General features: G+C 39.5%; 1 protein-coding gene across 4 annotated transcripts; it reads left to right on the top strand.

The window, feature by feature from the left end:
• The first annotated feature begins 24,847 nt into the window (after nucleotides 1-24,847).
• On the top strand, nucleotides 24,848-55,286 carry HMGN3 (high mobility group nucleosomal binding domain 3). 4 transcript variants are annotated; one of them, XM_011237066.3, is made up of 7 exons: nucleotides 24,971-25,105; nucleotides 40,590-40,711; nucleotides 43,079-43,129; nucleotides 49,828-49,857; nucleotides 52,723-52,773; nucleotides 54,155-54,268; nucleotides 54,804-55,286. In XM_011237066.3, exons 2-7 carry the CDS (start codon nucleotides 40,685-40,687, stop codon nucleotides 54,840-54,842), a joined length of 312 nt encoding a protein of 103 aa, XP_011235368.1. In that variant the 5' UTR covers nucleotides 24,971-25,105; nucleotides 40,590-40,684; the 3' UTR covers nucleotides 54,843-55,286. The 4 variants fall into 4 exon arrangements, 2 of the variants coding, with proteins under 2 accessions (XP_034503968.1, XP_011235368.1); XR_004622070.1 differs by lacking the exon at nucleotides 40,590-40,711 and having other exon boundaries at nucleotides 24,848-25,105; nucleotides 54,155-54,431; XR_004622069.1 differs by lacking the exon at nucleotides 40,590-40,711 and having other exon boundaries at nucleotides 24,848-25,105; nucleotides 54,155-54,488.
• Nucleotides 55,287-72,089: the final 16,803 nt, after the last annotated feature.

The raw sequence follows: 72,089 nt of genomic DNA, 5'->3' as shown, positions 1-72,089 counted from the left end.
GACCTTAGAAGGGGTAGCATAGTTTTCCTAAAAGATCAGAATGATTGTCACTTACAAGTGGATTAGATATGTTTATGTTGGAACCAGAGATTATAGTTAGGACAAATGGATTGAAGTTAAAGTCGTATTTATTTGAAGTATAAGTAATATCTTCATTAACTCTTATATGGAAGCTGTTTTATAGGCTCTTCAAACATAAGGGATTGGAATTGGATTTGATGACTTTCCACTTTGAGGTTCTTTCATTCTACTCCAGAATGATTTGAAGGAGGTGATGAATTCTGCTTGTGTTCAGTGAATTGTTTAATAGCTTGATTTTAAAGTGTAACATAAATAGGCTTTCTGATCGAAGAGTCTAAGCCTCAAGGAAATAAGAATGTATTTAAATGAATTCTTAAACCAAATAACAAGTAGGTATTTAGTCTATGTGATTTCATCTTAATATTTTTTGTCAACATAAACACACAGCTTGATACTTAAAGTAAATATGGTTTTGTTCACATGTTGTTTGAGAAATTGAAAATGGGGTAAGGTTTACCTTCAGATCTGAATTTGTCTAAGGTACATTACTCAGCAACACAAAGACCTGATTTAAGTGCCTAGAGCTGTTCACAGGTGGGCTGGAAAGACCAGTTCTTGATAGTTTCTTATTTCAAAAACTGTGCTATAAAAACTCAGCTTCTTGGATATACATTCTCTAAACAATAGAGAGCTTTAAACAGAATTCCTCAGTTAATCTATTCCATTTTGAGGTCCTGTTCTATGAAAGTGAGTGTACCTCCTAGACACTAAAATAATAGACTGAACTTACTAATTATGTAAACAACACAAATCTTAAAATAGAAGCTAAATACACAAAAATTGCATAAAAATTAAGATACCAAGAGTCAATATTCCCATCACTTCCTCCACGAAGCTCAGGTGATCACCAAAAGCCTACAGGGAATTTCTGGCATTTAATTTTTCTGACCTCCCAAAACAGCAGTTTCACACAGCTTAACCTGATATGAAATCGGAATATAAGTAGCAGGTGAATAATTTAAACTAGATGCTCAGAGTACATTTTTCCAGGAGAAGAAAATCATCACAGGATTGGACACAGCTTCTAGACAGACACAACATGATCTTTTCAGATCATGACCAAAAGGGGGAAAAATAGAAGTTGAAAGAAACAGTAGTTTGAGGATCACCTGGGAAGAAGATGAATCAGCCAAGTGAGCAGAACTGAGCCCCAACAGCAAGTCGCTCTGATGTAGGCAATGAACCCATGATGCAGCTTGCAAGAGACAAACCCTAAATGCAATAGTCTGACAACTGATGGCCAAAGGCTTTTCAAAATCTGAAAGAACCATAAGCAAAAGAAATAAAAGGTCTTTCTGAGGCTATTAAATCAAAGCAAAGCGATGATCATTGAGGTTAGTAGGAACGCTATTTAATTTACATGTCACTTTTATTGTTACTTTGACTCATAAGCTAACATAACTTTATTGTAAGGTTTTTGTAAGAATTAAATGAAATCATGTACTTATGGGACCTTGCACTCAATCACTGTTGTAAAGTGTCAGTTCACTTTGCACTCTCTCCTGGCTTCTCAGGGTTTGATCACAGATCTTAAGTGAGGGAGGAGTCTTAAAATACAGCCTAGAGTGATAACTTCAATAGCCACTAGCAGGTCTGTGTCAAAGGGTGCCATTCAAATGTAAACACTGTAACACTCTTCCTGACAATACCATGGAAATATTTACGTTTGCTCCCCTCCTTCCTCAACCAGCATAAATTCTCAACAACAGTAACTTGGCTTCCACCCAGCACTGATCTAAACTGGTCTGATGAACGTCACCAATGACCTCCTCGGTTTCAAATTCAATGTAAACTTTGGAGTTTTGTGCAACATTGACTCCTTCATGGTGCCCTCTCTTCCCTCCGTCTCCTGCTGCTTCTCTTTCTGGTTGATTTCTATTTACCTCCTTCCATCTTCCTTTCTTCTGGCTTCCCTTTTAAATGCCAATGCTCCCCAGAGCTCTCAGTTCATTTTCATGAGTTTCTCCATGGTTTTCTCCAAACTCACAGCTTCCACTACTACCTATACATATTGCTATCACCAGCATCACCACTCAGGTTGGCTGCTCCAGCCTCTGACCTGTAAATCCAACTGCCAAATGAGTAGATCCACTTGGGCGTCCTAAAGACACCTCAAATTAAACATGGCTCTTAACTCCCCAACCCTGTGTTCCCATGGCACTCTGCTGATGACCTACCTTTGCATTTACCACACTGTATTGTTGGGGTTTAAAGAATACATTATTATTATTTTATTGAAGACAGGGACTGTTTCTTGTTCAAATCAGAATTCCTGCATCAAAGCACTGGCATGTAGTAGGCATACAGTAAATATGAGTGAGCAAGTACAAGTCTTGTTACTCTGCTGCCTTTAACCTGACACAGAGCATCTCCACGCTGCATGGAGTGTTTTTTCTTTCCTTGACTTCTTGGCAGGTCTGGGTTATGTTTTGGTTACTGGATTGCTTTGTTTTCAACTTCCTGATTGTTGCTGGGTGATTTCCTTGGAACTCTCTCCTGGTTGCTATGTTTCACACACTCTGAGACTTCCATTTGTAGCTATATGGTCACATTTTTCATCAGCCTCTTGAATGGAACAGGGTCTCAGAGAAGTTCAATTTCAAACACACACATTTTTGTGGGCTCTAACAGGTAGAGAAGGAGTTCAGAAGGAGGCTCCTTATCTCTGCCCAGAGTCACGCTTCATGTCATATTTCACCATCTGCTTCCTCAAAAACGATTTTGCTTTCTCACTGTTCGAAACCATGGTGAATGTATATTCCAATGGTAAAGAATCTATAAACTTAAAAAATAAAGAGGTTTGTTAACTTCAAAATAAAAGTTTTTCTAGCTTTTGTGGGATAAAGTCTTTTGTTTTTTTCTTTTGAACTTTAAAACAGATATTCTGTAACTGACCTTTTGTTTGCCTGTTTTTAATGGAAGCCTTCTACTGAAATCAGAATTGGGGACAGACATCTAGATTATTTGCCTTTTACAGACATGTTATAGTAAACCTCCTTTATTTGGAAAGGTTGGGAACTATGATATTCTGATTAATTGAATACTCCAGTTAATCAACCCAAAAATATTTCTAAATGCTTTCTCAACCCTGTTCTAGGCATCAAGAGAAAATCGGAAGAATCTTAAAATACAATTGGGGGTGAAAAGTCTAAGACCCATGAAATAATTTGTGAACAACTTAAGACAACAGTAGCAAACTACTACAGATAAATCCTTAAATAGGCTCTTGAAAAGGGCAAAAATACTACTACATCCCACTGGTCAATTTATTCTCCCATCCTCCAACATGACTACTCAAGATTTCTTCACTCTCCTCAAAAACTTTGGATTCAGTGCTGTGGCTGCCATTCCTGTTACCCTTCACCTCACTACACTCCTTCACCCTCACCCCTTCCACCGTCGCTGCTCTCATGGCCCCTTCTCACTTCTCAAGGCCGGCGGCACTGCATCTCCTCCTTCGATGCTCTTCTGCCTCCCTCCTCACGTCTGTTTAAATGTAGATGTAATCCACATACCTTAAAATTCACTATTTTAAAGCATAAAATTCAATGGTTGTTAGTATATTTACAAAGTCATATAGGCATCACTGCTAATTCCAGAACTTTTCCATCACCCCAAAAAGACATCTTATTCCCCTTAGCAATCATTCTTCATTCCTCTTTCCCTCAGCTCCTGGCAACCACTAATTTACTCTATGTCTCTAGGATTTGCCTATGATGGAAATATAAATGGAAACATGCAATATATAGCCTTCTGTGTCTGGTTTCTTTCACCTAGTTCATCCCTGGGGTAGCATGTATCAGTACTTCAGTGTTCTTCCCTGTGGTGCCATGTATCAGTACTTCATCCTCTTTATGGCTGTAAAATATTCCGTTGTATGGATATACCACACATTGTTTATCCATTGATAACAGTTGATGGATATTTGGGATGTTTTCAACTTTTGGCTACTATGAATAATACTGTTACGAACATTCATGTACAAGTTTTTGTATGAACGTGTGTTTTTAGAGCCAGGGGTAAAATCATATTGTAATACTATATTTAACCTTTTCGGGAACTGCAAACAGTTTTCCAAAGTGGCTGGGCCATTTTACTTTCCCACCAGCAGAGTAAGAGGATTCCAATTTCTCCAAATCCTCACTAATGCTTGTTCTTTTCTTTTTTTATTTCTATAGCCATCCTAATGGCTGTGAAGTAATATCTCACTGTGGTTTTGAGTTGCATTTTCCCAGGGACTGATGATGTTGAGTATCTTCTCATATGCCTTTTGGCCACTCATATATCTACTTTGGAGAAATGTCCACTCAAATCTTTTGCCCCTTTCTAATTATTGTTGAGTTAAAAAAATTTTTTATATATTCCGGATACTAGATCCTCGTCAGATTTATGATAAAATATTTTCTCCCATAATGTGGGTTGGGTTTTCACTTTTCTGGATGTGTATGTGCTTTGATGCAAAGAGAGTTTCTAATTTTTTTTAAAGATCTTATTTTTTTAAAGATTTTATTTATTTATTTGACAGAGAGATAGCCAGCAAGAGAGGGAACACAAGCAGGGGGAATGGGAGAGGAAGAAGCAGGCTCATAGCGGAGGAGCCCAATGTGGGACTCGATCCCAGAACACCAGGATCACGCCCTGAGCCGAAGGCAGATGCTTAACGACTGCACTACCCAGGCGCCCCTAAAGATCTTATTTTTAAGTAATCTCTCCACCCAGGGTGGCGCTTGAACTTAACAACCCTGAGTTCAAGAGCTGCATGCTCTACCGACTGAGCCATCCAGGCACCCCAAAGTTTTTAATTTTGATGAAGTCCAATGTAGCTATTTTATCTTTGGTTGTTTGTGTTTTTGGTGTTGTCTAAGAAGCCATTGCCTAGTCAAAGGTGATAAAGATTTACACATATGTTTTCCTCTAAGAGTTTTATAGTTTCAGATATTACATTTAGGTCTTTGATTCCTTTTGAATTAATTTTTGCATATTGTATGAGAAAGGGGTTCAGATTCATTCTTTTGCATGTGGATATCAAATTGTCCCAGCATTATTTGTTGAAAAGACTATTTCTTCCCCCATTTGAATGGTTTTGGCACCCTTGTCCAAAATCAATTGACAACAGAAGTATGAGTTAATTTCTGGACTCTGATTCTATGCCATGACCTACAGATTTATGCTTATGCCAGTACCACATTGCTTTGATTTTTCTGAAGTAAGGTTTGAAATCAGGAAGTGTGAGTCCTCTAACTTTGTTCTTCTTTTTTAAGATTATTTTGACTACTTGAGGTTCCTTGCAATTCCATATGAATTTTAGGATTAGCTTCTCCATTCCTGTTAAAAAAAAAAAGACAGTTGAAATGTTGATTGGGATTGCATTGTATCTGTGGGTTAATTTGAGTGGTATTGCCATCTTAACAATATTAAGTCTTCCAATCCAAGAGCACTGGATGTCTTTCCATTTATTTAGGCATTCTTTAATTTCTTTCAGCAATGTCAATTTTTAGTGTACAAATCTTGTGCCTCTTTGGCTAAATTTATTCCAAAGTATTTTATTCTTGTTCATACTTTTATAAGTGAAATAATTTTCTTAATTTCATTTTTGGATTACTTAATCTAACGTATAGAGCACAACTCACTTTTGTATATTGATCTTGTATCCTGCAAACTTGCTGAACTTAACTATAATATAGAGGCATTTTTATTTCTTTCACTCCACTTGGATTCTCCCCTTCCCCTCCCATTGAACAGAAGTCATAAAAGAGACATTCTTTGCTTGTTCCTGGTTTTAGGAGGAAAGCTTTCAGCCTTTTTCAATTAAGTATGGTATCAGCTATGGGTTTTTCATAGATATTTATTACTTTGAGGATATTCCCTTCTGCCCCTATTTTATTGAATATTTTTATCAGAAATGCTTTTTCTGCTTCTATTGAAATGATCATGTTGAGGGGTGTTTTTTCCCCTTTATTCTATAATATGGTATATTTCATTGATTCATTTTTTTATGTTGAAACAACTTTGGATTCCTAGAACAAATCCCACTTGATCATTTTATGTAATTCTTTTGATATGTTGCTGGATTTGGTTTACTAGTATTTTGTTGAAGATTCACAAGGGATATTGGTCTGTAGTTTTCTTTTCATGTGATGTCCTTATCTGGCTTTTGCATCAGGGTAGTAGTGGCTTCACAGAATGAGTTAGGAAGTGTTCTCCTATTTTTTGGAAGAGTTTTTGAAGGATTTGTGCTAATTTTTCTATAAATACTTTGTAGAATTCACCAATGGAGCCAAATGGTCCCAGGCTTTTCTTTGATACAAGGTTTTTGATTACTTATTTAACCTTCTTGCTTATTATAGATCAACGTATATTTTTTATTTCTTCTTGGGTCAGTGTAGGCAATTTGTATCTTCATAAGAATTTGTCCATTTTATCTAGGTAATCAAATTTGTTTACATATAATTATTTATAGTATTTCAAGCTTTTTTATTTCTGTAAGGTTAAATGTCCTCTATTTCATTCCTAATTTTAGTAATTAAATCTTCTCTCTTTATCTTGGTCAGTCTAGTTAAATATGTCAGTTTTATTGATCTCTTCAAAGAACTAACTTTTAGTTTCCCTGATTTCCTGTATCATGTTTCTCTTCTCTATTTTGTTTATTTCAATTCTAGTCTTTATGACTTCCACCCTTCTTCTTTGAGTTTGATTTGCTCTTCTTTTTCTTACATCTTAAGATAGAAGTTTAGATTGTTGATCTAAAATATTCCTTCTTATTCTCAGAGCTTACAGCTATAAATTTTCCTCTGATTACTTTTTTTTTCTGTTTCCCATAAGTTTTGGTATGTTATGCTTTTACTTTCATTTATCTCCAAATATGTTCTAAATTCCCTTGTGACTTCTTCTTGGAATCATTGGTTCTTCAGATGTGTGTTGTTTAATTCCCACATTTGGGTAAATTTTCAAAATTTCCTTTTGTTTTTTTATTTCCAATTTCCCTCAATTGTAGTTGAAAGAACGTATTTTGTATGATTTCAATTCTTTTAAATTTTTTGAAATGTGTTTAACATAATGGCGTAACATAATGGTCTATCCTGGTAAACATCCCATGTGCACTTGAGAAGAATATATATTCTGCTGTTGTTGGGTTGTTTTCTATAGATGTCAGGTCTAGTTGGTTTATAATGCTATTCAAATTTATTTCTTTGTTGATCTTCTATTTCCCTATTCATATGCCAGGTGAGATATCAAAGTCTTCAAGTATTATTGTTGCATTGACTATTTCTCTGTTCAATTTTGTCAGTTTTTGCTTCATACATATTGAGCCTCTGTTAGGTACATAGATGTTTATATTTGTTGTATCTTCCTAGCATATTGACCTTATATCACTATAAAATGTCCACCTTTCTAGTAATATAAGTCATAAAACTAATTTTTATTTTTAAGTCTATTTTGTCTAGTATTAGTATAGCCACTACAACTCTCTTTTGGTTACAAGTATCTCATTTCTATCCTTTAACTTTTTACATGTTTTTGTCTTTAGATCCTAAGTGAGTCTCTTATGCACATACTGCTGGGTCATTGGGGTCTTTTTAATTTGTTTTTTTGTTCTTAAATCTATCTGCCAATCCGTCTTTTAACTCAAGAATTTAATCCATTTACGTTTAATGTAATTATTGATAAGCTAGGATTTTCTATCTATAGACATCCATTAGGTCTACAGACAAATTTTATTCTATTCTTCTATTTTGCTGTTTGTTTTATATGTGTTTTGTGTCTTTTGCATTCTTCAATTTCTCAATTACTGCCTTACTTTGTGTTAAATACTTTCTAGCGTTCTATTTTAATTCCCTTATAGAATTTATCTTTTACCATATATCTCAGTTATTTTCTTATTGGTTTCCTTGGGGATTACCATTAATATCTTAAGGCCAGCTAATCAACAACCTTAATTCCATCTATAACCTTAACTCCTCTTTACCATGTAACAATTTATTCACAGTTTCCAGAGATTAGGATGTGGAAATTTTGAGGAAACCATTATTCTGCCTACTATAGGCACCTAAAAGTCAGTATTTGCAAACCTTTTCATAAATGTTGCCCACAAATACACACACACATACTAATAGATTCCACAAAATAAACAAGGAAATGAAAAACTCCTGGTACTCTCCCAGTGCTTCCATATCTCAGTGCCTGGCTGAATCATTTGTTATTGTGTAGACTAGACTTAGGCATTATCTTTCACAACTTCCTTTCTCTCACTCTTCATATCCCATTCATTATCAAATCTTAGTTGACTTACCTCCCCCCAGATTTTCTGTGTTTCTGCATTTCTACTTCCATCATCCTAATCTAAATAATTTTTACTAATCTTTTCCTCATTATTATGTCCTAAGAAGCCTTTTTAGACATTTTTTCCTAATTGCCCTATCCACAAAATATAAACACCACAAATACACTGTATAGTTGTGATTTATATATAAAAAGAGTAAGTATATTGAATAAAGAAGTTTTTTTATTCACTATAGGATTAAGAATAGCTAAATGAAATTTTGAAGTTAAAAGGTAAATTAGAAAGCTAACAACATTTAACTTAACTTTAAAACTGTATTTGCTGTGTAACTCTTTTTTAATGGATAAAAAAAATTATTAGCTATTTATTACAAACCAGGTAGTATGACTGATGATTTTGAAACACAGTATGTCATTTAACCTTTTTTCTACAAGTTTTAATTTTTATCAAAGTTGTCATGTACATTGTTTTAAATGTTAAATGAAGCTTACTGTGGAAAATAGCAATCCTCTACTTTTATCCCTTCCCTTCCCAATTTACACTAGGTAAATTTTAATATAATTTATTTTTTATTTTTTTTAAAGATTTTATTTATTTATTTGACAGAGACAGCCAGTGAGAGAGGGAACACAAGCAGTGGGAGTGGGAGAGGAAGAAGCAGGCTCATAGCGTAGGAGCCTGATGTGGGGCTCGATCCCATAATGCCGGGATCGTGCCCTGAGCCGAAGGCAGACGCTTAACCGCTATGCCACCCAGGAGCCCCAAATTTTAATATAATTTATGTGCTTATGTAAGTTGCAATGTATCAAATATATGCATAAATGCAAATGAGCAATTTATATAAATACATACTAATAATAGACATGTAATCAAGTTTTTCTTAAAACAATCATTGAATTGTATTTTTCAGGGGCACCTGGGTGTCTCAATTGGTTAAGTGTCTGCTTTTGGCTCAGGTCATGATCCTACAGTCCTGGGATCCAGCCTGTTGTCCCACTTCCTGCTCAGTGGAGAGCCTGCTTCTCCCTCTCCCTCTGCCCCTACCCCTGCTCGTTCTCTCTCTCTCTCAAATAAAGAAATAAATAAAATTGTATTTTCCAGCAATAGTAATTAAAAACTGAATTAATTTCTTTTTTAAAATTAATTTCTTAAAGTTATTTTAGTTTTGACTTTGACTTTTGCCTGATATTAGAATATAAAATTCAATTAGCTGCTAGATACCAATTCAGATATTGTTGACATGTTTCTTTTCAACATTTGATGAGATGAATGATGAGTTGATTAACTTCTGTCAAATTAAATAACAAAATTTAAACTGCTTTCATTTAATTTTCAAAGCCCAACTCATACACAAAAGCATTAAGATCAAACATAAACAACATCTAAGGTAGCCAAAAGTAGCCCATCCCCATACTCAGACCATCTCTTGTAATATGAATTCAAGATCAAATAATCCTGCAAGAGAAAGTCCTAATTATAGCCATCTATTCCCTGTTGTTATGTAGCACTGATTTTGCATACATTTTGTGTATCATCCAAAAATCCAATGCCAATGTTGCTCATGTGATACCTCAAAACAACACTAAAACCCAATGAGAGATATTAAATACAGAGGAATAAGATTTTATCAACCAGAGTTGAGCTTGAGGGTCACAAACTATAATAATAATGATAGCTAAGATTTTTTCCCCCAATGAACCAATTTTTGCCCTGTTGGGGGTGATATCACCCCTATTAAGAGCTCATGGTTAGGGAACTTGGGTGGCTTGATTGGTTGAGCATCCAGCTCTTGGTTTTGGCTCAGGTCACGATCTTAGGGTTGTGGTATCGAGCCCTGTGTCAGGCGCCCATGCTCAGTGGGGAGTCTGCTTGGGATTCTCTCTCTTCCTCTGTCCCTACTCCCACTCACAGGCATACACCTTTCTCTCTCTAAAATAAATAAATAAGTCTTTAAAAAAAAAAAAGAGTCCATGGTCTAAACAATCAGGATTTATCACTTGTATTCTTAAAATAATCTCCTAATAGCCCTCAATACCTCCTTCTTACCTCTCTGATCTATTCTTTACAAAGCTGTCAGAATGATTTTCCAAAACAAACTTTAATCGCCCACCTCCTTCCATGCTTTCATCAGCTCTCCAAATAAAGCAAAAAGACCTAACAATGTGTACAAATTATGCATGATCTGGTCCTAGTTCACATCATCTCATATAATAACCTCCAACCCTCTCTCCACACCAGCAACACTGTCCTTTATTTCACTGAACCACCCTCTTGCCACAGAGACTTTGTACATGCTGTTCTGCCTGAAGACTCTTCTCTGCCTTCTTTGCTTATTTAAAGGCTATTTCTTGAGACTTTTGCTTAATCATTCCTTCCTCAAGGGATCATTTTCTGTTATTCCCAATTTTATCAAATCTGCCTTTAATAAACTGTAACACTACCACTCCTTCCCTTCAGTGACACTCATCACAATTATAATTTCATTTGTTCTATAAGTATCATTGTCCCTAAGTTTTATATCTATTTTCACCAGTATCTCCCCAGTACCTAGCATAAATCTGGCACATACTAAGCGCTCAATAGTTTATTGAACAAATGCATAATTGATGAATTAATTGTGTTTTAAAGGACTCAAATGTTAAGTAGTTTGAACAAGTAAAAAAAAAAATCATTGAGACCCATACCATAATTGTCAGCAAAGACTTGATGAGGCAAAAGTAAAACTACAATAGCAAGTATAAACTATAAAAACAACCAATATGACTCTAGACCTTGAGTTTTCTATTAAATTGTATTCCAGAAATCTTATTTTAAAGTCCAATTAAACAAATTGTGTTTGACTAAGAATTGCCATATTGTGACCCTAGAATGCTATCAAATATGGTAAATGCTAAAACTGTTCCAAATATAATAACTCTTTGATACTTCATATCACATTCTGGGAACCTGCAGTGCCTTAGGGACATTGTTGCAAACCACCATTATCACAGAGCAACTCAGCAGTCACAGACAACACGAGCTTGCTTTGAGCGATCTGTCAAAAATGCTGCACCAGTATTCTGCCTCCCAGCCTTCTGCTGTGTTTGGGCTGACGACAATACCCTGGCATACAAGCAGGCAGGGAGAAGTAGATCTTATAAGCCTTAGGGTGTGAAGGCAGCTACTAACCTCTATCCACAGAAAATGGCCTTCATGCCACTTACGGCACAAGTGTTTAATACTGTTGATGCTGATGACAGCATTAATATAGTCAATAGTATAACAGGTTTTAGTCAGAAATTTGGGACTTGGTCCTATCCCCAACATTAACCAGTTGCATGACCTTGGAAAATGCATTTGACCTCATTAGACCTTTATAGAACACTAAACCAGATGAGAGGTTGAAACATTTTCACTACTAAACTCTCCTGCTAATAATTTTTAACCATAGACCTTGTGTTTCAAAATATTATGTCTAACAAAAGTCACTTGGTGAGCAACAATTGTTTCATTTTTTTGTTTTGTTAAAAATTCTGACAAATCTCTAAGGGGGATTAGGAATGGTGGCCACACAGATGGAGGAAGCTGTGGGAGGCAGAGGGCAGTGTAGGTGATTGGGCCAGAAGGAGATGTCAATTTCATCAGGTAATTAAGCACCAATTTGATGTCCTGTTTTTATAGAACAAAGACCTATAAACCTGAGCACATTATGGCGGGGGCGGGGGGAAGCCCAGCAAAAGTAGGATTTTGTCAAGGCATTTTGCAATATTGAAAATAGCTCATGACATCTCATTATTACCTTTGTAATTATTCAAAGATCACAGACTGGACGCACCGTACAAGATGATCGCTGAAGTCCCTAGAAAAAGTGTACTCCAAAATGAATTTCTATTTAAAACCAACTTTGGGATCACTGACTTCTGTATTCAAGTTAGGGAATTTTTTTGGAGGGGGGCAGTAACCCTTGTACATATAAAATTACATGTAAGAAGACAATAAATTAAATTATATAATTCAAGGGAAAATATATTTTTTCTTGCAAGTACGCACTTCATAAATATTTTCTATCAATGTTTTAAATTCATGTATATTATGCATTCTCAGTGGGGCACTGTTGCACCAAACAGGACTAAAATTGTTCCTTGGGGAGTGTTAGGAAAAAACTTAATATTACAACGGAATGCAGCTCTCCAAAGTGCAACTCTACCTAATAAAATATTATTCCTTAGTATTTCATTCCTTTTGTTGAGTTTTGGGTTTTTAGGGGTATCACATGAGCAGCATTGACTTTGGATTCATGGAAGGTACCAAATGTATGCCAGGTCAGTTCTACAAAACTATGGCTAATAGAAGGCTGTGAATCGAGGACTTTCTCTTGCTCAATTGTTTGATCTCAAAGTCACATTTCCAGAGGTGGCCTGCATACAGGTATGGGCTGCTGTTGGCCTGGTGATGTTTCTCCTCACTCTTTCAGGTGTGAGGTGGAGTTTGAAAATTAAATAAAAATAGTTCATATTTTTTTGCTTAACTTGATAAAAATTATTTGATATGTTATCAGTCATGTCAAGTGCTAAAAAGAAAACTCAACAATAACTGCATGATAATTTAACAACCAAATTAAAAGTTACATTTTCACATCAAACAAAAGCTTAAAGTTTAGTTTACTAAAAACAATGAATTATTTTAAATTTTTCAATAGTTTTACTTTTTCTGGAAAATAACACTTCTGAGTGATTTCTGAAAAAAATTCAGCTATGTTGCTATCATTATTATATATTTATATGTATTGCTAGGAATTGACCCTTCTCTGGAATTTAGTTTCTTTGGCTTTTTTTTTTTTTTTTGCATTTAATAGCTCTCTCTTTTAAAATATGAGTCTCTAAGTTTATGTAATTTTTTTTTCCATTTAAGGATGGAAGTGATTGTCACACTTCCCATATCCTAACTGGAACAGAATGCCATTTGTTTTAATTTTGCCATTTTGATAAAGGGAAAAATCAATAGTATACAGGGATTTTATACGTTTGATTTAAACCTTTAAGGAAGGAGGGGCATGTCAGCATCTGAAATGAAGATTACTTCTCCAGTCTAAAGACACTGACACACTAGGTTATATATTCTGAAAGGGGTCTCAGTACAGGGAAGTAGCCAAAATGAAATTCTTAGAAATGGGCTACGATGCTGGGGGCAATGCTAATTCTTATATTGTGGGACAAAAGCTCTTCAAATCCTTCCTAAGTCAAGTCAGTTGATCCTCACCTGGTAACAAAATTTTCTCATGGTTTCCTTATAGGGTCAAAAGCAAACATGAAGCCTCATTAGAGTCTTTTCTCTTTGGTCTAGCAAGAGATGTTAGTCAAAATAGTGTAAAACACTAGACTAGATTAAAGATCTAGAGAGGGGTTCTAGTAAATGGACGAGATGGACAGGATTTAAGGGGTTTTTCCCTTGGACAGAAAGTGATTCTATTCTGTGTGTGAAGAAAAAAGTGTGCACGTATATTTGGGTGGCTAAAGAGAGGCACCATGGCTGAGATGCTAGTGTACTAGCTTTCTATGCCTGCTATAACAAATTATCATAAACAGTGCCTTAAGACAACAAACATTTATTGTCTTACAGTTCCATAGGCCAGAAGTCCAACATGTCTCCCTAGGTTAAGATTAAGGTGTTGGCTGGGCTGTATTCTTTTCTGGAGGCTCAAGGGGAGAATCTGTTCTCCTGCCTTTTCCAGCATCTAAAGGCCATCTGCATTCCTTGGCTTATGGTCCCGTTTCTTCGCCAAACTCAGAAGTGGTGGGTTGAGTCCTCTTCACATGGAACTTCTCTGACACTGCTTCTGTGGTCACACTTGCCTTCTGACCATAGCCAGGAAAAGTTCTCTGCTTTTAAGAATCCATGTGATTATACTGGGCCCACCTGGATAGTCGAGGATAGTCTCCCCATCTCAAGGTCCTCACTGCAAAGTCATTTTTCCATCTTTACGTATTCACAGGAATATCCTGGGAATTAGGATGTGGATATCTTTGCGGGACAGTTTATTCTGCCTGCCATAGCTAGTTAAACCTCCATATCTATTTTCCTCTTCTTCAAAAGTAGAAGCTCCACGTTATTTACTGAAAGCAGGGAACATCACTGCTCAGAAGGAAGACCATCTTTCCCAGCTTCCTTTAATATGTTTGATGTGACTAAATTCTACCATGGGATATAAGTGGAAGTGCTATATGCAGCTTCTGGAAGTTGCCTTAAAGAAAGAGAACATTTCTTTCTCCTCTTTTATCCTTCCTGCTGGCCAAATCATACACATGAGGAATAAAGCTGGATCAGTCATCTTGGAAGATGACACAGAAGCTGCATAATGAGGATGACAGAATAATGAGATTGGAGACTGCATCCCAGTTGGTCATGGAGCTGCCATATAAACCCTGTGATTTTATTATTTTTTCTTTTTTTAAAGATTTATTTATTTGAGAGAGAGAGAGAGCATGGGTAGGGGGAGAGGGAGAGGGAGAGAGAGAATCCCAAGCAGACTCCAGGCCAGAGCTGGAGCCTGATGTGGGACTTGATCCCACAACCCTGAGATCATGAAAACCAAGAGTCCGGCACTCAACTGACTGAGCCACCCAGGCGCCCCTCAACCCTGTGATTTTAATGTGAAGGAGAAAATTAACGTCTATCTTCCTAACGTCTGTTACTAGGGAATTTTGATGCTCAAATGCATTCCTATCAAATATATAGGGTGCAATGATGTTGACCATCCAAATTATAGAAAACAGGACAAATAGATAAGGAATGAGAAATGGGGACTTGGGATTTCTCCAGGCTTTGGCCAGCTAAGGAAAGAGAAGTCATGGATATGGCCATCGAAAACAAGACAAGAACAACAAAAAAAAAAAAACCCTCAAGAAGAAGGTATAACCAATGTGATGCAATGGAGCTGTAAGGTTCAAACACAGCAGCCTTTCCCACTGGGAGAGCCTCTGTTCATTGTTTTCCCCTGTAAACTTTGAAAGAGTCAAATTTTAATTTTAAAAGTTAAAACTTTATCAGTTTTCCCTGGGGGGAGAAAAAGGACCCCTAAATCTCAGTGGCTTAAAATAACAAAGGCTTATTTCTCATTTACTCTACATGCTCAATGCAGGCCAGCAGAGAGCACTGCTCATTTCAATAATTCAGGGATCCAGGCTGAGAGAAGCTCATCTTAATGTATGCTCCTTTGTTCACGACAGCAGGAAAAAGAGAGAGTATGGTGAATCATACACTGACTTTAAAAAATGGTGCTCACGATAGCACACTATTCACAGTTGCCAGGAGGTAAAAGCAACCCAAAGGTCCAAAGGCGGATGAATGAACAGACAAAATGTAGGATACTCACACAATGGACACAATGGAATATTATTCAGCCTTAACAAGGAAGAAAATCCTGTCACATGCCATAACACGGATGAACCTGAGGACATTATGCTAAGTAAAACAGGCAGTCCAGAACGACAAATACTGTGATTGATTCCATTTATACGAGGTTCCTACAGTAGTGAAATTTATACAGAAAGTACAATGGTGGTCACGGGGTGGGGGGAGGGGAGGTAAAAAGACAAGTTGTTTAATGGGTACAGAGTTTCAGTTTTGCAAACTGAAAATGTTCTGGGTTTCGTAAGTACATTCATATGAATATGCTGAACGCTATAGAATAGTACACTTAAAAGTGGTTACGATGGTAAATTTTATGTGGTTTTTACCACAGTAAAAAAAATGGTGCTCGGGAAAGACAAACATCACTTATGTTCACATTTAATCAGCCAAAGTAAGTTACGGAGCTAGACTTAACATAAAAAGGTGGGAGGAGGAGGAAAATCCCATTAGACGTAAAGCCGACACATTCGATGAACAGTACTGATTATTACCCTAGTCTTCTCTTCTGGGCATGAAATATTTCTTTCACCCTCCTTCCTGCAAACAAAATGCATTTACTCAATCCCTTTTGAGCGAAGAGAACTTGAAAGTCCCAGTGATGACATCAAGATCAAAGCCCAGGACCCTTGGGTGATGCATGGCAGTCTTCATACCAGAGAATACAAGAGATCCACGTGACCTCCTCTTGCTCCAGAACCTGCCCCTCCCTGTGCTGGAACAGGATGAGCATGACTTTAATAAATGCTTTAATAAAATAATCCTTTAATAAAAATAGGAAGAATGGGAAACACGTGGCAGTCACTGGCCAATTACATTCTGATATTAGACTGAGCAGAAGTTTTACGCCTCCTACCCCAAAGGTGAGGAATTTCCCTGAATAGGCTTCATGTAGGTTTCCTAGGAAGGGCGCCCCTCTGTATTTATCTCCATGGTCCTTGATTTTCCCTTTGGGAGGCTCCTCCTTTTCCATTATTCTTCTTGACCTTGTCTGAAGTAGGCAGTGAAGAATATATTTGCCTTAGAGACTGAACAGTTTTCTCAGCATACTTCTTATTCAAGGGCCCAAGGGTCATTTTAAGTCTCAAACAGCCACAGTGGCATTTAATCCAGGTTGATGCCTTTTAGCAGTGAAACCATCTTCCAAACTTAAACTTGACATCTTACCTACTCCCATGTTTCCTTCCTAGACATATGACTTTGTCATATTTCTGTGCTCTCTTGTCCCAACACCTGTCTCCCTCCTCCTCTCCCTCTCTCTCTGTCTCCATCTCTGTCTCTACCCCTTTCTTTCTCTCTTTCCCTCCTTCCCTCCCTCCTTCCTTCCCTTCCTAATTGTAGGTTCCTTGAGCCTAGCAGTGAGAACACCTTTCCCCCAAACAATTTTATGTTATTTTGAGCCATTTGGTCCAATTGAAAAGAATTTCAGGCCATGCTCAGTGATTCTTGTTATAAAGCTGAGTTTTAATAGTCCTTTGTGGCTCAAAGTATCAATTTTATCCTTTACTGTTTGGGTTGAGAAGCAGTTGCATTTGAATACCTGAATTTGTAGCCTCTCTTGTCTCTTCTATTTATCATTGCAAACTGACTGATTCTTCTCCAAACGTATCTCTTTCTTGTAATATTGTGATAGCAGCCAATTAAATGATAATATTAATGTTTTCAATCTCTTCCCTAAAGTTAGGTATGCCTTTTACCTTCCAATTTACTGCAGGCAACACGTCTTCCAAATGTTTCAGAAAATCCACCAGAAAATCCATTCCTCCAGTCTTTTGCAATAGTGTATTATGATTCTCTCTGACCAGCTGTTAAGCCAATGCCACATATTTTAGGGTTTATTTTATTATTAAAACAGCATCCCAAGCTCTTAGGTTCTAAATTCTATGTCATTTTGGAATAAGACAGATAATCCTGTGATAACAAATTTCCCCCGAATATCAACAGATTAAATAAAAGGTTTATTTTCACTCGTGTGCCATATCCATTGGAGGGGACTTCAAAGGGTTCCGTTCCCAGTGGTCACTCAGGGACACACACAGTCTGCATCTCAACATCTGCTTCCATAATCACAGATTCAGAAGGAAGAGAGGGTGCCCCTTAAAGCTGGAAATATTTTGTAAACAACACTAGTAGAAGCTCTATAGCTCTGAGTTCAGACGCAGGGAACAGAACTTACCGTATCTAATTTAAGGAGGAAGAGATACATTCAAGGAGTCAATGGCTTAAGGACAGCTGGGAAGACTAAAGAAACACACTCCACCCTTAACTTTCAGAAAACTCACAAAGTCACACCCCAGAACCAGGTCATCAAAGGAGCTCTGTTTCTTCTCAAGTCAGGACTCCACTGGTGTCAAGACTGCATGAGAATAAAAGTACTTTCTCAATCAGGAAGCCACCATTGCTTCCAATTCCAGACCATACCACACCTTCTATAGTCTACGTCTACAGAGTGGATGCAGGGAGTCCTGCCTTGCAAAACCCACAGAGCCGGTGCTTGGGATCTCTGCTGATATTGTTGCAGGAAAACAGAAAGCAGCAGACATAGCAGACATAGCCTAGTGTGGCCTCCTCCTAATCTCCACTTTCCAAATCCCATGCTAGTGCATCTAATTGGCCAAATCCAAATCACACCCAGAACCCGAGCTGCAGCAGGCTCTGAGATTTGGTTTTCAGATTCTAGCATCTACAGCACGGGGAGGCATACTACAACAAAGATGGAGCTGAGCAACAAGCCAACATAGCCATCCCTGAACACATGGCAGCAGGCCACAGGTGAAGGCGACACATTCTACAGCAACAATGAAACTTGTTTATAGTGTTTATCCCTGCCTATTTTAAAGTAATTTTGAGAGGTTTACACTAAACATTCATAAGCAGGCCCTTAAGCATTCAGGAAAAGTTAAAATTTTTCTGTGTTCTATTTTATAATCTATGGGGGAATATAATATACTTTATTTTCTGTATTAATAAACATTTATTTATTTTTATTTAGTTTATTTTTTTAATTTAAATTCAATTAATTAACATATAATGTATTATTTGTTTCAGGGATACAGGTCTGTGATTCATCAGTTTCATATAATACCCAGTGCTCATTACAACACTAATATACTTTCTTCAAACAAAATATGTTAAGTATTATGCTGCAGGCACATGTGCATTCCTATAGTTTATTGTCTCCAGTTTTCACACCAGTTCTATGAGGTAGTGTATTAGTTAAGGATTATATTCAGCTGCACGTCACAGGCACCCACCTACCATGGTTTCAGCAAGCAGGTGCTTATTTTCCATGCATAGAAAGTAGTGGAGTGGTACAATCCAGGGCCAGCACAGAGACCCACATCCCTGTCTTTCTCTTTCATCCTTGATTTGTGCCTCTCATCCTCTTGGACGTAAGAGAAATGTTCTACTTCTAGCCATTATTATCAACTTCTGGGATGGAAGAAGGGGAAGAACAAAGGGGTAGAAGGCAGCTGTGGGGCTGGGTCCGCCCCGCCTTGTTATAGGTGGTATTGATACAATGACCTTGTGACATGTGCACACATCTCATTCACCAAAACAGTGTCAGGTAGCAACCTCTCTCTGCCGGGGAAGTGGAGAACTAAAGTTTTTGTTTTGCTTTGGCCAGGTCTATCGCCAAAAATCAATTCTGTCAGTAAGACCGAAGACTAGTGTGAATATTGGGTTGGTAACTAGCAGCGTCTGCCTTGGATCAACATCATTATTGTCATTTTAGAGCAACAAAAAAAGCAGATTTCAAAGAGGTTAAGTAATGGGATTGTAGTTCAATGACTTGGGATTTGAGTTCAAGCCTCATGGCTCCAAAGTCAGGGCTTTTTGATGGGCATTTACTTAAAAAATAGTTAAAACTTCAGAAAAGTTTTGACATATCCTATATATAAAGAAGTAAATTGGATTATTTGGGAGGAAAATTTTTTAAAAAATTTTTAAAGGTTCCAACAACCAGAAGTGGGAGTAGGAATAAGAAAGGGGGAAAGGATGAGGTTTTCTGTGGGAATGACACAATTCCATGCTTCAAAAAAGCAACAATAACAACTCGGTGTATAAACAGCCTTAAAGATCATGGCACTTTTCAGGCTACTTTTCCACTGCTGGGTAAAAATGTATTGCCTTGAGAGTGACGGCCGTTATTAACCAAGTTAACCTGAAAAATCTTCACCAATTGCCATACAGTGTTTTCCAGAATGATTCATTTGACTTTCATCTTCCTAAGCCTGGATTTTGGTTGTTTTCACTGAGGAAAGTGAATGGTTCGATCTGCCCTGAAAGGCAGCACCCCCGTGCATAGTGACAGGAATGGGGCTATTGGATGTTTCTTGCAAGATCCCAAGGATCCTGAGGTTTGAAGAAATGCAGAAGACATGAGAAATAGGTAGCCAAGCTCCCACCTTAGAAGGCAGGGTGCAGTCCTGTCGGAGAATGTACTGCCAATGGCAGGATCTAGAAGAATGTATAACTCGGTCTGAGAGATCTGCAACAGCCCCTAACTAGCTTCTGGCACTTTGCAGCTTGTGGCTTTTCCGCTAAGGGGATGAGTGGTGTCCCTGCTTTGCTGCATCCTCACCACGAAGCTTCAGGAGTCCCTTCCCTTAACTTTCACCTCCTTGAACACGGCTGGCTCTTGGCACCAGACAGGCTACCAAACCAGCAGAAAGGGATGGCTGAACAAATGTAGCCCGATCCCTGGTTCTAGCTACTGAGCATGGCTAATTCATCCCCAAATAGTCCTTTGGGAGCTACAAAGAGCAAATTAATTACACTCCGATGAGTGTAAGCAGCAGCAGCAAGAAGAAGGAGAGGTAAATAACACAGAGATTGAACCTGGAAAAGCCTGGGGGTGGGAAAACTGTGGAGAACATACATAGGGTAAAGAATCGGCACACAGATTAAATCTGATTCAAAGCTGGGAAAAATGACAAGTTGGTTCCTGTTAGAAGATCACAGAATGTCCTGGCCCCCCTGCTGTTAATGCAATTACAAGGTATGCTTGTACAATCACTGCAATAATAAAACACTGAAAGTGTGTGGTTTGTGGAGCTTTGGGCAGGTTAGGTTCCCTTTGAGGATGTGGGGCCGGGGAATTTAATCTTGTCAGGGGCTCAAGGAGCTGCCTAGAGCACTGCCAGGGAAGATGGGAGGCGGTACTATTCTAGGGATCTCCAAGTGCACAGTTTTTAATGACCCTTCAGGCTCCTTGCAAGTAGAGAAGAGTAGGAAGAAGAATGCAAAGGAAGCATGTAATGCCAAGCAAAGCTGGAACTGAGGGGAGATGGAGCACAAGCACAAGGTGAGGTCCATGGAAGGAAAGCTTCACCCACAGAATTATGCTCCTTCTCTGGAAGTGTGTTGAGTAGGCAGGCAGCAGGATTTTACATCATTCCAATCTAAGTACTGGCATCGGCAAACGGTTGTGGAGAACTAAGGCCTAGCCTAAAATTCTCAAATTCTAGTATAAGAATTGTAGGAGAGAGGCGCCTGGATGGCACAGTCAGTTACCTGTCCGGCTCTTGTTTCGGCTCAGGTCATGACCTCAGGGTCGGGAGATCAGCCTCATGTCAGGCTCCGCACTCTGTGCAGAGTCGGCTTGAGATTCTCTCTCCCTCTCCCCCTGCCCCTCCGAGTTGTGCGCACACACTGTCTCTCACTCTCTCGTAAATACATACATACATAAAAGAATCATAGGAGATACTTGTTTGAAGTGCAGACTCTCAGGTCCGGTCATTAAAAATTTGACTTCAGTAAGGTGGGCCTAGGGCCTGGGAACCTGCATCAGGCAGCTGCTGTGATTTGGGGCTGGTGGCTCTCAGACCCAGTTACTTTGTAAAAACTAAACACGGTCTCTTCAAAAGTTAGCATCCAGCAAACTAGAGATTTGACTAATAAAAATACGAACAAAATACAGGATGCCTTTGCCACCTCTTGTCAGTTGTTTTTGATGTTCTGTTACACTCCCGATTTCACTCACCCCTGGAATTCTTTGGCCAGTTTGCTGAAGAACAATTTATTCCAGAATTAGAGTTATCAGAAGCAACAGTATACAGATTCTAGATACTAATTCTCCAGCAATTTGCCATTAAATAAAGCAAAACCCTGCCTGTGCCTGCCTGAAAGAGGGAAGAAGGAACAGATCGAGAGGGAGATGATCATTTCCCCTCAAAACTTCCTTTCAAGATTTGAAGATTAAGCACCCTTCTTCAGAGGAAGAAATTGCTGGAACCCCAAAGATTCATTAGGACTGTGAAGTAGCTTTAAAGTCTTTTCACCAATACCTACAGTAAGAATACATTTCAAGTCACCACCTAGAACACTCACACACGCCTGCACACACGCGCGCAAACGCAGGCAACCATGGAAGTACGTGTGTGGTGTGTGTCTGTGTGGGAATGTATGAAAATGGAAACATTTTAGAAAACACTACTTACTTTGCCATGTGAAATGCACCTTGACATTTTCCATGCTCTGCCCTTTCTTTTCTTCTCCTTTCTCTCTCTTTCTCTTCCTTAATGATAGTCATGATACCACCAATGGATTTGCCCTGCTGTTTTGAAAAATGCTGAGGTAGGTAATAGGAGTCCAAGAGTCCAGCTGTTTTGAGTAGGAAAGAAGGGAAGAGGAATTGGAATTGGAAAAGAGGTCTGTTTGCTAATCTTTCTTTCTTTCTTTCGCAGGCAGTAACTCCCTTCATTTGTCCATTGTCTATCTTGGCTAAGACAGTCTCCACATCTTGTAGACAAGACTTTACTGGCTCACAGGTTGATGTTTCGAAGCAAGTGAAACACTCAGCAGAACATATTGATATACAAATGAGTCTTTTCTTCTTACCAGGTTGACCTTGCCTCCTCACTATCTTGTATGAGGCATGCTCATTTCTGCTCGGTCAGGTGTCTTTATCTCCTAACCTGGAATTCTAGCTACCCACTAAACCATTCTCTTTGCCTACTCCTCTTTCCTCCACAGGTCTGTGCTTATTTTCTCAGGCCTTAAAGCTACTGAAGTTACAGGGAGAACCCTCATTCCGGAGTGTTCTGCTCAGGCAGGTGCAATCCACTTCAAAGGAAAGAGAACTGATGTTGTTACTCATTTCAAAACTAATCTCTTATTTTTGTCACTTGAAAATGAACTAAGAGGCTCAAATGACCCAAGGTTCCCACAATAAACTTTCTTTATCCAACTAGCAAGTTTCATTTTCATTGCAACTATTTTATTATGTGCAGTAAAAACATTCACAATTTTGTTTGCTGTTGATTGTTTAGCCTTGAAAAATATAAACTAAAGAAGCCAAATTGTGAGCCACTTACCATCACAAGGGGAAGAAAAAAATTTTCAACCCAGATTACAAGTGCTACCCAGCATCCTTCCCACACATATCTTATTAAAAATGTCTTCACTGGCGTTTTTTTTTTTTTTAACCACCAAACATTTTGCAAATGAATTCTTTTCCGGGACAACTCCATTATAAATATTATTTTTATGGTAAAATTATTAACCTCAAAGTTTTTATCCAATTCTCAAGCAAAGAACTGGTTTTATCCGAATTATTTTGAGTATATTGTGATCCACTGAATACCTGAAAGCAAGAAATCTATCAAAGACAAATCTGCAAAAACAACAACTTGAAAAATATCTCATACTAGGGCAATATGAGCATAAAAAATAGTAATAATGGCAATAGGGTTGAAGCACACCAAATATATAAAAATCCATGAGTTCCTAAAGATATTACAAAAAGAAAGTCATTGACCACTTCAGGAGTTTGCTAGGATGTCAATTCATTACTTTGAAAATTAATAACGAAAAAAGCCAAGCATTAAAATTAACTACTTGATGACATTATTTAATGCATATTTGCAGCCTCTGCATGACCAAAATGGACTTAACCATGTTTGTGGTGTAAGACTTCAATATATTTTCCTATGATGTGAACTTTTGCCTTCTAATATGATTATGAAACTAAGCTTGCCTGATTTTGCTTTTCCTATAATTTCTTAAGAATGAAATTATTCAATATGGTCTTTTGTACTTGACTTCTTTCATGTGGAATCTTGTTTTTGGCATTCGTTCATGTAGGGGTATTTTGTTCCTTTTTATTGCTCAGTATTATTCTATTGTATATGGTTACCACAGTTGGCTTACGCATTCACTAGTGCTTTTCCTGTTATCGGCTGATATGATCATATTGGTTTTTTACTTTATTCTATTAGTATAATGAATTACATTGGTTGGTTTTCAGATATAAAAACAACTTTGAATTCCTAGGATAAACCTCACTGGTCATGATGTCTTACCCTTTTAAATGTTGTTGGGTTTGATTTACTAAAATTTTGCTCAAGATTTTTGTGTCTATGTTTATAAAGGCTATTGGTCCATACCTCTCTTTTCCTTTGAGATCTTACACTGGTTTTGTTATCAGGGTAAAACTGATCTCATAAAATAAATTCAGAAGTGTCTCTGCAATGTCAGTTTAATGCCTTGCAGAACTCTGAGAAACATTAAATTATGTATATGTTATATTTATTTAAATATATGTTTCAAATATAAAATAATCTGTTCTGACCTTGTTCATTCTTTTTCTAATTTCCATAACAAACATATCCTATTCATCTTCAAGCCTAGTTTGAAGTTGGCTGAATTAGTGAGTGATTTGTAATCACAGATTTTAGGAAACTAAAGCTAAGTAACTTTAGAGATTATTGTCACTAGATAACTAGAAGGGGAAACTGAGACCCTTAGAAATTGCCACACTCTCCCAGAACAGGATATCTTCTCACTCTTACAGGTCTCCATGACCTAATATTCATTACAAGCCTTTACAGGGTAGGAAACGTATCAGGTGCCTGCTGTGCATATACTTACACTATAAAGTTGGTATGTCCAATCTTACTCTTTTTGCTGACTATAAAGGCCCACACTGTTCGTACTGACAGGATCCAAATAGGGAGCAGCAAAACAATGAAACTCCATGACCGTGTGGCTTGGCGGTTACTAGTTGAACTGGGCATGCTCAGTCACCAGGCAGATTTTTTTTGGTGAAGTGGAAACTACAACAGCGCTTACCGTGTGCGCTGAGGTGGGCGTGCCCTCGTGAAATTTAGAATGTTGCTGCAGCCAATGGGGCCTCGCGGCCGGCTGCCGGAGCTCCTTATTGGAGGAGCGGGGAGGCGAGCGAGTAGAGGGCCCCTGGAGGGAGCCGCGGAGGCGCAGGTCGGAGAGGCCGGGCTACGCCGTGCCCTGCGCGTGAGCAGCTGCAGCGGCGGCATCCAGCGGCGGCGTCTGCAGTTCCACTCCGTTGCTTTACTTTTTAGCTGCACGAACGTAGTCACTATGCCGAAGAGAAAGGTAAGTCTTACCAAAAAAGATTTCAAAGGCCTCCAAATTGTGCTTATAGCAGATCTTGTCATTGCGGTGGATTGCGCGGAATGCGCTTGGTAGTACCTCAGGGTTTGCGAATCTCTTTGCTTCTCCACGCTTGTTTTCAGATGCCTGTTGCGGACATTCCTCCTTCCCTCTCTCCCTCCCTCCGTCCTCATCGATTTCTGACTGTTACTTTCTGTCCAGCGGCGCGGCTTCCCTTCTTTTTGAACTCATGCTATCTGGAATGGTTTCCACCTCGAACAACAAGAAGCAAAAGAGCTTTCCATTCCCCCTTCCAGGAGGGGAGTTTCCTCTTTGAAACTGCCGGGTTGTGATTAGTGTGGAGGGAAAGCAGTGACTGGGGGAAAAACAAGTCCATGCCTAGGGAGATCAAAAAATAAATAAGTCGGGCAGATGTTGGGGGTATTCCCAGGTGGGCCTAGCCCACGGCTAGGCGCGCCGCGTTGGCTCTGAGGCCAAGGGAAGGGAAAGCCATGTTTAAAATAGCACTCACCCCCCTGCTCGCCTCCGCTGCAGACCCGTATGTACCAACTCCCGTGTCAATCAGGGCTGGGGACGGCGCAGGCGGGGCCCGGCGGCCGGGACCTGCCGGCAGTTCGCGGCGGGAGCGGCGGAGTTAGCCAGGAGCAGGACGGGACAGCGCCGGTGGCGCCCACTGTGGCTGCCAAGGGCAGGGGCCACCGGGTCCGCACCGGCAACCCAAGCCCACACTCAGTCGGGAAAGGCGGGGTGCGCGTGCTCCCGCGCCCGTCGGTACTCACAGGGAACTGGGCACATTTTCGTCTCAGCTCCAGCTCCTTGAGGACTATTACGTCCCCTTCCGCGCGGGCCCGGGACGCGAAGTATCTCGCACCGCGGTGCACGTTTCCCCCCGGAGTCCGACCGCGACTGGTAGTTGTCCCGGGGAGGGAGGAAGGGGAAGGCTTTCCTCCACCCGGAGAAAACCGGTGTGTGGCGGCTGTAACTAAGAAAATGCTTTGCACCCTCCCACTGCCTGCCAGGAGTGTAAACCAGCGAGTGTCTTAAATTTGAAGCAAAATTACAAATAATATTCTGCTTTATCAGTTAAAGACTGTTGCCTGATTTGTGTCCCTGAATGCATTATTTTAAAATAGTGAAGTTTTGAAAATACGGAAGCTTTTGCCTTATCTGCCATTACTAAGAATTTGATGGGAACTTGTCTCCTCCCCTTTTTAAAAAATACAACAAAAGTTTTCTTTGTTTTTTTAATCTTAGGGTTTATTGTGCACATACTGTGTGCTTCATACTGTGGGAAGAGTTTGACTTGTATTATTTCATTTACTCCTCAGTACACCTTCAGAGGCGTTAACGCCATTGAACTAGGGTTTAAAGACCTGAGTTACCCAGCGTTTTAAGAACCAATAGCTAGTACCAAAGATGGAGTGGTGGGTGGGTCAAGACGAATTTAGGAAGCGCAAAGAGATTAGGAACCTGAGAAGATGGATGGCATATTAAGAGTACTAATACTTGAGATTCATTATTTAAATTTGTTTATGATACTGCTTTCCAGGCCTGTTTTTCTAGAACGAAGGTATTTAAAATGATGCCACCATTTTCACCATTTATCTGAGGTTTAATGACTAGGTTGGGAATTCTGGTAGAGTCAAAAGAACCAATCATCAAGAGATGACTTATAGAGTGAATTCGTGCCATCCCTTTTCCTGAGAATTATTAACAAATTTAAATGAACAGTAAGTTAGGTGTGCACAAACCCATTATTACAATAGACCCTGATCTGCAGGAGTCCTTGTTGTTGTTGAAGGGCCAGAGTTGGTGAAACCATTACTCTTACTTGCTCTCATTGTCCACCTCTCTTAAGGAAACAGAAAGGAAGAAAAGAACAGTACTGGCTTTTGGTTATTGTTTTCTCTGGAAGGCAGGGAGTTCTTGTGAAGAAGCTGGCCAGGCATCCTGGGACTAGGGGCAGGCCTGCGTACAAGCACCTGAGTGTCATCCCTCAGGACATCAGCGTGTTCCTCAGAGATGGAAAACCTGTCCTTGATTAATAGGAAAGCTCTTCATTTATACCTGGAGCCCAAAGTTGATACCTGGACAGAAGCAGCCACAAATTTAACATAGTTACCACGGCCATCCCATCTATCAATCACACCTTAGAGCTGCCTCATGGAATCCTGGAGGTCACTGCAGCTTACACTGGAAACCACTGTCATTAGGTAAAGCCTGCCTAGATGCAAAGAAAAGAACTGAAGACGATCTGTGCCTCGCACTCGAGAGCTATAAAGCTAGGGTACCTGCTAAGGCATTTACATACTCCACGTTATTGTTCTCGACTAAAGGACTGCCTGTTCTACGTTAAAATAATTTTTTTTAAAGTGCCATCTTGGCCCCTTTTTTTCAACTTTTTCCAGAAATCAAGAGAAGTTATTTAATGAACACCTGTTTGCCTAAACAGGTTCTGCAGAGTAAGAGCTGGAATCCTAGCACTGCTTTAGTATCATGGGGATGCCTAGTTCGCTCTCATGCAGCTTATGTTTAATTCACTGAAGGTGTTAAGAGTAGCAGGCTCAAAGCACTTGAATTAGCATTAAGACGGTATGTGTATGTTCCAGAATATACAGTTTAGGTATAGATTCTAAGTGCAATAGGATTGATAGGGAAAGAAAGTTGAATTTGGGCTGATCTTGCAAGTGTAGCTAGGACTCAGATATATACAGAGAAAAACAGACATTTTCTTTTGTCAGGCATTTGCCTCTTCTGATCCTATCTTAATATAAGCAGGCCTCAGTTATACAACTTAAAGTCCATAATATCCACATTAATATAAAATGTTCTTTTATTTCTTAATCATATCTTTGTTTTACCTATATCTATGCATATGATAGTTACAGTTATATTAAACCAATTTTTTTTTTATAACTGTGGTAGAATTTTTTGAAGCAATATGCACTCAACAGTAAGGGGTTCCTGAGTTAGCATTATATCTCTGAGTTTGCTAAGTGGTGGGTCACCCACCACTTTTTAGTAGTGAGTGGAATAGCAGGGAAAATGATAATATGCATGAATGGAGGTGGTGGTGAGATCATGAGTGACTGAGTTCTAGGCTGTTCTGGTCAGACATCCATGAATGCCTGCCGTGGTCACGTTATGATGTGATGATATGATACTCTACAAAGAGGAATCAGCCTGCGAGGCCTGGAGTCATGGTCCTGGCATGATTAGTAACAGCAAACACATTTTCACATCTTTTTTTTTTTTTTTCCCCAGTACCTCATCACTGGAACTATTGGAAATGTCTAGTATATCACATCAGAAATTCTGCAGTGAGGCAATTTTCCATGAATTTGGGGTATAAACATTAGTATCTCTTTACACTCAAAGGCTTAAGGAAGAAAAGGCTGTCTGCCTCTAGCTTTGAAATTTGATATTAGGTTTTATCTCTTTTCTTAAAGTGAAGAGGCCCAATAGTGTTGGGTTTGGCACAAGGGATGCTTAACAATATTCAAGGTTTCTGATTAATGTTTCAAAAGAATATCACATGTCACAACACCAGAGACAGACTCTGTAAATGAAAATACAGATGGATGTGACTGCATAAAAATGAATATTTCAGTATGACAAAAACCCATTGTTAACACAATCTAAAAACCTACAAAAACTGGGAAAAGGTATTTGTATCACGTATCACTGAAAAAAGTTTGCTATTTTAAAAAGACAAAAGTTTCCCATGTCCTTATGGAAAAGATGTGTATCCTTATAAGGAAATAGCAGACTCAAATAGAGGAAATGTTCAGTTTTGCTAGAGATCAAAGAAATGTATATTATTAAGAATAGGGAGATGTGATTTTTTTAAAGCCAATCTGGTAAAAAGGACTGTAAGTATCCTGCCAAGTGCTGGATGATACTGACACTGTAGCAACTATCAAGCAGTGCGGATGGGAGTCTAATTTCCCTTAAAAAAAAAAAAAAAGGCCGTATTTGAGGTATGATCTACTTACTATAATGTCCATTCATCTATTCAAAGTATGCAAATCAGTAATTTTAAATAAATTTATAGAGTTGTATAACATTACTATAATCCAATTTGAACCATTTCCATCTCTCTGAAAAGGTTTCTCAGGTTGTTTGCATCCAGTCTCTGCTCCCACCCCAGTTCCAGGCAACCACTAATCTACTGACTACAGATTTGCCTTTTCTGGAAATTTTATGTAAAAGAAATCAAACAATATGCAGCCTTTTGTGTTTGGTTTCTTTCAGCATAATGTGTTTGAGGTTCATACACGTTGTATCGTGAATCAGTACTTCCTTCTTTGCTGTTCCCAAAGATACTCCATTGATCATCCTTTCACAAATGGATGGACATTTGGATTGTTCTGGTTTTCAGTTATTATGAATAATGATACCGTGAATATCGATATGTAAGTCTCTGATGGGCATATTTTCATTTCTCTTGGGAAGTTCCCTAACCACAGAACTGGTGGGTGGTATGAAAGTCTGTTTTTAACGTTTTAAGAAACCTTCAAATTGTTTTCCAAAGTGATTGTACATACCATCAATGGATGAGGGTTCCAGGGCTCTACGTCCTGGTATTGTCACTTTTTATGCTTATAGCTATTCTAATAAATTTAATTTATATTTCCATAATAACTAATGATGATGAGCATCTTTTCATGCACTTACCAGCATAATGTATCTCTTAGGTGAAATGTGTATTCAGATATTTTCCCCATTCTTTAATTGGGTTGTTTGTCTTATTGAGTTGTTAGTGTTCTTTAAATATTCTAAATACAAGTCCTTTATTAGCTGTATGGTTTGTAGATCCTTTCTCCCAGTCTGTGACTTTTTAAAATAATTTGTCTTAATGATGCCTTTTGAAAAACAGAAGTTTTTTTACTTTTCATAAAAATCCACTTGGCGTCATGTCTAATAAATCTTTGCCTAATCCAGAATCACAAATATTTTCTCCTAGAAGTTTTATAGTTTTCACTCTTATATTTAGGTCTGTGATCCACTTTGAGTTAATATTGTATCTAGTGTGAGATAAGGGTTTAAAGTCACTCTCTCGTTGGTTTTGTTTTTTGTTTTTGCATGTTGATAGCCAGTTTTCCCAACACCAATTGTTGAAAAGACCATCCTTTTCTCACTCAATTGCTTAGGTACCTTTGTGAAAAACCAGTTCATCATAAATGTAAAGGTTTCTTTGTGGGTTCTGAGTTATATTCCATTGTCTATAAGTCTGCCCTTATGTCAGTACCACATTATCATGATTATTATGGTTTTATAGTAAGATCTGAATTCTGGTTGTATCAGTCCTCTACTTTGTTCTTCTTTTTCAAAATTGCTTTGTCTACTACATTCTTTGCAGTTCCATATAAATTTTGGTATCAGCTTATAAACTTCTGCAAAAATATCTCCCATGATTTTAATAGGGATTGAATTGAAGTTATCAATCAATTTAGGATGAACAGCCTTCTTATCCATATTGAGTTTTCCAGTATGACTATGAAAGGGCCTAACTACATGTAGTATGCCATCCATAAATGCTTGCTGAGTTTAATTGAGTTAATATTGATATGGTACCTATGTTTGAGTAAAGGCTGCAAAATGACGGGCTTGTGCATTTTATTCATTGATTCATTTATTTCATGTTAAATAAACATTTATTGAGCATCACCTTTATGCAGAGTACCATCATGTTGGGAAAATAAGTGAATTGTGTTTTTTCCCAACCCTTTTTGAAGTGAATAAGTAAATGCCCTCATTTTTAAGGATCTTTTAATCTTATAGGGCAGGTAATATACATATGTAAGTACTATAATTCATGGCAAGAAATGATGATTAGCCACAAGAAAGGCTATGAGAATTCGAAGGTTTGGCCAGACCACATGTCCAAAGAAAAAAACACCGACAAGAAGTTGTTTGGTTAAAAGGGTTGGAGGTTATAGCTTTTTTCTTTTTTTTTTTTTTTAAATCTCAGGAGATCAGTGCTAGTTTGTTATTAAAGGTGATCTGTCACTGGATTTTCTGTGAAGTCTTGCTTTCTTTGAAGTATAAGGAAGTTAAAGTCAAGGCCTGTTAGCAGTTGAGATTACATTGTGTGCGATAACAGCCCTCCCTCATTAGTAAAGATTAAGTGACTTCGTGGCCTTTATGCCTTTCTTTTAACCGCCCTCTTGTATTTTTTTTTTTAAGATTTTATTTATTTGACAGAGACAGCCAGCGAGAGAGGGAACACAAGCAGGGGGAGTGGGAGAGGAAGAAGCAGGCTCCTAGCAGAGGAGCCTGATGCGGGGCTCCATCCCATAATGTTGGGATCATGTCCTGAGCCGAAGGCAGACGCTTAACAGCTGCGCCACCCAGGCGCCCCAACCACCCTCTTGTATTTTAAAGGTGGTTGTCTGACAAGCACCATGTTTCTAAATTAGCACACCTTATTTGATTACCTAATTTAGAATTAACTTCGTAATCTTCCTAATTTGACTTGACCATGAGATATTTGATGGTTGTGATGTTTCTAACATCCCATGCCCCTAGCACAGGTGGTACAACTATTTGTTGAACCGCGCACGAGTGAATCATTTTCGAGGGAAGCAAGTAGTAGCTTTAATTACTTCATATACTTGGTGAGGAGGTAGCCTGGTATGGTTCTGAGGTGTACTGTTTACTAACTTTATGATTTAGGGGACATTGCTTAACTTGTGCCTAAACTTCCAAGTTCCTAATTCTCTAAGACTCCCATTTTCTTGTCTGTAAAACAGGGATACAGGTATGTTCTACCCCATTGGGTTGTCAGTAGAATTAAATGAGATGGTGAACGCAAAGTACTTAGCATAGCACCGGGCGTGTGTAGAACAGTCAGTGGTGTTCATTATTGCAGCGATGATATGTTCAGTTATTCAGAGAACTGCAGTGAAATAGGCTTATTTGATAAACACCATGCTTCCATTTTGTAGGACAAACGGCACACGCAATGGATAGGGAGCAGGTCGTTCTCACCCTGCATGTTTAATTAACTGCAGTTCTAGAAGTAGGTGTTCAACAACTGAATAACAAATGTAGTGTTTTTGAAGGAACATAAGCTTTAACATGGTGCATTTTTACAAGATTGGTTTTTCTCAAAGAAAAAATATGTTTAAAAATATCTCCATATAACATTAAAATTCCCTTGGCAAATCAGTTATCAAACGATCCTCCTTTCCTGTATTTTCTACCTAAAACACCGCTTTTGTTTACACCAAAGTTAAATATATTCCACTTTCCTGCAGGGTACAATTTGGAAATGGTGACTAAAATAAACACCATTTTAGCTGTCTGCTTTCACAGTACCTAGTATGTTGAAATATGATGTTAGTCTCCTGAGTAATTTAAAAATCAGTGTTGAAGATAACAAACCAAATCAAAATGTTGAATTCCTTTTTCACTGGCTGCTTATTTTTTGCCTATTTCACTGTCTTAGAAGAGTTCAGTCACATCAAGCATTGGTTCCTGCTCAAGGTATTTATTGTGTCCATTATTATTTTATCTTGTGGACACATCCAGAAATAGGGCCATTTAGACATGCCAAAGGCGAATGCATAGTTGATCACACATAAAGTAAATGATACACCTATTCAGAAGCAGGGAAAAAGGAAAAACCGTTTTGAATTTCAAAATTGGTTGCAAAATTTAATACTTTAAGGGAAACATATCGGTAACAACATATAAATATATTTATTACTATTAAAATTTAAATAGCTACCGTTTATCGAATGCCTGGATGTAGGAAACCTTAGCTATTATATGCTTTATATTCATTAGGCATCTTATTTTAAACCAAAGTATGTGAAGCTATTAGAAACAAACACATGGGAAGTATTATGGTGTAATTTTGTATTATTTCATGTTGTTCTCACAACAGTTATATGAAGCTATTCTCACCTCGCACATATGATAATGACGGCCATGATAAGCAACATTTAGATGGCTTCCTGTAATTCAGGCCCTGTTCTGAGCACTTCGCATTAATGAACGGAATGCTCCTGGCCACCCAGTAAGGTATATGTGCTCTTCCAGCTGCGTCTTACAGAAGGCCCCAGTGATAAGAAATGGCGCAGCTGGGACCGCAATCCTGGCAGTCTGGCCCCAGAGCCTGTGCTGTTAACTGCCGAGCCTCACGGCCTTTCTCATACACAGGAGAGAGTATTAGGATTTAGTAAGATGAAGGAATTCCCCCCAGGTCACACAGCAAGGAGGTAATAGAACCAGGAATTCTAAGCCAGCCTCTTCAACCCAAGAATTTTGCTCTTAACTATTATACCACAGTACTTCCCATAAATGTTTATTTCTGAGACCCTCATGTATTTTTACTTAAACTAAGATGCCCAGTGAATGAAACAAGGGAGAATCAAGAGTTATATAAATACGCGAGCAACCATTTGGTTAAATGTTGTCTTTATTAAGAAATAGGCTGATGCCATTTTTTCCAAGTTACCCAACAAGTCATCATTATCTGTGATCATGCCCTAAGGTTGGTCTCAGGGTCCAGGCCTCTGGTTCTGGGAGAGGCACATTGCCATGAAGCCTTCTGGGTATTTCAGTAAACTAATGGACCATAGGGTCATATACAAGATATGCGTATGCACAATGTCCTCACCCAAGTATTGATATCTTTGAGTATCAAGAGTCTAAGAATCAATATTTTCTCCAGTTACCATAAACTGCTGGATTTACTATTTCCAAGATATGTCTTCATTAATTTGTTCTATATAGAATAATAGGGATACTCCCTTGTGATCAGAAACACATGAGTATGTGGCATAGTATACAATATATTGAGAGATTGTAATGTAAATATTATGTTACCATTACTAAGGCATTGGATTTCAAAAATGAGCAGGTGCTTTTGTTTTTGGAACTCTGAACAAGAATAAAAGCTTTATAATTTGGAAAACCTTTTGGACCTAGGACTGAATGGATTTTTATTTCAGGTTCTGGATTACCAAGGTTAATGTTTAATTACAAAAGTTATTTTTAAGAGGTATACTGTAAGGTGATATTATTTTAAAATTATATTTTGATTATTGTGACCCCATGCAAAGGTAAATACGAAGTCTAGCCTGAGAGGTGTTGGGTTTCTTATTTCTTTTTCTTTTCTCTCTTCCTCTTTCTTTTTTTTCTTTTTGGGTATAAGCTGTGTTTTTTTTACAATACTGCACAGAATTAGTTAAATTCTACCTTGTGGGAAGTCATGAGTATTAAGCATAGTGTATGTAGGAGATAACACCAAAGATTTGAGGTGATCAAAATGTGAAGCTTTGAAGACTCCTTCTGAAGTTCTATATGTGTTCCGTAAAAAACAGTTTTTAAAACTATATTCTTTCTACTTCTCGTTGCTTTCCTTTACCTCTTCTCTTAATTAAAATTTTTAATTTTATTATCCCCCTTTTTGTGGTCACATGTCAATCACATCAGACCTAGCTGATTATCAGTTTTGCAAAAATACAAGGAACATCATAACTGTGTTTACCATTTGCTAGTAATTAATTCATATCTGGGCAAATAGGAAAACAAAGTAACCATCAGGAAAGATCCCTGGAATAAAAGTTGGAAAACGTGGATCTAGTGGACTCCACCACTCTTTACCAGGGGAAAATCACCTGACCTCTTTGAACTTTTATTCTTTGTCTGTAAAATGGGAATGTTAAGGTTGCCCACGTATACTCCCGTGCTATTGAGAGGATCGAATACAACAACAATGTAAAAGTCATTGGAAACTGTCAAGGGCTGTAAAAACTGATAGAAATGATTTGGTGTTTTGTCTTTAGTTTTAATAGTGAGATGAAAATACTTTTATCTGTGTATGTGACCATTCAGAAACCCAGACTGGTACATTTTGTGCATCTCAACATACAGCATTTTTAATGGGAAATTGTTTATTTTTATTCCAAGAGGCTCACCAATGAAGGGGGATAGATAGGAAACTTTCCACTACATTTTATGTGCTCTTCGGCTAGACCTACAGATTAAAATATTTCCCGATCTGGAAACCTTTCGCTCTTCTACAATCCTAGATCTGCACCCAATTTTGAAATTCAGAAAACTAACACATACCACTCTGAGAGGTGTAATGCTCAAGGGAGTGAAATCTGAGCCAGCCTACCTGAGTCTGAATCCCAGGTCTCCACTTACCGGCAAGATTACCAGCTGCGTAATCTTGAGCAAGTTACCTAACCAACCTCTCTGGTCTCAATTTCTCATTTATAAAATGGACATGATGCTACCTTACCAACTTCACAGGATTGTTGTGAGGATTAAAACATTTAGTTCATTGCCTTGCATGGAAGTGCGATAGATATTGTTTATTATTATTTATTATTATTATTATTATTATTCAGGGTCCCTTGTTTGTCCTTTTCCAAAACCCCAGTACCTATAGGCATCCCTATAATATACAGAGTGACACTTCTGTAGTGTGGTTAATACGTACAGGAGCAGCTAAGTAAGTCAGGAAAATGCGATCTTCAGGCCCATCATCTGTCAGTTATACTCATGAAGAAACAGAGGGAAGTGAGGGAAGTGAGATGTGAGCCAGACTGGAATTCAGGCTTCTGACTTCACTCAGGTGCTTTTCCATCTGTACAAAACCACTCACATGAAAAACGTAACTCAGGTGGAAGAGGCGATTCAGACCAAAGAGATGTGTGAAATGTTCAAGGTTGTTTATTTCATATTAAAGATATGCTTCCATTATTGCATTATATATATTTATGCTAATAAAATTTCACCGAACATCTTAGAACATGGCTTTTTCTTTACTTTCTGTTATCTTTTATATCTGAATGCCCTGAAAGTATCTCTCAGAAAAAAGGTAGTTGCTATTTATTTCCGTTCATCCAGTCTTCTACAACCAGGTTTTTAACTCAGTTACTTTTATCTCTAACAACAAAATAACATTTTGGGAAGACATGCTAGCCTGACATGACCTCAGTAAATGAATTTGGGTTTATAGAAGTTGATGAAATTAATAGACATAGGAAGAAGGTGGCAGAGAAATTTAACATTAGTTTATTAACCCTCTTAATGTGATTCATTTCTAAGTATTGGGTTTTTAAAGATTATTTTAAAAAGGAATGCAGTGTTGGCAGATCCCAAACATAGAGCTACAGAATGAATGAAAAACAACCATGCTAATGTTAAGTAATGATCCTTGTGGCTTAAATAAAAATTTTAGTGTCCATTTCATGTGTCATAGGAATATTTGTATTTAAGAGAACTACCTCTTCTTTGAAAAACCTCAAGAACTTCATGGGCAGTGCCCCCATTTGGGGGGAAATTAACATTGTGTTAAATAGCTGAGTTATATATTCATTTTAGCAGAAGAACGAGAGAGTTAGTTATATGCACATTTCTCTGGGTGGGTTATTTGGATCATTTCTCCCAGAATTTTCTCTGCTAACCAGCTCACTCTTAGACTGCTTCTTTTCTCCAGCCTTGGTTTGTAACAGAAAATGTAAATTAATTTTTAAAGAAATTTTAAATAATAATTAAGAAGTTTAAAAAAATATTGGCCAGCAAGTTAGAGGAGAATCACCTCAAAGTAATACATTCCCAGGTTAAAAGAAGTAATTATTGGTTTATTTGCATTGTTATATCCGTTCCCAGCTTTCCCACATTAGCACGTACAACCCAGGAGTTGAGACTGGATTTGTTCTGGAAAACGGTTGCTTGAATTTCATACATACTTTAGGCTTTCAAGTAATTCACTTAACTTATAAAGCAATATCCCTTGTCACTTACAATCTTAAAAGAAAATCACTAAGGGCTGACACTTACCAATAAAGACTTTTTGGAAGTTTAATATAAGGCCCCGCCCTTGTTGCTGAGAATCCTGAGCCCTCCCCTTTCTCGTCTTGTGTGGCTTAGAACGATGGCACAAGCCAGGTACTAGCCTTGCACGTCCCAGCTGTCGGCAGCACCGTCAGTATCTCTCTGCTCTGATAAATCCACAGGCTCATGCCATTTGAACTGTTCCCAAGCGACTGTTGAAGGGTGTAAGGATTTTCCCATCTTCTCTGATATCTTCCTGAATTTGGGGGGACAGAATCTGGCTTATCACCACCGCCACCCCAGTGCCCCTCAATCCAGTGATAACTGCTATTTATTGGAAGAGAAAGAAGCTCAGCAATTGGGTAATTTTTCCTGATGGTTCCTTATGGATCATCTGTGGAATAAAAATTCCAAGTTTCTTTTCTTGGTTTCCTGATAAGGACGGCTGGTTCTGTTTAGTCTTCAGGAATATGCAGTTGTGTCCCCTTAGTGCATTTTTGCATCCTCATTGCAGGGCTCAGGCATGTCTGTGTAGGCAAAGAATGGGGATGGTACAGTTGGTCAGCTGCTGAAGGAACCGGTCCTCTGCGTTCTGCATCCATGGGGCTGTGCTCTTGGCTTCCCACCTTGCCCACTCCAGGACCTTCCTATGAACCCAGCTGAAGCAATTATGAATGTATGTCTTGAGGAGAAAAGAAAGAGGCAGTATATAAACCAGATTTTATAAGTCATTTAAGAAGTGCAGAAAATGCTATGGATAAATCTAGTCTGGAATTTGTGTTAGGGCACTGTTCCATTAACTAGACTTAATGGAACAAGTTTGCTTCTAGTCTTTTTTTCCCTCAATATTGCTAACATTTTTATTTGAAAAAAATTGAAATACAGAAAAATCCATAAAATAGTATAATAATATAATATTCATTTACCCAGCTCTCAAAATTCACAAATTTTATTATAAGCAAAATAAAATGTTACATTAAAGTTGAAATTTCCTTAGAAACATCCTCTTCGTTCCCTTGCCTTATCAGCCTCCCTAGAGGTAACCATTATCAAGAATTTGTCGTGTATCCTTCCAGTCCATGATTTTATACTTTTATGATGTATGTGTCATATATAAATCCTTAATACGGATTTGTGCATGTTTTAAAATTTGTAAAAGTGGAATCATACACATGTATTATTCTATTTTTCTCCGCCACTTGGCATTATAAAGGATGAGTATAATTTGTTTAGGTATATTGTGATTACTAATGTATTTGGACTTTTTCTAAGGACTTATCTTGTAGTTTTTATTTATTATTTGTTCTTTTCTTTCCTTACTTTTTTTGTTAGAATTTGCTTTATTCTACTCCTCCTGATTTGAAAGTTTATAGATCCTGTTCCTTATGGTAAAAATTTTAAGGGCTATATTTTAAATTTTATTTTAACAAAGTGTAAAATGATTCAGTGTCTGTATCATCCTCCAGACTCTAGCATGCTTTAACTTCTCATCTATTCATTTGCTTCCATTTTTTGTGGTTATTATGGTCTAGAATTATGCTGTCCAGTATGGTAGCCCCTAGCTACACGAGGCAATTAAGCACTCTTTAAAAAAAGAATGAGCTGAATTTTTTAAATTTCTATTTCAATCAATTTAAATTCAAAAACTTGTATTAGATTAAGTTATTGAAAAAATTTAAATATGTTTGGAACAACCTGGATATGTGAAACTACTATAAATTTTACGAACTCTAAATATAGATCAGGTACTCTGGTGAAGACCTAGCATTTGAGTGGAAATGGGCTTAGATTAAGTATAAAGTACGTGCTGCATTTTGAAGATTTAGTATTAGAAAGCTTTGTAAAATATCTCATTAATAATTTGTAAATTGATAACACATTGAAATGATACAATTTTAGATAGATTCAGTTAAATAAAATATTAAAATTAATTACATCTATTTTTTCTTACTTTTTTAATGTGGCTATTAGAAAATCTGGATTACATGTTATATTTCTATAGGACAGCACTGGTCTAGGATTTCTATTGATACTTTTTTTAACACAAAAAAATAGGTATTATTATCTACAAGTGATAATAGTTAATTAGATTTACCAGACATTACTTCATATATACTTTGCTTCCATCTGAATTCATTTTTCTAATTGCTAAATTTGATCCATTAGTAACAGGTCCTTATTGAAAGGAAGGCTCTGTTGATGGTAAACTCTCTTAAGTATTTGTATTCTGAGATATCTTTATTTTTCCTTCATTCTTAAGTGATAGCTGGGTATGAGGTTCTAGGTTGACAGTTATCCTCAACTACTTGAACATTACTCCACATCTCTTACATTTTTAGTTGCTGCTGAGAATTCTTCGTAGATAATCTATCTTTTAACTCTAATAATTTCTAAGATTTTTCTCACTTTACTATAGTTTTACTACAGCATGTTTCATTGTATTTATTTGTTTTGTTTCCAGTTTGTTCCTTGGTGTAAGTTTTCAATCTGGAGACTCATGACTTTAATGTGGGAAGATTCTCAGCCGCCCTGTCTTTGCCTTCCTCCCAGTCCCCAAAATGTCTGTTAGGTATATGCCGAGCTTCTCAGTTAACCACCGCGTCTGCGAACCTCTCTTGCATACTGTTCATTCCTTCATTGCTCTTTGTTGCACTCTGTGCTAATTCCTCAACAGTCTATGACAATTTATTATTTTTTCTGTCCCTGGTCTAGAGCTTTATGTTTCGAGGGTCTTTTCTTTTTTATTTCAATGAGCCTACTTTCATTTTCAGAATTTGTAATTCAAAAAAGTTCAACTACCTGTTGATTTTTGCCAAAGTTCAGGCCTTCTTGGCCGATTCTCTGTCTCCATCGGTCACCAGGTGTTCAGTGGTCCACCTTCCTGCTGACTTGCCCTCAGATCAGCTCTCAGTGGTACCCCAAACTTCTAGAATCCCTGCTGTGCCTTCCATCTGGCTAGCATGTATGTCTCCCACCCCCTTCCTGGCTCTCAGTTCACTACCCTTGCCCCTCGGGTGCTAAAGTAGCCTCCGATATGTGAATGAGACCTTTTTGTTTGACTGTGGTTCTCTACCCTCTTGACCACTCTGGATTCAAACTTGATTAGCACAAGCCTCCCCTGTCCTGGGAAGAGAGACGAGAACCTTTCTGCCTTGGAATTCCTCAAATCCCATCTAACTCACCTCTTCCTTCCCATCAGCCCACTAGAAGGTTGAAGTACGTCTGAGATCATCAATGTACACCCCCAATTCCCATTTCCCCCTTTGTCTTTTTTCCTCGCAATCCCTTGGGACAAAAACTTTGGGCTTCTGTTTCAGTCCCTTCATACCGTACCCTCCTTCCTGTCTCCAACCTCATGGCTAAGAGTTAAAGGTGTACAGGGTGTGTGATAAGACAGTCTGAAACGGTAATTCCTTCTGAAATTACTCCATGTTATGCTGTTCAACAAAAACAGATGACAAGGTTACCGGGAATCTGGATGTGCTCACCTTTAAGGTTCTGTTGAATGTAATTTGACATTTGATAATTTAAAGACTCATTAAGATACATATTTCGTTGCATAACATCTGTATAACAACTGACCATCTATGAAATGCTCTAACATCTCACTTGGCCTTAAGCGTGATGCTTGAGAGTCCAATGTCATTATCATCTGTCATTCAAGGATGAAGAGACTGACCACTGATAATTCACTGGCGCAGACCACAGCAGCTCCTAGGTCAAGAGCCAGCATTCAAGCCCGTGTCCTGACTTGCACTCATGCTACAGTACCACACAGATCCCAGGGTAAAGATTATTTGGCTTGTTTCTGACTAAATTTGTTACATGCTTGTTAATAGGAAGCAGTTGAGGAAAGATTGCCAAAGAAACCATCTTTGCCTTGAGTTGGAGCTCTTCACATTTCCAGGCTTCTATTCATTCAGCTGAAGTCATTAACATCTTCAGTTATACCTGTTTTGTGTGTGTGTGGCATCTTTCCAGGTTTCTTTCTTTTTTTTTTTTTTTTCAGTAATTTGAGTCTGACAGGTCAGTGTTTAGAAAGTGATCTCCCAGTTGTATTGCTATCATTAATGCACTGCAGCCTGGAAAGAGCCCAGCACTTCTTGACAACAGAGGGTCTCGTTTGTGGCCAGAAGGGTCAAGTTTGTAGCATGGAATTGAGCAAAGCCAAATGGTTCACGTATGGACTGCCTTCATATGCTCACACTTTGTAAGATTTTGCTGTTTCCAACTTGACCGGCTGATACAGCAAGATCTGTGAATTAGAAATTCCTGTGCAAGAGAGTGGGGAACAGAAAAGAGCAGCTCTGTTTCCCTTCATGATAGAGAGGGTTTCAGGAAAGAGGGGGAAATGGTTGGTTCATTTGGGAAACAAGAATTCCATGAGAAGCTCCTGGATGGCTCAGTTGGTTAAGCATCTGACTCGTGGTTTCTGCTCAGGTCATAATCTTGGGGTCGTAAGCTTAAGTCCTGTGCCGGGCTCCCGCTGGGCTCCCTCAGAGGGGAGTCTGCTTGTCTCTGTCTCCCTCTGCCCTTCCGCCCACTCATGCTCTCCCTCTCTCTCAAATAAATAAATCTTTAAAAAGAAAGAAAGAAGGAGGGAGTGAGGGAGGAAGCAAAATAGATGCATGTGCAAGGTTCTGGAGAGAGGTGAACTGACAGACTGTGGGTAACAGGCAGCCCTCAGGGAGAACTGAAGGTTTACTAGGTCGTCTGCCTTGAAGAACAGCTTTTGACTTTCTAAAAGACTTTACCTACTTCTGATCTGTGTTTTACATGTTGTTTTATAATCTCAGTTTTTTTAACTTAGCATTATTTTATGTGGACTTTCTATGTATTCACATAGCCTAACTATTTTTAATCCCATTACATTAAGAATTACATAGTTTACTTAAATATTTCTCTATTATTTACTGATCACATGAGTTGTTTCCACTTACTCCATATTAAAAACATTACCACTAAAACAGTATTTTTACAGTCTTTCTTTGAGTCCTGGTTCCAAAACTGGAGTTACTGGATCATTATATGATTAGTCCTGTTATGTCTTTGTCAGATTGCCAGTTTGTTCTTTGAAAATATCGTATTAATTTACAGTGTCACCAGGCCCATCAAACAGTGGGTTTTATGATCTTTTAAAATTTTTTCCCCCATTTTATCAGATGAGGCATTAACGCATAGCTGTTTCATTTTGCTCAAGCCAAACATTACACCAAATGTCAGTTTGCTATTTGTATTTTTTCTCTTGGAAACTCTATTCATATCTTCTGCCCACCTGTCATAGAGATTGGGTAATCACCTTCCACCTTTATATGGTTTTAAAATGTGTGAAATAGTTTAATTTTCTAATTAGTTTCATAATTTCCATCTTATTTACTGCCTGTAGCCAATAAAAATATATTGGGATCTGCACCGTGTCACCTGAATCTAAGGATATTTTTCCCACAGTTGTATGCTCTGTTGTGCTCCCATAAAGGAGTCAGGTTTGGGCTGTCACCAGAGTGGGCAGGTGCGGCCCTGGGGGTGGATCAAAATCAGGAAACAAGTCAGCTGGGGTGGCAGGTCGTTGGGCTGTCCGGCCCAGGCTGGGAGTTCGCTAGAGATGCCACGGTTGATAATGGAAGGATAATAATCCATGACACATTTGTCAGGTCTTATCAAGACGTGGGCTAGAAATCAAAGCAAGGCGAGTGTGGGACAAAACGATGCTTCTGTGCTCAGGCTGAGCTTTCTTAGCATCGTGCCCTCATCTCAGAGAAACAAAGTGACTGGAACATGGGCTGCAGTCCTGGCCCGGCTGCCTCTGGCTCCCGGGTCCCTGTTCTTTAACTAGTGGTGGGATCATCAAAAATGAATGCAAATGGCTCAGGGTGAGTGCACAGTAAAAACAGGGGCTCCTATCAGTTCTTGCACCACTCCCGTTTTAAAATTAGAGCAGGTATGCAGATAAATGCTGTGTGTGTGTGTGTGTGTGTGTGTGTGTGTGTGTGTGTGTGTGTGTAAAGCGTATCCTCTTACAAATGTACTTTTTCTCCACAAAATACCTGTTGACATATGTGGTCCTGTAAATTGAAATAGCTTTTTTTTTTCAAATCTGCCTCGAATGTGTGCTTTCTCTCTTAAATACAATTCACTGAAATATTTTCTTTCTAGTCTCCGGAGAATACAGATGGCAAGGATGGATCCAAAGGAACTAAACAGGAGGTAAGTGTATTTTTCACATCCTCTATTTAGTTATTTTAACTGGAATTTTTTAATAGTGTTAGGATTGTCTACATCTGAGTGAATGCAGTGTTGAATAAGATTGTTGAGACTACATAACCCAGAGATCCAGGTGGCACTGTGGAGTGTCTCTGGGCCTCGGTAAATTTCAGTCAGGTACACTGATGCGGCATTTCCACTTACTGTGTTGTTTGTGTTTCTACCTGTCGGTCCTGCTGTCTGTTAAAGTGGATACTGAGAATTCCTTCTGGGCAAAGAGTGAGATAATAGGTAAATTCATCAAGGAGAACAAAGTCTGCCTTTCACAGCAAGGAAATGAAAGACTGTTGATTTAATAAATTCTCTGCTCCAGTGAGTGAATTATAAATTTCTTTTTTTAGTTCTGAATATTTGCCTAAAAGGAGTCATCTCTAAAGTATAAAAAACTGTGAAAAGACACAAAATGTCAAAATATTAAAGTTTTTTTTTAATCAGGAGAATTCTTAGGGCTGAGAATAATTAATTAGGTAGCAAATCAAAGAAGCTCTATATTAAAGTACAGAAACCTCCAAAAAGCTAAGAAATGGAGAAGGATGGTTGCCTTTACCCACCGTGGTCATATCATGAACTTCAAAAAGGAGTTGGATGAAAAGTAGCAGATTAGATGCTAACTCTGATGACAGCCATTCACTTTGGCACAGAGCTTTACAGTGTGTAGAAAAACTGCAGCTCTTCCCCTTGAACTTATGAACTAAAAGGGGTCATGTGAGAGACAGCAACAGTATCTGGTTACAGATTCTCTGATTGGGTGATTCCATAGTGTGGTTTAAAAATTCAGAGGAGTTTGTCATGATAGCAGAACCCCTCCACAAAATTTGTACAAGGAAATTTGTTCTGCCAAATGGAAAATCTTTAACGGAATCTATAACTAAATTAATTTAAAAGCAAAACACACAAAACTGCCTGTAACCAAGGCCCCACCATCCATTTACCTGGCATTCAGTGTCTAACAGAGTTTGGGAGTTGAAGTTTACGGTCCCATGTCAAGTTACTAAACAAACACTAGAATCAACCAAAAAATGATAAATGCATGAATTTTCTTGAAAATGGCAAAATGTAATTTGTAGGACAGTTGGCTAAGTGTAACAAATCTTAATGTAATTTTTAGATTTGGACACAAAATGCGTTTGGATTTTTCTTTAGAAACTGCTATTTAAATTGATCTGTCAGTCAGAAAACCTAGAAACCATTACACACAATAGATCTTGGATAGTGTAAACAGTCTTTCCAATCCTTCTGCACAGAGCAGTCAAGCTAGTTAGAATCTATGTAAGAAATTCTTGCTTTTCCAGCTGCCTTATACATATTATTTTAGCCTCAGAATTGTAATTATTTGTGTTATTTATATATTTTATGCTATTATTTTTAGTATTTTACTTTATGTTATTATATATATTCTATTATTGCTAAACAAAAATCAATCCTAGAAAAAAACTCTTTCCCTGTCATTTAAGCCAAGACCAGATTAAAACTTATGATTTGTCTTCAGGACATCAACACAATTGTGTGAAAAGTGAAAAGGTCAGTCAGTTAGCTGGTGGGTTAAGGTAAGAACTGTCAGACAGTATATTGATTGATTTTTTTTTCCCCACTGAATTGACTGAATTTTCTAGTTATGTCATTGAATATGCGCAGGCTTGACCGTAGGGAATAGATATCAGTTACAAAGAGGGATCCTCTTTTGAAAATCCTCTTCCACGGCCATGATATTTGAAGGGCATGGTGCAGAGTATAGTTTTTGGACAATAAGAGACCACAACAATATGTTAAAGGCAACTTACAAAGCCTTTCACATTCATTATTTTATCTGATCATTGCAACAGCCCTGAAGTGAGGGCAGAGCACATTCATTCCTCAGCAGAAATGTCTGTGCACCTGTAATGTGCCAGGCACTGTCCTAGGCTCTGCAGATTCCACAGTGAGCAAAAGAAGCCAAAATCCCTTCCTTCATGGAACTTCCATTTTAGTGGAAAGAGAAGGAGAGTAAAATAAAAGTCACTGGATATTTGCTATGAAGAAAAATAAATCAGGAAAGGTAATAATGAACATCAGAGAAATGCTATTCATTTTATTATTTTTTAAGATTTTATTTATTTATTTGAGAGAGAGAGAGCACAAGTGGGGGGAGAGGCAGAGGGAGAAACAGACTCCCCGCTGAGCTGGGAGCCCAACATGAGGCTTGATCCCAGGACCTGGAGATCATGACCTGAGCTGAAGGTAGACAAAGGCAGACACATAACCATCTGAGCTACGCAGGTGCCCCAGAAATGCTATTTTTGATAACAGGCAGATATTATTATTTCCAGCTTACTTAGTAGAGGAAACAAGGTCCTGAGAAAAATACATTATTTTTCACAGATGTCACAACTTGTGTATTGCAGAACCAGGAAAGATATCTGAGTCTCCTGATTCAAAATCCTCTGTCCTCATGCCACTTTTGTGGTAATCATAAATCTGGTTATCCTGTGCCTTTTCTCTGTCCTCTCCATTCCCCAGCCAAGGCACTGATATCCATCTTTCCCCACTTCCCAGTTTTGCAAAGAGGTAATTTCTATTTGGCTCCTCATTTGTCTTTGGAAATTAAAAGCAACTTGACTTGTGGCTTTTGTTTGCGAGTACACGTGGTCCCTGACTTGTGATGGTTTGACTTATAATTTTTTGGCTTCACTGTGGTGCAAAAGCAATACTCATTCAGTAGAAGCCATGCTTTCGGTTTTGCCATTTTCCCAGGCTAGCTCTGTCTGTGGAATGATACTCCACTGTGGCGCTGGGCAGTGGCTGTGAGCCGCAGCTCCCGGCCAGCCCAGTGATCACAAGGGTAAACAACCGATACGTGTACAACCCTTCTGTACCTAGACAACCATTTCTGTTTTTCACTTTCAGTATAGTATTCAATAAATTACATGAATATTCAACACTTTATTATAAAACAGGCTTTGTGTTAGATGGCTTTGGCCAACTGTAGGCTAATATATGTGTTCTGGGCACATTGACGGGAGGCTGGGCTCAGCCGTGATGTTTGGGAGGTTGGGTATATTAAATGCATTCTCAACTTCGCATTCTCAGCTTAGGATATTTTCAACTTACGACGGGATTATGAGGATGGAGCTCCATTGGACGTTGAGGAAGATCTGTACACGGTCAGGCTTAGGAGCATTAAGAAATCTTATAAAACTAAACATACTTCCAAATCCCATTGGAATGGCCCATATATTTCAAGTAGTGTTCAGCAAAGTCCAATGATTCTACTTGAACCCAGCTATCCCGGTGAACTTTGTCATAGTGAGATTAGACTTCCATGTTCTTTTGCACCAGGATCTACAGTAAAAGACTCTTTCAGAGTAGCCTTCCCCAGAATTTGCTCCAGCCTAGGGAATGATCAGTCAAATGCTCCTTGAAAAATTTCATTGTGCCCAGCCCCCACACAACACAGTGACAAACCCTCCCATTTCTTATCTCTGTTAATTCTTGGTGACGTGTCATTCTGAAAGTCTCCCTTCCTTCTCTGAGAACCACTCTTTTGGCCACTTGTCCCAAGGATTCACAATCAACAAATTGAGAAAAATTCTTACTGTCTTTTTTTTTTTTTTTCATACTGGTCCTGCCCAACGGACCGAGTCTCAAATGAATACTTAAAATTCTAGTGCTTTAAGGAGGAAAAAATGGCAGTCTCGTCCATTTTATATCCAATAAAACAGCCCGATCATTTATAGATTTTAAGGCTGTGCAAGCTGATGGAGCTTTCCAGGAAGGTGAACACACTCGCATGTATAACTGTGCTTCTGCCTGTGAGTGAAAGGTTCGTCTCAGCCTCCACTGTTAGCAGGGGAAAAGAAAATCTCTTATGATGGTTACTGGAAAGGAAAATTTAAGAGAAGTCCTTTTTCTATAGTAAAAGAAAGAAGAGCTGGTAAATTTTAGACAGAAAGTCATAAAATGATTTTACAGTAAAAGATGTGCTTTTTAGAGACGGTTGGTTTAGACAGCCTGGAGAGGCAGACCTTGTTTTTGCATTAATTTCCTAGGCTTTTTATTTTGAAACTCTTGTCCTGGGCCTTTGAATTATAAAAAGATGGGGAGACCTTTGGATCAGAACAGCTTTTGGGCCCTGCAGAATAGTGCTTGCTTGGGGTTGGAGCACATCTGGAAATCCCAGAGGGCTCTCTGACGTCTGCCTCTTCGCTGTGCTTAGGGGTTCACATGGAGAGGAAAGGAGCGACAGCACCAGAGCTGGGAAATTCTTTGTGTGATTTGGCCTTGCTTCAATGAGATTTTACTCCCGACCACTACTTGGGGGATAGGAAGGCAGTTATAAGCAGTAGTTAATATATTTGGCCTCTTTTCAGATCCCAACCTGGACAGTAACTGAGCAGTGGCCTCAGCACGGCTCCCCTCAAGTTCACACTACGACATATGTCTGGTGCTTACCTGTTCCCTTCACCTCGGCATTTATTGGGGACCCCTGCTAGGCGCTGGAGCTACAGAACTGCAGGAGAAGAGGGTCTCGTGCAGTAGGGGTACAGACATGAGACGGAGGAGGTGAACAGTGAGGGAAGGCCGATGTGGTACACATATGTTGACACCAACTGAAGAGGATTTCAGATAAGATCCATGCACCCCTCTTGAGCATAGAGGCTGCTATTTTATCTCCCAGAGTGTCCCTTTCTGAACACTCTCCTGCCAGCTCTGCTTCACCTGGGAGATGGTGGGCTGGTTCTTGAGGCCAGACAGAAGTCACAGCTCAGCTCTTTGGTAATTACTGGATGCTCCGAGAGCATTTTGAAGAAGCATGAGTTACTTCTGCCTGGTTTAATTGCTGATGTTGTCTTTTCTTTGGTGATACTCAGTTCATTGCAACTAACCATCCTAAGAAAGGCATCGCGGGATTTGGGTTCTGGTTCCCTGTGACTCCTGGGTGCACTGTCATGAATGTGCCCGTGCTGATCCTAGCAGTCACCGTGGTGTTTCCTGTGGAGAACCTGATATAGGCGTTCCTCCCATACTGAGCATCGAGCCGGCCGTCCTCTTACCCTGTGCAGTGAATACATCACGGCCACGGCTTCACCGGCACCATCTCCTAGTCTCTGCACATTCTGTTAGCTGGCCTTAAGTCCAGCTCTGACTTCTTTCCTTGAGACCCCAGGGTTAAAATTATTCATGGCGGCTCTGGCCCTTCATTTCCTTCTGTCGTTTAAAGAAAGATGAGTTTAGCTTCCTCCAGCTATTTTCAGGAAGAAAGTTCTTAGATGTGAAGATGGCAAGAAATATTTCTTCCAGTTTGGCCTGACCAGCTGACCTCTGCTGACCTAAGCACAGCTTCAAGAATTCCATAATTCCTTGCAGTTGTGGCACGGGTTCCTACTGACCATTTTTGCTGACCCCCTTGAGACAATTATTTGAAACATTAAAGCTATCGTAATGAGGCAGAGTCTGCATAAGGCAGCAAGAATTAGGGGGAAAATCGGGTTCATTTTTTCAGCACATTCCTTTTGAGAACCTACTATATGTTAGGTGTTCTGCCAGAGACAGAGCAGTGAGTACAACAGACAAAAAGGATGGAGTATTTATTTCTGGAACAGTTTTAGGGAAAAGCGGTTGTACTTTCAGAATGGGAGATCCCTTGGGGAGCCATCTTTTGCTGATGGTAAGTAGAATATCAGTTCTGTATGCTTCTTTCTGAAATGCCTACAACAGTTTGGCTATTTTAAATTTTCTTTGCAGTCTCATTTGCTTAATTTGCACCGTCCTTGAAGAGAAAAAGATTTCCTGAAAAATACCAATCTCAACCCGGTTTTTCTAAATTTTCTAAACTTCCAAATTAAAAGAAGAGATTAGTGAATTTTTGGGGCACCTGGGTGACTCATTTGGTTAAGCATCTGCCTTCCGCTCAGGTCATGATCCCAGGGTCTTGGGATGGAGCCCCACCTCTGCTCAGCCAGGAGTCTGCTGCTCCCTCTGCCCCTGCCCCTCCCCCCTGCTCATGCTCTCGCTCACTCTCTGTCTCTCTCAAATGAATAAATTTTAAAAAATCTTTGTTAAAAAAAGACTAATGGGCTTTTTACTCTGTCTAAATCTTTAATTTAGCATACACATTTAGCAGATAAATAAATATAAATACCTGTTACAAGTAAAAGGAAGCCTTTTGTGTTAACTGCCTAAGATTTGTCATCATTCTCCTTTCTAACATAGTGACACATCAGGGAACTCCTTCTTATTTTTGTTTCTACACAATTACATACATCTTTTTTTGTATTAATGTATAAGTTTTTGTTCTATTTGTAAGGAACAAGAGTCAGCCTGAAACTAGTTCTTAAATAGCTCCTCAATGCTCCTGTTGTTCGTTTTATCACAAAACTACATTATGGGTCAGAACCTAAATTCATCTTCCTTTCTTTTTCTTACACCCTTAATTAGAAGAGGCCATTCCTTTGAACAGTGCGTATACATGTCTTTAGAAAGCTTCCTCTTGAGTGTTATGGTACCCAGGGCACTTGAAGTATGCCTTCCTGTGCTCACCTAGAGATGGTGATGGGGGCCATACCATTATACTCTTTCAGCAAAGTCAGATACCAGGAGTGAATTTTTAAAAACCAACTTGGTCGGTATAATAAGAATACATAATTTTTTCATTTCCTTTGTAGCCCACCAGACGGTCTGCCAGATTGTCAGCGGTAAGTACTTTAGAACCCCCTTGTCGCTAGTTCTTGTGAGTCCATGTCCCCCCCATTCAGGACAAAGCAGCAGAAGGAAGATTAAGGTGTTGTTTCCCTTGAGTTTTTTTATTTCCTTTTTGGAAATTACCTGGGTCAGAATTTTTAGCAAATGTGATCAGTGTTGCCAAGCAATTCACTTGATCAGATAGGTCAGTGAAAAGTCACACGGCCAACCCCATTACGAAGAATGTAAAGCCCAGGAAGTCGTCGGATATGGGTAGATCCCTGCAGCAAAAGAAGCACAGTAAGCCAAGTCCTACCTTCAGTGTCCACATACGATGTGCTAAAGTGGACAAGAATCCGGAGTCTCTGCGGTGCATGCTTGCATCGGAATGTGCTGAAAGCTATCGGAATCCGCGTGCTGTAGCCTCATTTCAGAACCAGAGAATCTTTGGGAAAGGAGTGATTCCACTTTGCCACTCAGAGTCTCCCTCTGTGGGTGAGGCCTGGGGAAGAAGCAAGGGTTAAGATCATTAGGTCCAAGCCTTGCCATGAATGCGTTCCAGCCCTTGTCACCGTGCTGTGCTCCTTGCGGCCCTGCCGATGTACCAGCCCTCATTCTGCCAAGACAGGTGGTCAGCCTGGCGCTCTGGTGGAGGAATTTGGTTAAAATAGCTGCAGCCCATGCTGGGCACTGAGATGCAGGGAGAAAGGCATTGGAGTCTTGGCCGCCAAGAGCTGCTCGCTACTTTGGCCCTCAAGGAAGCGCGGGTTTCATCCTCGGCCAACACCTGTGGCTGGCACAGAGCAGGGACTCAATGCAGAAATGGCTCTTAGGGCACTGACGAGTTCAGAAGTATAGGCGCGTGTGGGCCGGGTGAGGCAGTGTTTCACGAGAACCCCAACCTAAGGAAGCGCCACTCGAGCCACCAGAAGGATTAAGAGCTGGGACATGTGTGTGTACACAGTTAAACTAAGCCCCCTCAAGGTGGTGTGCTCTGTCCAATATTAACTTCCACCATGGTTCAGTAGTTATATTTTAACTTCTGTTAGGCTTAACTCTAGATAATACTACAAGCCGCTGTAGTCCGTGGGTCTCTAGCCCATTACGGGTATAGACCTCATAAATCACATAAAAGCCAAAATTTAAAACCGGCTTTTCCTGAGAACCATGAACCAGCAGTATAAGCACCTTCCACTGAGCTCATTGCCCGTGCTGCTGACACAGAGTGTCCTCAGTGGCCAGTGGGACCACGGGCTGCAGAACCTTATCCTTTCCTGCCCATTCAGCACACTTGAATGCTGAATCGGGGAGGGGTCTGTCTTACAGAAAATATAAAAGAAAATGATTTGCTGTAAATTGTGAAAACAAATATATGTTAATACAACATATCAAAGCCTGAAAAAAAATTTTTTTAAATCCTGAAAATTTAGGAGCTCTGCAGGCTGCTGTATTTGGGAAACAGACACAGATTTAGGGTGCTAAGATTAATAAAAACATCCCTTACTTCTCAAGCCCAGTTTGTTTGTTTTTTAATTCGGAAAGTCATGTCTAACAGCCAGTCTTCTGTAATTGCACTGTCTACGATTTTCCTTTATGCCGTGACGAACAGGGCTATATTCAATGTGAACCTGAACCACCCAGAGGCATTGGGGAGGAACGTGTATTTTTCTCCAGAGGGGGAGACCCTGGGCAGTGTTTTCTGCTTAAAAATCATACTCCCCAGGGCGCCTGGGTGGCGCAGTCGTTAAGCGTCTGCCTTCGGCTCACAGCGTGATCCCGGTGTTCTGGGATCAAGCCCCATATCAGGCTCCTCCGATGGGAGCCTGCTTCCTCTCCCACTCCCTCTGCCTGTGTTCCCTCTCTCACTGGCTGTCTTTCTTTCTGCCAAATAGATAAATAAAATCTTAAAAAAAAAAAAAAACAAAACATACTCCCTAGTGCTCCGAGAGAAGTACACTTACTTTTTTCTAGCCTGATGAGAGAAATATTTGCCCTGAAATAGCTATAGAAAACCAGAGGCTTAACCCCGTTATCTTCCCCAGTGTCCCCATGCCCCCCCCCAGTCTAGAATCCCTGGAAAGCAGGAGAGGGCTGAAGCTTGGTGTGGAGGGGACCTTGGCCACAGGGCAGGCACCACTCATGGCAATGGGGAAGAGAGCCACAGGAATCAAGAGAATAGTCTCTTCATGGACTCTTTGGCTAAGTTTAAGAAAAATCTTAAACTTTGGAAACTAACTGGACATTTTATTATTATAATCATGATTTTAATAAAGAGCTCTAGGGGCAAGTGAGCCCAGTCAGTGTCTGGGTGGGTGAGAGGTTCTTCTCTCACCTTGAGCTGGCATTGGAGAGGATGAAAGTAGGAAGACGCCTGGCTACAGATAGACATCAGAGATGGAAGGATGTGGAAATGATTTTGAAATACTTCACAGGCCGCAGTCTTCATTACCGGATGGGCTTTGCCTGCGATTGTGCTGTGATTTCTAGACTGTTGGGAAGGCCAGTATGACCAAATTCATTGAGTCATTTGGCCGAGGACCTGAGTCATTCCTGTTGCTGCTGTGCTGTGATCAAAGGAAGTACAGAGACATCAGAGATGGATGCTTAAGCCTGTTCCTGGAGAGCTACTCTGGACTGGGGAATAATGAGTCGGCTTTTAAATCTCACCTGCTGTTCGCTTGAGAACTCAGGATGAAAATAGTTATGAAATGCACAGATCTTTATGCTGTTACCTGATGCTGAAAATAGAACGAAATATTTTTAAATGAACAGAATCATAGTCAAAAAATGGACTGTTGTCTTTTGCAGTCTTGCTGCGTGCCTTTTGGTCCTGAGGGTTGTCTTTTTCAGTATTTGTATAATTTAATTTATCTTTGCAGAAACCTGCCCCACCCAAACCTGAACCTAAACCAAGAAAAACATCTGCTAAGGTAAGAGGTGCTCCCTCCCCCACGTTGGCTTTTTGAACAATGAATAAATTAGGATTCCATATCTAAAACTCATCCAAGGAAAGATCACATTTATGGATTCAGGCTAAACGTATGACTAGAAAATTGTCACCATTGTTAACAGTCTTTCTCAAAAGACATAAAGCACGGTTTTATGCTTTACCCGGAGTGTGTTTCCCATTCGGTCAATAAAGGCAAAGGAAGTCAGAGCGTGTTGCTCCGAGAAGCCTCACGTCCAAGAGGGCTTTGGTAGCAGCATGCAGTTCACACGGTGGCTGGGAAGGCATGAGGCTGGGCCCTGGCAACACAGCGGCCAGCAGCTCCAGGGGTTGGGGGAGGGGATCTGACTTCCTATAACTGGTCTTAGGCTAGGCTGATGACTCATCATACAATAATTAATACTAGCAAACAATTAACATCAGCAAACATTTATGTGGCTCTTCTACTATGCCAGACCCTGTTCTAATTGCTTTTCTTATGAAGCCCTCACATCAGTCCTATTGAGGTAGGTACACACATCCGGTTTTGCAAAAGAGGAGACAAGCACAGAATTATTAAGAAACTTATCCCGAATAGCTTTTCTGTACTCTGCCCTTCAGACCGCTGTTGTGAATTGAAAATGGGGGGGGTCACCTGGGTGGCTCGGTCGGTTAAGCGTCTGCCTCTGTCTCAGGTTATGATCCCAGGGTCGTGGGATCGAGCCCCACATGGGCTTCCCTGCTCAGCGAGGAGCCCGCTTCTCCTTCTGCCTCTCCCCGTGCCCGTGCGCGCTTTCTCTCTCTGGCTGTTTCTCTCGTGCGCGCGCGCACTCTCAAATAAATAAAATCTTCATTAAAAAAAGAAACTACGTGTATTTGTGGCATGAGTACATGATTCTGACGCAGAACTCACTTCTGTGGCTCCGTCTTAAAAACAAGAACTTTTCTTCACATGGGGCTTCATTTTCAAGCATGTTCTCAGCCTTGCGGCCCCTCGAGCCCCACGGCCCGACGTGAGGTGTTTGTCTTGCTGTGTCTGCCCAGGCTTCCGCCTCGTCCTTCAGTCCCCGCTGCTGCTGCTTCCGCGGCAGAACCACTTCTCTAGGAGAGGGGAGGCCCGCGGAGCAAATACACGGGAACCCGCCTCGTTTCCCCAGAGGAGAACGTCCCTGGGCCGTCTAAGCAGCCCGTTAGCATTTTCATAGAGCCTCCGTGTAACTCGCTTGAAGCCCCGCGGAATCGGCTTCCCCTGCCCCCCAGCACCCCCCCCCCCCCCCGTCGCATGGTTGCGCTTCACCTTGGGTTTGGACGAGGCCGGCGGGTTTTCACTGACCTCACACCCTGGCTAACATGCTTTGTTTCCCTGTGCTTTGACCCTCTGTTAGAAAGAACCGGGAACAAAGGTTAACAAAGGTGTTAAAGGGAAGAAAGAGGAAAAGCAAGAAGCTGGAAAGGAAGGTACTGCACCATCTGAAAATGGTGAAACTAAAGCTGAAGAGGTACTTTCCATGAAAACCTCCCACTGATTGACTCAGTGTCTTAAAGGAAACTGCTCAACGCTTCAGCCGGTGATAGCACGTTCATAATGTCTCTCTCTATTGCCCGTAATGTGATTGCAGATCCTCATCTCTCGCTCAACTGTTAATGTCTCAGCCTCCAGAGGTACCCCACCCAGCACACTGTCAGTAAAGGGGCAGATTGAAACAGTGAGAGTTCAGGGTACAGTAGAAAATTCTGCATGTGTGCAGTGACTAGAAGCAGATAGTAGTGTGGTTTTTTTGTATTACGAGCAGTGGGAGCTTGCAGGTAAAGCTTCTGCGGCCGTTTGAAAAGCAGAAAGCAATCAATGCAGCAGAGCGTTTGCTACTGTATTCCCGCCTTGTCTGTTCTACACCCAGAGCTGAAATAGGTTTTGCACTAGAGCTGCTAAAAAACAGATGTTCAAAGCGTGTGTGTGTTGGTTGGGTAGACTTTTCTTTGGCTTCTAGTAGCTTTAATAGTAACTATGTCTTTTTTTCCCTTTCTTTTTCACAGGCACAGAAAACTGAATCTGTAGATAACAAGGGAGAATGAATTGTCGTGAAAAATTGGGGTTGATTTTATGTACCTCTCGGGGCAACTTTTAAAAGCTATTTTTACCAAGTATTTTGTAAATGCTAATTTTTTAGGATTCTACTAGTTGGCATACAAAAATATATAAGGATGGACGTTTTATCTTCTCATAGTCATGCTTTTTGGAAATTTCCATCATCCTCAAGTGAAATAAATACCAGTTTGATATTGGAAGCTGTGTGTAAGATTGATTCAGCATTCCATGAGCTTGCTTTAAAAATCGAGTCCTGTGCATACTGTGGTGTTTTTTCTGTGCGTATTTAAATTTTTCACGCAGTTTTTCTAGAGCAATAATCAGTGGTGCTTTTGTACCTAGGTTTTATGTGATTTTAATGAAACATGGATAGTTGTGGCCACCTGCTGACTATTTGTGGTTTAAAATAAAAGGTTTTCTTGCCTGCAAAATACCTGCCTCTTTAGTGTCTTTACTAAACTTGGGCAGTGTTTCACTTTGTTATTGCAGAAGATGTGAAGAATAGTTACAGTTTGTGCCATAACGGTATCTCTAATAAGTCAAACAGGATTATTTCTTAATTGTTGAGCCTTTTAAAATGTTATTATTTTAATAAAACCATCTATGAGTGCTAGCGTGGAAGAATTACATCTAAAACACTTGCCAGAAGCGGTCAGCAATGGTCACCATATAGTAAACTTAACAAAACACTACTTTTTAAAAGGTCTTTACAAACAGAATAGAGTTCTGTTAAACCAGAGCTGGTGAAAAACCATAAATGAGGGCTGAACCTTGAAAATCTGTCACTTTTGGGACGCCTGGGTGGCTTAGTCATTAAGCATCTGCATTCAGCGCAGGTCATGACCTCAGGATCCTGGGATCAAGCCCCACAGCGGGCTCCCTGCTCGGCGGGGAGCCTGCTTCTCCCTCTTCCTCTGCTGCTCCCCCTGCTTGTGCACGTGCATGTGCTCTCTCTCTCTGTCAAATAAAATTTAAAAAAAAAGAAAAGAAAATCTGTCACCTTCAAAATGCACTAAATCACATTTTACTAAAATACTTTAGCATTTGTTGAGGACTTCATCACTTTGAAACTCTTTACCCAGCATGACCACATTTTAGCCTTGCATCAACCGAAGAAGGGAGGTGGCACAGGTAATGGTAGAGCTCCTTTCTAGGCTAAGAAATAGGGACTTGGGTATATATGCCTTCAGGAATGAGCGCAAAACCAGGATTCGAACCTGATCTTTTGAATTTTAAACGTAGCCTGTCTTGGTCTGTTTGGCTGCTGAAACAAAATACTACAGTTTGGTTGTCTTATAAACAAGAGAAACTTATTTCTCACTGTTGTGGACACTGGAAGTCTAAGCTTAAGGTGTCAGCATGGTTAGGTGAGGGCCGGCTTCTAGGTTGCCGACTTCTCATTATGTCCTCCCTTAGCAGAAGGGGCCAGGGAGCTCTCTGGAATCTCTTTCCTAAGAGTAGTAATCCCATTCATGAGGGCTCCACCCTCGTGGAAGCACCTCCCAAAGGCCCCACTTCTAATACCATCATCTCTGGGGGTAGGATTTCAACATAGGAACTTGGGATCACAGGCGTTCAGACCGTACCGGGATCCTCTTTCTGGAAGGACATAGGAGTGCCAGGGACAGAGGAATTACTTTGTCAATGTAATTTTTTTATTTCTTTGCATTCCTGAGAAGTTTGGAGACTGCATGAGCTCCCCAGGAAAGCTGAATTCTAGGGAGTCCTCTTAGATGAAGACTTGAATCTTTTAAGATGGAAAGTAGCACCTGCACTGTTTAGGACTCTCTTGCAGCAAGGCCTTTGTTCCTCAGGGCCTTAGCATACATCGGAGTCTCAGAGCTTGTGTAATTGTCCCAAGTCTGTTGTGAATCAACTGCCTTTACCAGCCATATTACATACAGACTGGTCTTGTTCATAGTTGTTTCTGGCTTCTCATTACAAAATGCACCTTAATTCATGTTGGACATGCTGAACACCACTTTTACCCAAAGGAAAATAGCTGGTACCCTGTGAATACTGTATGAAAATATTTTCAGTGTGCAGTCAGTACACAGTTGAACTATATTGCTGGCTTGCTTCCAGTTCACAAATGCAGTATAAACTTCACAGGTCTACTTTTTAAACAATGACAAAAGTGCTACAAGTTATTTTTTTTAAATAGATATAACAATAGTACATAAAGAGAGAGTTCAAAGTCCTCCTTTCTCCCATTCTTGTGTCCTAGAGGGAACACCACACACCGTTTTCTCTGTGTATATATATATATACACACACACATACATATGAACATACATGCACACACACACATATGCACATGTAGTTTTTAAAGGAGAGAGTATTATATACATTCTATTTGAACTTATTCAACCAATAAATTATAGTTGGAGATAAAGATTATTTCTAATACTGCAGTGCTGCCAATGATACTGCAATAAACGTTCTTAGGCACAAAGCTTTTGGCTACTTAGATATTTCTACTCAACTAAATAATTTCCTAGAAGTGGAATGTCTGGATCAAAAGAAGTGTACATTTGACATTTTGACTATTGCCAAAAAGTTGTACCCATCCACTTCCATCAACAGCATATAAATGACATCTTCTTACCTTTGCCAGCAGTCTTATTTTGGTCAGCCTAGTAAATGAAAAATAATGCTTCACTGCTTTAATTTTGGATTTATTACGAGTAAAATTGAACTTTTCATATATTTAGTGGTCATTTGAATTTCTTCTGTGAGTTATGAGGTTTTACTACTTTTCTGTAGGGGATCAGTATGTTTTAATAATTTGTGAAAAAATATTATTCACAATGACCACTGAAGCTATTTTATTCAAATACACAAAGATCAGGGATTCTTAAGTCATTAGTATGTGTCTATTAAAGTTTATGGGTATTGGGGCACCTGGGTGGCTCAGTTGGTTAAGCATCCAGCTCTTAATCTCAGCTCAGGTCTTGATCTCGAGGTCATGAGTTCAAGCCCCACATTATTAAAAAATAAAGTTTATGGGTATTATCATTACCATATTAACAAAGTGAGGGAATACTGTAGAACAGACAACTACCAAAATAACATAAGAGCCCAAGTTTGGTTCCCCATAATTTGATCTGATGGATACACTGCCTGCAAACAGATGGAAATTTTGGTCATACCCATGACTGCCACATTGCTTACCCCAGCAGTGAACTTATACATGTTATAAAGTGGCCTCCTTCTCCAAAACACCTGTCTGCTAATCTGATGGAAAAATCATAACCCTACGAATCTACGATGACTGAGTCATTGGCATCCCCTCTAGTTAAGCAATGCACTGCTTGTATAATCATACATGCTAGTCCTAATATTCTCCCTGAGGTTGGCCCCATGGATTGTGGTGGAATGAGAGCAGGCTCGGAGACAAGTGGCCCTGAAATTCCCATTTTTAAGTCATGTGAAAAGATAATCTGAAAGTCAAGTCCAACAATAGATGAACTGTCCCATAAAATCTTGAATGTACATTTACATAATTAAAAGGAATTTCAAACAAAGGCTTTTTTTCCTGTCCCCAAATTTTAGGGGACTTCACTCTTGGCTCGAGGTACAAGCACTACCCTTTTGCCAACCCAGCAGGCATAGGGAAGTCATCTCAACTTTTAGCTATCACATATGCTAACATGTCTTCGGAATGCTTTTCACTTAATCATGAGTTCCAAAATTTTATTATTATTTTCTATTTATTATTTTATTCAGATTGTTGACTTAAATCTCCCAGAATAATTTTAATGATTAAGATAATAGTTATAACTTATTTAATGCCCTGTGATAAGTACTTTATGTAAATTAATTTGGGAGAAAACTTATGAATTCTGTATTTTAATGTTCTCATCTGCTAGTGAAAATGAACCCAATTTTCCAGGGCCAAATAGAGCTGTCTAATTTAAAACTGCAAAGGAAACTTTGTGGTTATCTCTCCTACATAGGAGAAGAGAAAGTCTTTGAAATGCAAGTTTAAAAATGATATTTATATAGGGGCGCCTGGGTGGCGCAGCAGTTAAGCGTCTGCCTTCGGCTCAGGGCGTGATCCCAGCGTTATGGGATCGAGTCCCACATCAGGCTCCTCCACTATGAGCCTGCTTCTTCCTCTCTCACTCCCCCTGCTTGTGTTCCCTCTCTCGCTGGCTGTCTCTATCTCTGTCAAATAAATAAAATCTTTAAAAAAAATAAATAAATAAAAATGATATTTATATATAAACTTCATGACTTTGAATTAAGCAATGGTTTATTAGGTATGACAACAAAAGTACAAGCAACCAAGTAAAAAAATCAGCATCACAAAAATTTTAAGAAAGAAAAAGCCACAGAATAGGAGAAAACATTTGCAAATCATATCTGATAAGGATCAATATGTAAAGAACTCTTATGATTTGAAAATAAACACTGTCTTACAATAATTTTAAGATGGGCAAAGGATTTAAAGATGTTTCTCCAAAAACGCTCATCAATAGCCAATCTGCAAATGAAAGGATGTTCAACAATTAGTAATTGGAAAAATGTGAACCAAACCATTACAAGATACCATTTTACATGCACTAAGATGACTTTAAAAAATGGAAAATAGCAAGTGTTGGAGGGGAAGTGGTTCGAACCCTTTTTCATTGCTGGTGGGAATGTAAAATGGTACAACCTTTACAAAAAACAGTTTAAAAGCTCCTCAAAATGTAGAGAGTTACCATATGACCCAGCAATTTCACTCCTAAAGAATTGAAAACAAATGTTCACACAAAAGCTTGTATGAGAATGTGTACAGCAGTGTTATTTATAATAGCCAAAACATCAGGAAATAATCCTGATGTCCATTAATTGATGAGTGCATAAACAAAATATAGTAAGTATATCCATACAATGGAAAATTAGTCAGTCAAGAAAAGGAATGAAGTACTGATATGCTACCACATGGATGAAACACCATGCTAAGGGAAAGAAGGCAGTCACCCAAAACCACTGATTATAGGATATCATATATATGCAATGTCCCAAATGGGCAAATCCATAATGGTAGAAGGTAGATGCATGGTTATCAGGCACTGGAGGGAGGAGAAAGTAGGGAATGGCTGCCAATGGGTACAGAGTTTCTGTTTTGGAGCGATGACAATGTTCTGGAATAGTAGTAATGGTTGCACAACCTTGTAAATATACTAAAAACCACAGACGTGTACACTTAAAAAATGACGTTTGCAAGGCTACTGTAAGCACAGGACTTAGAATCAGGAGGTCTGGTTTTAAATCTCAGCACTACCGCTCACTAATTGTGTGAAACCCGACAGGTCATTTAACATCTACCTCTCAGTTTCTCATCCTCAAAATAGAATTAATATCTGTTTGACAAAGCTGTTAGGATCAAATGAGACAGTCACTGTAAAATCACTTAGTGCAGTGCCTAAAATACAGTGGGTTTTCCGTAGATGCCAACTGAACTGAAATTGGGTGAATACAAAGGAGCCAAGTAGGCGTCGATGAGTGTATATCGTGTATGTTCGTTGTAGGCAGTCAGCCTCCAGTCAGTCTCCTTTGAATAGTGCAAAAGGAAGAATTGTGTTCCACTTAGAAGGCAATATAGTGTAATGGTAAAACTTACGAACTCTGAAACCAGACTGCCTGGGTTCAGATCCTCGTTGTTACTTACTGGCTGTGTGACCACGGGCAGATTACTCAGTCTCTCTATACTCGGTAGATCTTAGAGTTCTCATCTGTAAACAGAAATAAAAATAGCACCTACTGTCTAGGGTGTTATATGTTAATGGTACAAAGTAAGTGTACAGGAAGTATTATTTGGTCAAAACATGAAGCAGATGAGATGTTAGGTCCTGGAGGAAGGGATCATTGTCTCATTCTCCTTTGTGACGCATAGTAGAGGCCTAATGAATGTGGTCTTCCAGAGACAGGGAAGAACGAAGTTCAGGATTGTTACCATTGCTATGTCCATCTCCAAATTAAGCTAATTGGATGGTGTAACTCAAATATACAAAACACAATTCGGGCCAGTCTTCCTTGAAATTAACATAAAAATTAAACCATCTTTATTTCACTTAGTTTGTGTTTAAGCTAACGCCTTTTAAAACACCAATACCATAACTTAAAGAACATTTTTCTGTTGGTTGTGGTATTATTCTTATAACAATGCCTATTTAAGCTGCATACTCACATACTTTTAATTTAGACCCAACTTCACTTTTCTAGAAAAATACACTACAATATGTAATGCCTTTATTTCTAGATCACAAAGCACTTAACAATTAAACAGGGAATACTTGCTTAGAGGTAAATACACCTGGACCTGGGTTAATGGGTCTTGTTGAGTTCCTTGAAGCCAAATCATCAACTCTGAAGATGGGAAGAATACCTGAGGTCATCTAGTTCCTCTCCAATGTGGCTTGATTCCCCTTTATAACAGGACCAACAAAGAGTTCCTCAGACTTACATCAGTCATAAAGGAGTTATCCCTCAAACATCTCCAAGACTTAGTACTTTCTCATTGTTGAGCCAAGAATCATCTCCTTGTACATTTCACCAGGTCCAGGGACACATAGAACTAATTAATTCTTCACCCAGCAATCCCTCAAACATCTGAAAACACCCCTGCCTCAGAAACACCTCGGTCTCTCTCACACATCCTTAGGGATTATGGTCAGAGGACATAGACCTTTTTTAAAAATATAATGCATTTAAATTAGACTCATAAATTCAGATGGTTGAGAAATGCAAGCAGAAAATTTTCAAAATAATGACATTAGGTTGAACTATATGAAATGCCTATCTTCTCCTGTCCTACGGACCTTCAAAAACAGTGATTCCATATGGTTCAACCTATACTTTTCCTCAGTTTTTCCCCCTTTGGAAGCTTGATTAATGAGTTCATCCTGATATCTAATAAGTATGTTTACAGGGCAAAGAACACTTTGGGACTGCACCAAATAGTGTCTTCCAGATTTATCCATTCATCAAAAATATATTGAACATCTAAATGCTGGGCATTTTGCTAGGCACTAGGGATTCAGTGGTGAGAAGGTCAGTGTCCCTACTCTTAAGGAGCTTAGAATCTAGTGGGGAAACCAACATTAATTACTTAGTAACACATTTAAATGTGTATTTACAAGAGCCATTACAGAATTCTAATCTCCTCATGGTAAACCGTTCATGTAGTTCCTCTAATGGACTCCATTTTGAGAAAGATGTTAGCCGCAAACAATCCCACAAGAAACTAGGCCAACTTATTGAATAGCATCTTTAAAGTATTAATTCACCTGGTTGCTATAAAGTGCCTGTGAAAAATGACAATTTGGGCTTGGCATAATGAATATTTAGTTGTTCTTCCAGGAAATAATTGGTCCTGAGTACTTCTCATGGCTCTTCCACTGATGTCTTTTTGACAAAGACTCCAATCACACAAATCACTGGGGAAATTTGAATGACTCTACAGGTGAAACAGATTTTTGAAGAAATAGAGGATGGGAGGAGAGTGGCCTCAGAGCGGGGAATCACAGAACTGGATTGACCTTTGTGGGCATCTGATGTAGCTTTCCTTTTAGAGCCAAGTCTCCTTTGAATTCTAAAAATATTGCTTTTTTTTTCTGCACAGTTTTTGAGGTCTTTTAATAGTAGGCTCTAAATCAGAATAAGGGGATTTTAAAAATATATGTTTACTTTTTGTGATGGAATTCAATTAAGCAATTGGTGATGAATGGGGCACCTGTTGGCTCAATCAGTTAAGTGTCCAACTCTTGATTTCAGCTCAGGTCACGATCTTGGGGTCATGAGATCAAACCCCGCATCGAGCTCTGCACTGAACATGGAGTCTGCTTAAGATTCTCTCCCACACCCCTCTCTTTCCGCCTCTAAAAAAACTAAAGAAATTTTACAAAAGGAATTGGTAATTCATGATATGCTCAAAAACTGGTTTACTGAGCACATACAGAGTCCCAGGAGCTGCACTGACCTAGCAACCGTTATGCAGCTACAGTGTTCTGAGGACGTTGCAACAGAAGTACCAACAAACCCAAAAAGAGATGTAAATTGTGGCTTTGCTCTTAGAGATGAAACAGGCCTTGGCTATATGCATTTCTGATTGGTTTTTTTTCTCTAAGAAGTTGAATACTGGTTCATCAAAACTGACCTTCAGTAAAATCCTCCCTTAATCATCAACTGTTGAATGTCTACAGTGTACCCCGTGGTGGATAGCCACAAAAGGAAACTTTACTGACCTTTTCTGTCACAGTGAGCTGCTTTTCCTATGCATTCTCATAGCACCTTTCCTGATTTATATTCCATACTTATTTTATTTGTCTGCTACTGTAAAATGATGTTTCCTTGTCTATTTCCTCAAGTAGAACTTGAGCATCTGGAGGCAGGGAGTTTTTCATCCTTATTCTCCAAAGTACCTAACTGGTGCTCAGTACATAGTAGTTGCTTAATGAATGTTTATTGAAATGTTTAGGTGAACTAAATTAAACGTCAAAACTGCTCTCTGCACTTTCAAAGTACTACTGACCTCAAAGGAAGGCAAAACTATGGCACACAAAAGAGGAAAAGACTCTAGCATGCAATTTAAGGGTTAAACATGTACAGTTCAGAACTATCTTGAGCAGCCGTGGGAAGGTTCAATGGTGGGAAAAGCAGAGGGGCTCTTGATTTCTTAAGGAGTCCTGGAGGAGTCAGAGAGGAGCAGAAGGACCTGTCAGACAAGAGAACAGCCTTGAAGAAGGCTAGAGTCAAATATACCTGGAGTAGGTTCATCTCCCAAAACTATGTTTCGGATACCTGAATAAATTGATTCACCATTGCCTGCTTCCCTTTCTTCTGTAAAATGATTGGGTTAGATTTGATTAATAGCTTATAAAGCCATTTTTAAAGCAGTAAGATATCAATAATTCTCTCTTGATAGTGGTGGGGGAAACTGCAGGGGTGTATGACTCACCCTCTTGGCCATCACCTCATCCCTTGGGGCAGCTCCTAATGTTCATTGACTGAGCCCATGGAACACTATTTGAAGACTATCGAACCAGGGGATCTCCTAAGGCCTGGGTGACCAGATGACTCCTCCTCCCAACCAGCAATGTGCCCAGTTTGTGCAGAAAGACAGAGATACATGATGACTGGAGTAGAGGGTTGATGGTGAGAAGCAGAGAGAACTGAGACTAGGAACATAAATCACTCAGCACTGTGCCTAGCACACAGTAACAACTCAGGAAATGTGTTGTAAATGTATGGGGGAATGTGATATTGAAGGCTAAGAATGTGAGATCTGCATGGTCACAGAAGCACTGAATGGCAGTCACCAGTGTTTGGACCTGATTCGGCAAGAAACACGGAGCCACCCTGGATTCTTCCACAGAGATGAGACAGGATGAGCACAGTGTCCAAGGAAGAGGAGTCTGGCAATTAACTGGGCTCCTCAATCACCCCAAATTTTCCCTTTAATTGGAATATAGTCTGGACAATGCATTTTACAGAATTATTGTTCATTTTTTAAGGTGTAAAATGGTATTATAGTTATTCTTAAGAAATAGATTCTGAAGTGTTTTAGGGATGAAGTGTTGTGATAACTGCAATGTTTTCAAATAATTCAGATGCATACACGCACATATGTATACATATATCCATCTACGTATATACAACAAATATGGCAAAATATTAATTGTCGGATCTAGTGGTTGTTATACAGGAACTCCTTGTACTATTTTTTTCTGTATGCTTGCATATTTTCATAATAAAAAGTTGGAAAAGAAGTGGGGAAACGGTGTTTTTCTTTGATCTTCTTACAGAAGAAAGAGAACAATTAATAATTATAATCAATAACGATATTCATACCCATTAGGAAAGTACTTACTCTGTGACGGATTGTAAAGTAAAAAAACTGGCCTGACCCAAAGCTCCTGAGAAGTAACCTTTAAATTCTTGGAATTTCCCAAGTGATAGAAGTGTTTTTGTTCTTCCTGGTGGGCCCCGTGGGCCATGGGTATCAGTCCAAACTGGGGTGGGAAGGGTGAGGTGAAAGACTAGAGGCTGATGGGCAATCAATCAATCAATCAACCATGCCTATGTAATAAAGCCCATAAACACTGGCCAGCAAAGCTCTGGTTAACACCCCACCCTGGCAGTGCTCCCTGTGTATGACCACACATCGATACCAGAAGGGTAAGACATCCTGAGGAAAATGGAAGCTTTGCCTTTGTCTCCGCCCTATGTGTCTTTTCCTATGGCCTGTTCTAATTTGTATCCTTGCCCTTCATAAATCATAGCCATGAGTGTAACACACTTTCAGTGAGTTCTGTGAATCCTTCCAATTTTATCACATTATCAACCCCGGGAGTGGTTTTGAGAATTCCACAAACTTGCAGTTGGTCTCAGAAGAGAGGACAGTCTTGGGAATTGTACCCTTAGACTTTGCAGCCTGGCCAACACCAAGCTCCGACGTTCTCCTTAGTACTTTTGCATGCGTATTTAATACTCATAACTGAAACATTAATGAATTGCAGTAGGACCTACGATTTGGCTGATTTCACAGAAAAGGACACCTAGGGACAGATAACTAAATTGCCCGAGATTATATAGTGAGTACACGCTGGAACCGGGATTTAAACCCTGGCAGGCTGTGCCAGGGCTAGTGCATCCTGTGGATAAGGAAACAAGTGTCCATCAGGAATACGAGTGAAAGGAATTCCAGAGTACATAGGTCCAGGGAGCAATGTCGGTTGAGTCCTGTGTCCTCGTTCTCTAACTGCAGAAATGTAAAATAATAATAATAATGGACCTTCAGAATGAACACCCTGAGGCACAGCAAGACACTGCCCCGAAAGAAAGATTCAGTGAGTGTAATACTACACACTTTGTTTTCTAAGGCCATTAAGTGGACTAATTAATTTTATAAAGAAGTCCAAGAGTCCTAACAGAATGGGCTTTCTCATAAACTTTCCCCTTACCCAAGCAGCAAGACCTCCACATTCTCTGACCGTTCTAGTTAATAGGAGGCCTGCTGTAAAATTTCAGTGGCATGGAAAAAATGCTTTAAAAGAGAGAGCAGTCCCACACCTCTCTCCACTAATTGATAGTTGACAATAATCCAAATCTAAATGACATGTGCTTCAGAATTCAAAAATAGGAATGGCAAAAATTTCAATACCCTAAAGAAATTGCATGAGGAAAGCTGTCTAACAAGTGAAGCTCCTATACTCCTCTTTTGGAAAATTCAAAATGTCCAATAGGAAAAGTCTAATTTCAACAAGCCACAAATTCCAAGACTTTGCAAGCACTTTGGTAATTTTGTAAATCAACTAGCTGAATATGTGTTAAATTTTAATCAAATTGTTACAAAAGCTTCCAGACAAATGGTACTATATAGGTGCAAGCAAAAAGTGTGAATGACTCTCTGCAGTAGTCACCAAAGTTGGGCATTTGCTCTTTGAATATGTGCATTGATGTGTGAACAATGCCCTTACACAGGTTGCGAGGGTGCTATTCTTCTCTGCCACCCCCAAAAAGCCTGGAGGTAAGCAATTCACTAGTGGGGGGAAAAATTAGGCAATGCCAAGAGTACATAAAAACAAGAGAGATCCAAGAGATTAAACCTCTGGAGCTGCTTTATTCTGCTAACTGAAGCCTAATGGCCAAACGAATCTCTTAAGAGGTTTTAGTTTGTGCCCCTCTATGGAATTCCTTAAGTGGCTTATATTTCATCTAAAACAGAAAACCCACAACTCCAAACAATGTATCTTGAGATTATGCTTTGCTCTGATCTCAACTATAATTATTTTCTGATTTTTTTTCTATCATTAAAAAAATTTGATTCTAAAATACAATTACACACTGTCCTAAAACCTTACGTAGGAAAGAAAAACAAAAACAAAAAAAAAAAAGAAAGAAAGAAAAAAAATCACACATCGCCATAAGGAAACAGGAAATGGTGTTTACATGTAGTCTTACCTATAAAATAAAATAATCAAAGTGCCTATAGCATAGCGATGTTGTGAAGATTAAGCGAATTAATATTGTTAAAGGGCTTAGGACACTACCTGGCACATAGTAAGATATATAACTTTGTTTAATATGATTTTTTAACACAAGCAAAAGAAACTTTTCAGACACAAGGAGAATAAAGTGAGTGAACATCAGAAACCTGGTTTCGTCCTCCTTATAAGTAATTAAGTACCGTGAGGCTGTTCTGGAGGCAGAGAGAATTGAGGTACAGTGGGAGAAATGTGTTTCCAGCAAGTCTTAGCTAAGTGTGTTATTCCTTGGTTTATTTTCATTATATGAGTTTTTTGATTCTGCATACTTTGAAGTTTGCCTCAAGGGAAAAAGTTGAATTGGGACTCTTTGTGACTAGAATCTTTGGCCTGGAAGGTTGGCACCTTCAACTGTTTCTCATGCCAAGCCTTTGAGATTCTGTTCCCGTTCCAAAAGCTGACAGGAGCTTCCTTGCAAGTTTTTCTAAAAGAAATGAATGAGACTAAACTCCAACAGATTTCTGCCTTTATGGACCCTTAACTAGCCTAATTAGCTTGGTGAATTAGCAGTATGAAGGCCAGAATGCAGAGTGCAGCAGGCCCCGGCGCTGGGGGTGGAGACATAGGAGGCCCCACAGATGACGAAGCGAGGCCAGTCCTACGGCCAGTGGGGGCCACTCAAGAAAGGCCGCCGTGGGGAGACTGCAGAAAAGCTGCTGCCGTCTTTCGGCTGACTGCACAGGAACATGGATTTTGAACTATGAGCCATGCAAACTTCTATCCAGAAAAAGGTTTTGTAATGCCAAACCTAGTGAGCGTTAAGATTTTACATCATTTCTACTTTGGGCTTGAAACAAAGAAGGACGATTTTAAGGTGGTTCTGAGTAGCTCTGTTCCCGCCCCAGAGGGAGGGAGAAATGGCGGACAATGGAAAGCACCATTAAGCAGTGACAGAAGGGACCCAGGTCAAATCCAAAGGAGAACTTCCAGGCCTTCTCAGCACAGTCGTACTAGACCTGGTCAGAGGCACCCACTTTGTATAACAAATATTTGTTAACATCCCCTTTACTATACTGAACTAATGCCTATAGATAATATACCTATCGGTATAATTTTTCAAACCCACCGTACTGCTCTAACTGCACAATGTAGAAGAATTTAAAAGAAATTTATAATAGACTGTTTCTCTATGCAAATGTTTGACCGTGACTTAACAAGAAGACATAATGAAGTAGATAGCTGCACCAAAGTAGTTTGGATATAAGAAAAATAACACGTATTCAGTGAATGAGCGACACACTGCCCTTCTACTGGAAACTCTGAAACCGGGGTTAACTGCATTTCTAGTGCCCCTGCAATCAGTGGGCACAACGGCTGCACTTGCGCTCGAGGCTCGAACGCTCTGAGGATGCTGCAGCTGGTCGTGGGGTTTTCTGAAATGCTGCCAACCCTTGTTCAAGTTCCAAACGAGGCACAACGTTTACAACTGTGCAAAAGGTATTCGGAATATTCAGTGTGTAGAGGCGTGTGGGAGCCTCAGTCAGCTGAGCCTCGGACTCTGGATTTCGGCTCAGGTCATGATCTCAGGGTCGTGAGATTGAGCCCCACATGGGACTCTGTGCTGGGTGTGGAGCCTGCTTGGGATTCTCTCTCTCCCTCTGCCCCTACCCACCACCACTCCCCTCTCTTAAAAAAGACAAAAACCAAAAACACAAAAAACTTATGAGCAGGACTTTTTTTTTTTTTAATCTACGTGAGTGTCCAGTGGGGACATGAGAAAGTTGTGAGAGATGCAGGCCAGTGCTACGCTGTGTGGCACCATTCCCACACTGCAGGATGTCCAGCATCCCTGGTCTCCGCCCAGGAAATGCCAGTAATTTCCTCCAGACCCATCTCAACACCTCCTGGCTTCTGGTCATTGTGACAACCAATTATGACTCCACAAAAAACCAGAATACCCTCTGAGGGCGTGGGATGGCCTCCGTTAAGAAAAACCGGTCTAGAACCTTAGTAACCTCTCAGTAAAGTCAGGACGGAAACGAACCTGGGTGTGAGGTCAGGTCCTAAGAGGTGGGGCCTCTGTTCCTATTTGGGGGCCTGAGGGCATGGAGGGTACAAGGTCACAAATAAGCGTCCTTCTCTATGTTTCTCCATTCCAACTTTCTAATTTTAGTGTACTTTATTATTTTTAATCAAATGTTTTAGAAGTCAAGTAGTATCTAACAGTTAACCTGCTACACCCTTCTCCAGCAGGCCCTTTCCCCAAAGGCATATACTTTCAGATATTTCCTCTGCTATTATGCATCCATAATTCTAAATAATGTGCTTTTCTCTCCCTAGGGATTGATGTTTTATATCATAATATTATTAAATTTATATATAATTATAACAGATTATAATTATATATAATTTTACATATCATATATAATTAAATATAAGTATGTATCATATAATCTATATAATAATATAGATTATTAAAATCATTTATAATCATAAATGTTATCTATTGGATTTCAAGTAGGGAATATAAACTTTCATGGCCTATGTACAGCATATATTAAAATTAAGCTACTTTCATATAGTGTTTTAAAATTTACAAGTGAGTTTGCACACGCATCATTTCATGTGCTCCTCACAGAAGTTGGGTTTTTTTTAAGATTGTCTTTATTTATTTATTTCAGAGAGAGTGTGTGAGTGGGGGGCGGGGGGCTGTAGGGGAGGGACGGAGGGTGAGGGAGAGAATCTCAAGCAGTCTTCAAGCTGAGGGCATAGCCCCATGTGGGGTTCAGTCTTATGACCCTGAGATCATGGCCTGAGCCAAAATCAAGAGCCGGGCACTTAACCCACTGAGCCACCCAGGTGCCCCCATCCTCACAGAAGTTTTGATTGGGATGCTGTTAGTGTCATTCTTATTTACAAGATGGGAAATTGGAACACAGATAAGTGACATATCCAAGATCTTGCCTATAACATAGCAAAGACAGGACTGGAGCCCAGAATGTTTGCTCTTAATAGACTGCTGTTTTCCACCTTGCTTCAACAGCTTATCTGTCTATGGAATGATTCTGCTTAGATTCCCTTCTGACAGAAACTCCTTCAAGACCCTGTTCCAATGGCACCTTCTTCTTGAAACTTGACTAACCCTCCCCAGGCAGACTTTTTGTCTGTGTGTCCCTCAGCACTTTGTCCATGCCTCCATTATAGCACTCATCACAATGAATCATAAGTTGTCCTTTTCACACTGCCTGGAGTTGGATCATGAGCTCATCAAAGCCCTGGGCGGCTCCTACTTCCTCTTTTTGTCCCCAGAGCCTGGCAGGTTGTCAGGCACATGGAAGGCACTGGCTATCCAGGAACGTGAAGAGGCGTCTTTGTGCTGGGACCTGTGCTAAGTGCTGAGGATACACAGGTGACCAGAACAGAACACGTTCCCTGGCTTCCAAGCCTCACTTTAGTAAATAGTGAATACTTGGGTGCTGCTTTCTGGAATGATAGAGAAGAAATGATTTCAATAAGATAGCCACCCAGAGACTGAAGTCCTCTCAGATGTGGCTTGCTTCGCACCTTAAAATTTATAAAAGATTAACCAAAACAGACTGCAAGAGATACGCAGGGAGGACGAACTAGATTCATGAGGTAATGAAGATTCTGAGAGAGGAACACAGTTAACAAAAGAGGTCAGTAAAGGTACGTTCTTACAAGAACAAAGATGAAAAATGATTTTTGGTGAACGAAAGTGATTTGTAAGTAAGGCCAACAGGAGAAGTTTTTATTAATCGAGATGGGAAATTATAAATGTGTGGATTGATATTTTATCTGGAAGAATTTTGAATAGCTTTAACAGTAGAGAAAATATCTCCAGCTTTCTAGGTGGTCAAGGAGAAAGAAGGAGAGGAACAATTTAAAGAGATAAGACTTCAGTGCCAATATGATAAGAGAGAAGGAGTAAGATTTAGCAATAAATTAGTAATGGATATGAAATTGAAGGGAGTTTATAAAGTTATCAAATCAAATGGTATTGAGAAATTATGAAGGAAAGGGAGGAGGCTCTGCAGGGGGTAAGTTTTTCATCATCCAGTTGCCTAAAAAGTGATGGCAATGAACACCTCGTAGAAATTACAACAGGTTATATATAATATACACGTTAGACCCATAAATGCTATCAAAAGTTATTTGCGTTAACAATCATGCATTTCTTTTCTTTTTCAGCCTAAGAAGGAAAAATACTGTCATTAACTTCGGTAAATAACCACAGTTGTAAAAAAGGCATTTGGGGAGTACTATGTCAGCCAAATACTCTTATTCAAAGAAAGAGTTGACTATTTGGAAAGAATAATAATAATAGGCAAAATAATAGATACATCCATGTGCTAGGCCTTGACACAAACTTGTCTTAATACTCTGCAAAGAAGTTTTAGTGAGAAAACTAAAGCAACTTCCCTTTGGTCACATAGACAGCTCATTGGGGCGCCTGGATGGCTCAGCCAATTAAGCGGGTCTGCCTTCACTCAGGTCAAGATCCCAGTGCCCTGGGATCGAGCCCCTGCTCTACCCCTGCTCAGCACGGAGCCTGCTTCTCCCTCTGCCTTTCCCTCTGCCGCTCCCCCTGCTTGTGCGCTCTCTGTCAAATAAATAAATAGACATTAGAAAAAAAAAACAACCCAACTGAAGAGATCTGCTGAGCCAGGCACTGTGCTAAGCATTTTATATATATTATGACCTCTGATCTTCATAATAAATCTAAGGAGAAACTATTACTCTTATTTCATGGATGAGGAAACAGGAACTTAGGAATAACTCTTGCCCAAAGTTGGTAATAAAAGTGTTAGGAAGACTCTCATTAAAGTCCACCTGGTCGCTCTCTTCTATGTGGCACCCAGCAATTCCTCTTCGACAGTATGAGGCGTATCAGTTCTGCAAGGGTGTCCGTGTAAAAACGAATTCTAATTTCCAGAAAGAGCTAGTTAAATAAACTCTCTTTGGTCGAAAAATTATCATCATCATCATCACAGATGACAAACACCTGCCATTCTCAAACAGAAGCCACTCAGTTTTCATTAATGATACTGAGTTGTGTAAATTCCTCTCACAGGCAGGTTAATGGCTGCTTCAGATTCAAAATAGGGGCTCAGTAGAAGGAACAGCAAGAGAAGCTACTTCTTGTGGCTCCAACCCAAAGCATGTATTAAAAAGGTAATTTATAAGCAAGGCAGACTGAATGAATTTCAGGTTGAAATAATGAGTGTTAAATTAGGC

The sequence above is a fragment of the Ailuropoda melanoleuca genome, chromosome 19 (genome assembly GCF_002007445.2).
Source record: "Ailuropoda melanoleuca isolate Jingjing chromosome 19, ASM200744v2, whole genome shotgun sequence".
NCBI lineage: Eukaryota > Metazoa > Chordata > Mammalia > Carnivora > Ursidae > Ailuropoda > Ailuropoda melanoleuca.
The sequence above is the reverse complement of the archived record's forward strand: the minus strand, read 5'-3'. Positions and strand labels throughout refer to the sequence as shown.

Bases quoted from the DNA above. Each gene is read 5' to 3' on its own strand.
- HMGN3 (XM_034648077.1), top strand. From the start codon at position 24,863: ATGTTGCTGCAGCCAATGGGGCCTCGCGGCCGGCTGCCGGAGCTCCTT. The intron at 43,130-49,827 runs GTAAGTGTATTT...TTTCCTTTGTAG, and splicing joins CCAAAGGAACTAAACAGGAG to CCCACCAGACGGTCTGCCAG. The intron at 49,858-52,722 runs GTAAGTACTTTA...TTATCTTTGCAG, and splicing joins GGTCTGCCAGATTGTCAGCG to AAACCTGCCCCACCCAAACC.